This window comes from Carcharhinus amblyrhynchos, chromosome 2 (genome assembly GCF_965287045.1).
Source record: "Carcharhinus amblyrhynchos chromosome 2, sCarAmb.v2.hapA, whole genome shotgun sequence".
NCBI classification, from domain to species: Eukaryota; Metazoa; Chordata; class Chondrichthyes; order Carcharhiniformes; family Carcharhinidae; genus Carcharhinus; species Carcharhinus amblyrhynchos.
Window position 1 is genome coordinate 88537334 of NC_137325.1, and position 72089 is coordinate 88609422.

General features: G+C 43.0%; 1 protein-coding gene across 1 annotated transcript; it reads right to left on the reverse strand.

Moving 5' to 3' along the window:
- Window positions 1–23405: 23405 nt before the first annotated feature.
- On the reverse strand, window positions 23406–29064 carry fignl1 (fidgetin-like 1). Its single transcript, XM_080208949.1, has 2 exons — window positions 29006–29064; window positions 23406–27676 (listed from the first exon to the last, which is right to left on the reverse strand). Exon 2 carries the CDS (start codon window positions 27664–27666, stop codon window positions 25513–25515), a length of 2154 nt encoding a protein of 717 aa, XP_080065075.1. The 5' UTR covers window positions 27667–27676; window positions 29006–29064; the 3' UTR covers window positions 23406–25512.
- Between the last annotated feature and the right edge of the window lie 43025 nt (window positions 29065–72089).

Sequence of the window (72089 nt, forward strand, 5' to 3'; positions counted from 1 at the left end):
GCTATATTCCGGGAGGAGGGGAGCGCATACCGATTTTGCTAATAATTTCACTAATGGGACGGCACAGTGACACAGTGGTTAGCACTGCTGTCTCACAACGCCAGGTACCTAGGTTCAATTTCCAGCTTGGGTCACTGTCTGAGTGGATTTTGCACGTTCTCCCCGTGTCTGTGTGGATTTCCTCCAAGTGCTCCAGTTTCCTCCAACAGTTTGAAAGATTGGTTGGATGCATTGACCCGAACAGGCGGCAGAGTGTGGCAGCTAGGGGAATTTCACAGTAACTTCATTGCAGTGTTAATGTAAGCCTTACTTGTGACTAATAAATAAACTTTAGATTGAAATGGAGTCAATCTCATGCTAATCACCCTTGTGCCTTTTCAAGGTGACAAAGGGTGTGAAACAGTTTGTGCCATTGGAAAGAGGCTGGGAGACTTGCAAACTGTTTTGCGTAAAACAGATTTTTAGACTCATGCTATTTTCCAGCATTGGTGCAATCTAATAATGGCATGGTGAAATTAGAGAATCCTCAACATTATCTTGGTTCAGAATGTAGAATTAATTTGAGTGGAGATAGGAAATAGCAAAAGAAACAAGTCACTGTGAGAATAGTTTATAGGCTTCCTGAAATTGAACAGAATATAAATCAAGAAATAACAACGTCTTGAAAGAAAGGTTGTGCAATAATCATGAGAGATTTTTATTATCATATAGGCCAGACAAATAAAATTGACAAAAGTAGCTTGGGGGATAAGTTCATAAGGTGTATTTGGAACAATTTCTTAAAACAATATGTTCTGGAGACAAACAGGGTAAAGGTTATTTTAATTCTGGCAAGGTATAATTAGAAATGATTAACTAATTACCTCATAGTAAAGGATCTTCCAGATAAGAGAGAGATCATTAGAATTCCACACTCAGTTTGAAGGTGAAAAATGTGAATCTAATACAAGCAAAAGATTTTACAAGTATATAAGAAGGAAGAGAGTAGCTAAAACAAGCACTAGTTGGAATGGGATGGGGGAATTAATAATGGAAAACTTTAGCAAATGTTTTATTTCTTCACAATAGAAGACACAGAAAACATCCCATCATTAGTTGAAGATCAAGAGACTAAAGGGAAGGAAGAACTTAAAACAATTATGATCACTGGAGAAAAAGTATTAGGAAAACTAATGGGACACAAAGTTGCAGGTCCCTTGGCCCTCATGTCCTGCATCCTTAATGGTTCTTAAATAAAAGTAACTGCAAAGATAGTGGATGCTTTGATGGTAATTCTCCAAAATCCCCTAGATTTTAGAAAGGTTCCAGCAGATAAAAAACACAAATGTATTATGTCTATTCAAGGAGGAAAGCAGGAACTATAACATCTGGCATTGGGAAAAGGCTTCAATCCATTACTAAGGAGGCAGTAGCAGGACATTTAGAAAATCAATATAATCAGTAAGAGTCAACATGGTTTTGCGAAAGGGCAATTCCATTTGACTAATGCATTAGTGTCCCTTGAGGATGTACAAATTGGGTGGATAAAGGGGAGCCAATATATGTAGTGTATTTGCATTCCTAAAAGGCATTCAATAAGGTGCCACATAAAATGCTACTGAAGATAAGAACTCATTATGTTGGGGTGATATATTAGCAACTAACAGGAAACAGATTCACGACAAATGGGTCATTTCCAGGTTGGCAAACTTGAAGTGGTGGTATGCTGCAGAGATCAGTGCTAGGGTACCAACTATTTACAATCTATATTAATGACATGGATAAAGGGACAGACCATTTTCAATCAAATTTGCTGATGATACAAACATAGGAAAGCAAGTTGTGAAGAGAATACAAAATGTCTTCAAAGGGAAATACAAAGGTAAAGTACATTCAAATACAGAAGTCTGGCTGGGATTTTCCCATGCTACTATGGCGGAACCTGCTGCGGGGGTGCAGTGGGCCAGCCAAAGATCAGTGACTTTCGGTGGGACCAGAAGATCCCAGCAATAGGCAGGGCCAAGAAAACCCCAGCAGTGGGTGGGGCCAAGAAAACTCACCCTCTACCTTTTTACAATCTCTAGCCTTATCTGTTCGTGCAATCTCAAGTTTGTACACTGTGTCCCTTCCAACCACGTTCTGATTATTTCTTATTACTATCTTATTTTCTTGCCTTACCTTGTCTTCTTAATTGATCACATCTTTCCACACTTGATCCCTTTCCCCCACTATTTAGTTTAAAGCCCTTTCTACCACTCTAGTTATACAACTTGTCAGAACACTAATCCAATCATGGTGCAGATGAAGACTGTTCCAATAATACAGCTCACACTTTCTCCAGCACTGGTGTCAGTAGTTCAAGAATAGAAACTCATTTCTCCCACACTGATCTTTGAGCCATACATTGACTTCCCAGTCTTAATTACCCTATGGCATTTTTCGCCGTGGCTCAGGTGATAATCCAGGATACAATCCATTACATTACCTTGGAGGTTTCATTTTTTGATTTAGCCCCTAGTTGCTCAGAATAGAACTACTTTCCTAGATGGTCCTATCTATGTTGTTTGTACCTACATGGACCATGACCAGTGGATACTTTCCCTCTGACTACAACTCCCGCACAGAACAGATGCCCAAATTGCTAGTACTAGGCAGGCAGCACACTCTTCTGGACTCTTACTCTCAGTTACAGAAATCTATATCTGTCCCCTATCTTTCATATCATTACATTCCTATTTACTCCTCCCATCCCTCTACTTGAAGGCTTTCTGTACCATGGTGGCCATGGTCAGTTCACTCATCCATCCTTCAGCCACCACTTTCATCCATTCGGACAGCAAGATCTTCAAACCTGTTGGACAATTACAAAGGCTAAAGCTTCTCCACTTCTTCCTCCTGGGTTCCTGTACTTGCTTCCCTCCTGTTTCTGATCACTCAATCAAAAGATTCTGTCCAAAGGGGTAAGTTTGCCTCCAGGTACAAAATGACCAAATAACTTCCCCCCTCCTTGATGCATTGCCGTGTCTATAGCTCAGTCTCCAGCTCCATAAGTCTGAGCCAAAGCTCTTCGAGCCACAGACATTTGCTATCGATGCACTTGCCCCAAATCACATCAAAGCCCAGGAGTTCCCACATTCTGCAGTCTCAACATAACATTTACACTTCCATCTTTATTATGGGTTAATTAATTTTTCTGAATTCATTTATAATTATTAAGCACTACTACTGCCCATAACCTTAATTACTGCTAGCAAACTGTAGTATAACTACCATTACTTTTACATTACATGAGTTTTATAGATAAATGAGAAAAATATTCACCAATCACTTCTGTCTTTTCCTTTGATGTCACACTTCAGTCTGCTGAAACTATCATCCATGCCTTCGCCATCTCCAAACTGAACCATTTTAATGTTCTCCTGCCTAACCTCCCATCCGCTGTCTGTAACCTATAGTTTTCCATCTATGTTTAAATCCAAAATAGCTGATTCTGGAAATTCAAAGCTTTCCAACACAGGTTAAGTGGATTGGCCATGCTAAATTGTCCCTTAGTGTCCAAAGTTGTGCAAGGCAGGTGGATTAGTCATAGTAAATGCATGGGGTTATTGGGATAGAGTTGAGGGAAGGTCTGGATGGGATGCTCGTTTGGAGAGTCAGTGTAAACGCAATGGGCTGAATGGCCACTTTCTGCATTGTAGGGATTCTATGAATCTTCCAACAAATTAGTATTCATGGTACCTGGAACATTGAGATCAATGCAATATTTCTATCTACTGCAGTAGATGGTAGTGTATGTATATTAAACTAATTGAGGCAGTATTAATAGCAGCTCAATTAATTCATTGTAAATTAACTTGCCAGTGGACCAAATAAATGTAAATGATGTCATTCTGGTTGGAGAAGATGGAAGTGAGTCGGGAAACAGAGGGATCCAATTAACTAACATCACACTTTATACCTTGAATTCAAAATCACACCAGTGGTTTGAATCACATTCAAACCTTTATTCTTACCAGTTGACTTAATTCACATTACTGCATTATTCTGAATGAATGCATTGAAATGGAAGCAAGGAGAATATTTACACAGAGAACATAAGTTCTCTGTTGCAACTGGCATAAAACAAGCCTCTTGCTCATGGTAGGATCTGCAGGATAAAGAGGAAATTAAAATATCATCATACTCAAAATAGATTGAATGTTTTAAAAGGTTCCTAATTATTCATTATGATGTTAGCCATTGATGTTACATTAAGTTTCCATTTTTAACAACTGGTATATTTATGCTAATCCTGTGCGCAACTTCATGACATTTTTGCAGTTTTAGGTATTATCAAAGTTCTTTTTAATTGTGTGGTGAACAATACGGCTATTATGGTAGAAAATAGGATCAGGGAATATGTATTTAGCCCTTCAAACCTGTTCTTCCATTCAATAAAATCACAGTTAAAGCACAATATACACCCTTCTATGCCCCTTAATATCTCTGATAAACAAAGATCTATAAGTCTCATATTTAAAAATAATAAGTGATCCAGCATCAATTGCCATTTGTGGTAGAGTTCAAAATTCAGGAAAGAGGGTGGTGACAGAAGACTGCTTTAGCAACTGGAAGCCAGTATCCAATGGCGTACCATAGGAATCTGTATTGGATCCCCTATTATTTGTCAATGACATTGATGACCACTGGGGAGGGGGGGATGACGCAATGATTGGCTGGATGGCTAACAGTGAGGTAGAGTGTCTTGGGCAACAAGAAGATATAGACGGAATGGTCAAATGGACAGATAAGTAGCAAATGGCATTTAACCCTGAAAAGTATGATATTATACACTTTGGAAGGAGTAATTTGACAAGGAAGAATTCAATGAATGGTCGGACACTAGGAAGGACTGTGAGACAAAGGGACCTTGGCATGTTTGTCCACATAACTCTGAAGATAGAAGGGCATGTAGGTAGGAAAAAGGTATATAGGATACTTGCCTTTATCAATTGAGGCATAGATTGCAAACCAGGAAGTCACTTGGAATTGACTAGAACTTTGGTGAGACACAGCTAGAGTACTGTGTGCAGTTCTGGTCACCAAATTATAGGAAGGATGTGATTGCACTGGAGGGGGTGCAGAGGAAATTCACCAGGATGCTCCTGGAATGGAACATTTGAGTTATGATGAGAGGTTGGTAGGGTTAAGTTGTTTTCATTGGAGCAAAAAAGACTAAGGGACGACCTAATTGAGGTGAATAAGATTATGAGGGACATGGACAGAGTGGATAAGAAGCACCGTTCCTCTTAGTTGAAGGCTCAGTCACAAGGCAGAATAGATTCAAGGTGAGAGGCAGGAAATCCAGTGGGGATGTGAGGAAAAGCTTTTTTAGCCAGAGGGTGGTGACTGTCTGGAATGCGCTACCTGGGAGGGTAGGAGAGGCAGGTTGCCTTACATCCTTTAAAAAGTACCTGGATGGGCACTTGACACATCATAACATTCAGGGCTACAGGCCAAATGCTGGTAGATGAGATTAAATGGGAGTTCAGGTGTTTCTAAAGTGTCGTCGCAGACTCCATGAGCCGAAGGGGCTCTTCTGCGCTGTATTATTTTATGATTCACCATTTTCTCTAGATTGTCAGACTGCTTGTCCAACACACCGTACTGGATAGAAATATCCTCCAAATAAATACTGGGAAATCAACACAATTGTATTTGGCTGATCCCCAGACACCGACTCCATTGCTCTCCTGGCAATTGTCTGAGGCTAAACCACACTCTTTGAAAATTTACGCGATATGGAAACAACAAGAGCCTTGCCTGTCAGCTGGTGAGAGCCCTGCTGCTGCCTCCTTTTGGGAGAGCCCACCAAATTATGTGCCAATTGGGCATTTAACAGGGCAATGGCAGGCCTTCCCAGGGATCAAGGACTCCAGGAGCAGAAATCCCACACTTGAGAGCTACTACTTTGGGACAGTGGCAGAGTGGTTAGCACTGCTGCCTCACAGTGCCAGGGACCCCAGTTCAATTCCTGGCTTGGGTCACTGTCTGTGTGGAGTTTGTACATTCTTCCCATGTCTGCGTGGATTTCCTCCGAGTGCTCTGAAGATGTGCACGTTAGGTGCATTGACCAAGCTAAATTCTCCCTCAGTATACTCAAACAGGTGTTGGAGTGTGGTAACTAGGGGATTTTCACAGTAACTTCATTGCAGTGTTAATGTATGCCTATTTGTGACACTAATAAATAAACTTAAATAGAATTAGACCTGTCCGTTACTTGGCAGCACTAGTGGGAGAAGTGATTGCTGCTGGCGATCCTTCAGAGGCCCAGGATCACCAAGGAACTCAGGTCAAAAGTTAAGTAATGACATGATGAGGCTCGGGAGGGAACCGAGTGTAGGGTGTCGAAATTTGCTGATGACACCAAAATTGGTGGAAACGCAAATTGTGCAGAGGGTGGTGAGAGTCTACAGAAGGATCTAGATAGGCTGGGCGAATGGGCCAGGAAATGGCAAATGGAATTTAATGTTGGCAAGTGCGAGGTGGTCCACTTTGGTAGGAATAATGGTAGGAAGGATTATTACTTACGTGGAGAAAAACTGCAGCAGGCGACGGTGCAGAGGGACCTCGGGGTCCTTGTGCATGAGTCACAAAAACCCAGCTTGCAGGTGCAGCAGGTGGTCAGGAAGGCGAATGGGATGCTGGCCTTCATCGCGAGGGGGATTGAATATAAAAGTAGGGAGGTCTTGCTGCGGCTGTATAGGGCATTGGTGAGGCCGCAGCTGGAGTACTGTGTGCAGTTTTGGTTGCCGTACTTACGCAAGGATATTTTGGCCTTGGAGGGAGTGCAGAGGAGGTTTACTAGGCTGATGCCGGAGTTGAGGGGGTTGAGCTATGAGGAGAGGCTGAATAAATTAGGCTTGTACTCGTTAGAGTTTAGAAGAATGAGGGGAGATCTCATTGAGACGTATAAGATGATGAATGGGATGGATAGGATAGAGGTGGAGAGACTCTTCCCGCTCAGAAAGGATAGTAGGACTAGGGGGCACAGCCTCAAGATAAAGGGGGGGCGGTTTAGAACGGAGTTGAGGAGGAACTTCTTCACTCAAAGGGTGGTGAATCTCTGGAATTCTCTGCCCGTTGAAGTGGTGGAGGCTGCCTCGCTAAATATTTTTAAGACGCGGGTTGATGGGTTTTTGATAAGAGAGGGGATTAAGGGTTATGGGGAGAGGGCGGGAATGTGGAACTGAGCCACGACAGATCAGCCATGATCTTATTGAATGGCGGGGCAGGCTCGAAGGGCTAGTTGGCCTACTCCTGCTCCTATTTCTTATGTTCTTATGTAGGGTGAGGGCCATAGGGGAGTGAAGCATTGATGGGCTGGCAGCAAAGGTATGAGGTGGCTCTCTCTGAGCCTCACTCCTCTCAATGCTGGGTCTCTCAATAGGCACTGAATTGTGGGAGCCCACACGTCTTGGAAGCCCACAAGTGAACATGTGGTATGGGATGTATCATGCCCACTGCTGGGTGATTGCCAGTGGTGGGGGATAAGGTTTTTAATTGCCAGTTAAGAGCTTCAATTGGCAGCAGAGTTGGAAAGTCATCAACAAGTACTTCCAACCCTAGACTTAATCAGGGCAGAGGAAGAATGGTGACAATCAACAAATTCAGTTCCGTTCACTAAGTTCCATTCATCTAATACCTCTCTGCTCACTGGCCTGCATTGGCAACACCTCGATTCTAAAATTCTCATCTTTATTTTCAAATCCCTCCAAGGCCTTGCTCCTCCCTATCTCCGTAATCTCCTCCAGCCCCATAATCCTCTAAGATATCAGTGTTCTTCTAACCCTGGATTCTTGCATATGTCCAATTTTAATTGTTCCAACAATCATATCTGTGCCTTCATCATTCTGGGCCCTAGGTTCTAGAATTCCCATTTAAACCATTACGCCTCTCTTTACTTCACTTTCCTTCTTTAACATGTTCCTTAAAACCTACCTCTTTGACCAAGCTGGCACACTATAACTAGAGGTGTGCCACAACTTTTGGTCCTCAGGCCTTAACTACTTACAATCTATATTAATAACTTTGGTGCAGGAATAGAATGTACTATAGTCAAATGTGTAGATGGCACTAAGTTGAAATGGGGAAATAAGAAATTTATAAATGGATATGTTAAGTGAGTGGACCAAAATTCGGCAGATGCAATTTAACATGGATACAGGTGAGGTTATCCATTTTGATCAGAAGAGTAAAAAGGCAATTTATTATCTAAATGGAGACAGCAGAGGGAAATAGGTGTCTTCATGCATGTATCACAGAAAGTTAGTATACAGGTGCAGCAGGAAATAAGGAAGGCAAATGGAATTTTGGATAATGGAATAGAGTATTAGAGAAGTGTTGCTGAAACTGTATAGAGCATTGGTGAAACTGTATCTGGATGACCGCACACAGTTTTGGTCCCCTTATTTGAGAAGGCTGGATCTCTGGTCCCACCGAAGAAACAGCGTTTTGTATGTATTGCCCACCCCACCACCACCTGGGAACCCATCGTGGGTGGATCATCTTTGGTGGAACTGGAAGATCCCGCTATGGAAAGGCCAGAAAATCCCATCCTGTTATTTTAATTGAAGTATCAGATAGTCCCCATTGGCGGTCAATTGCCTAATGGAAGTTTGAAAATTCCCGGACAATTGATATGCAATCCTTCCGGGAGTGTCTCCCAGCATAGCTTTGCGATTTCTCCACTCGCACTCTCCCCAGCTACAAGTCCCTAAGGATCAGAAGTTATGGGCCTTTTAATTCACCTTCAAAAAAATATTGTGGCATTTATTTTCCGTCTGATTACGACCAATGTTATCATGTGTACAGGTAAACTGCCTCAATTCTAACTATAAACTTGAATATTTTTAACTAACATCCTTTTGGATATCTTCATTTACCACGAGAACACTTCTTAGCTAGGGGATATCTGTGTACGTTTATTGTGCCATGACTGTCGGAAGGGCCTCAAAGTGGTTGTTTAAAATAGTCACTTTGAGTTCTCTGAGTTAATTGGAAATAGTAGCATTCATTCTGTTGTGAACAGCTCCACCTTTTGCTAAATAGACACAATGCATTTTACCAATAAAAGGTTTAAAGAAATAGGTTTCATCATAAGTGAGAAGTGCTCACTTTTAATATCTGTCTGAAGACTTTAAATGTTGCTTAAACAATATGTTTGTGAATTTCCTTCTCACTCAAATAATCACAGAGTTGTTACTGCACAGGATGAAGCCATTCAGCCCATCATATCTGCACCTGCTGTTTGAATGAGCAATTTATCTAGTGCCATTCTCTTGCCTTTTCCCTGTAACTCCACAAATTCTTCCTTTCTGACTAACAATCTACGTGCCTCAATCGAATCTGCCTCCACCACACTCAGGCAGTGCATTCCAGAACTTAAACCATTCACTGCATGTTTTTTTTTCTTGTACCGCTTACACTTCTTTTGTCAATTACTTTAAATCTGTGCCCACTCATTCTTGAATCTTTCAGAAGTGGGAATAGTTTTTCCCTATCTATTCTATCCAGACCCCTCATGGTTTTGAATTCCTCTTTTAAATCTCATCTCATCCTTCCCTCCATCAAAGAAAACAGTTCCAACCTCTCCAATCCATTTTCATAACTGATATTTCTCATCCCTGGAAACATTCCTGTGAACCTTTTCTGCACTTCCTTGAATGCTTTCACATCCTTCCTAAAGTGTGGTGCTCAGAACTGAATGCAATACTCCAGTTGGGCCTGAACTAGTGTCTTACATAATCTCCATCATCTTGTACTCTGTGTCCTTACTAATAAAGCTTAGGATACCAAATACTTCATTAACCACATTCTCAATCTCTCCTGCATCCCCTTTGAGTTGTCCCCTTATTTTGTATTGTCTGTGCATGATCTTCCTCAGCTCACATTTCTCCACAGTGAGCTCCATCCGCTTGCCTGTTCCACAACTCCATCCAGCCTCCCATCCATTGACTCGATCTACACTTCCTGTTGCCTTGGCAAAGCAGCCAGCATAATTAAGGACCCTATATACCCCGGACATTCTCTCTTCCACCTTCTTCCATCAGGAAAAAGATATAAAATTCCAAGGTTATGTACCAACCAACTCAAGAACAGCTTTTTCCCTGCTGCTGTCAGACTTTTGAATGGATTTACCTTGCATTACGTTGATCTTTCTCTGCACCCTAGCTATGACTATAATACTACATTTTGCACACTCTCGTTTACTTCTCTATGAACGATGTGTTTTGTCTGTATAGCATGCAAGAAACAATACTTTTCACTATATGTTAATACACGTGACAATAATAAATCAAATCAAATCAAAACTCACCTTTGAAGTTCTACAGCTGAAAATCTCCCATCTCGTCCGCCACGGATATCATAGCAGGCAAGGCAAAAAAATCGGGCAAACCATATAAAGGAATTTCCAGTCTTGGATTGTGCACAGCTGGAGAATCCTATTTTGCATTACTCTCCGAGTTAACAATGTTTCCAATATCATTTCATATCATTGGTAAGTTTTGAAACTGTCCCCTGTGCACCAAATTCTAGATTATTCATAGGGGTCCCAACGCTGGCCCATGGGGAACCCCACAACAAACCTTCCTCAAGCCCCAAAATCAACCACTAACAACTACAAGTCTTTATATTAACAAAATAACAGGAAAAATAAACATTGGTTGTAATATTTCTGTCCCCAAATCTCTGCATCTCTACCTCTTTCTCCTCTTTTTGGATGTGCTTAAAACCTAAGTTCAAGCTTGCGATCATATGTTCTGATGTCTCATTTTATGAATCAGAGTGAAAATGTTTTATTGACAACATCCTTGTTACGCAGCTTTGGAAGTTTTACTACTCGAAAGGCACGATATAAACACTTTTGTTTTGGTGTTGTAATAGTCATTCCCTTGTTCAGTGTGGTTCTCACACTTTTAGAATCATTTAATGGTTGCAATGCAGAAAGAGGCCATTTAGCTCATTTTCTCTGTGCCAGCTCTCTACAAGCACTATTCTCCCTATAGCCCTGTGATTTGTTTTCCTCTTCGTATAATGTTAAAATTTATTTTGAAAGTCATGATTCAGTTTCTATCACACTCACAGGCAGAGAATTCCAATCATAACCACTCGCTAGCAAAAAAAGATTTTCCCCATGACTCATTGCCTCTTTTGCCAATCATGCTCATTGTTCCTTGGGAGCACTGAAGAGAGGCAGCGATTTGCGAGAGGAGAGCTTGTGGGTGAGTAGAGCGATTTTTTAAAGCTAACTTTTTACTAGTTTTTTTTTCTTTAAATTTTATACTGGAAGCAGTTGCAAAGACACTCGGGTAGAGTTTTTTTTTAGCCTTACTATAAATTAGAGCGGTGAGGAATCCCGATACTCTACATAGGTAGAGTATCCCAACCCCCCCTCCTCCTCTAATCTGAAAAAGAGAGAGAGAGAGAAAGAGAAGGGCTCTGACTGAGAGCAGGTAAGTTTGTTTTTGTTTTTGAGTGTGCTGTAAGGGCTTTGGCTCACAGGGCCAAAGAGATAAGGGTGAGGCAAGGTAAGTTATAAGTTTTTTTTAACTTTTTCCTCTGGGTTACTAAAAAGGGGCAAGTTATGGGTGTGAGGCCAGTATGTTGTTGCCACTGCGACATGTGGGAGGTCTTGGAGGCTCCTGGTCTACCAGACATCCACACTTGTGCTCAGTGTGTGGAGCTGCAGTCCCAACGGAACCAGGTTAAGGAGCTGCAAATGCAGCTCGAGGACCTTCGGCTCATTAGAGAGAGTGAGGAGATATTTGACAGGAGCTATCAGCAAGTAGTCACACCAGGGCAACGGGAAGAAGGCACGTGGGTAACTATTAGGAAGGGGAAACCTCAGGTGATGGAGAGCACGCTGGTGGATGTCCCCCTTCAAAATAAGTACTCCTGCCTGAGTACTACTGGGGGGGACAGCTCATCCGAGGGAGGCAGCAGTGGCCAGGTCTCTGGAGCTGAGCCAGTATGTCAAAAAATTAAAAAAGAGAGCAGAAAGGTAGTACTAATAGGGGACTCCACAGTGAGGGGGGCGGACAGGCGTTTTTGTGGACGTAGACGTGAGTCGCGGATGGTGGTTTGTCTCCCTGGAGCTGGGATCCGGGATGTCTCTGGGCGTGTCCCAGACATCCTGAAAGGGGAGGGTGAGGAACCGGAGGTTGTAGTGCATATAGGTACTGCTGACGTAGGCAGGAAGAGGGAGGCAGTCATGAAAAGGGACTATAGGGAACTGGGTAGGCAGCTAAGGAAGAGGAAAGCGAAGGTAGTAATCTCAGGATTGCTGCCTGTGCCACGGGAGAATGAGGGCAGGAATGGAATGAGGTGGAGGCTGAATGCGTGGCTGAGGGACTGGAGCAGAGGGCAGGGATTTCGGTTCCTAGATCATTGGGACCTCTTTAGGGGCAGGTGGGACCTGTACAGTAAAGACAGGTGGCACTTAAATCCCAGGGGGACTAATATCTTGGTGGGAAGACTGGCTAGAGCTGCTGGGGGGACTTTAAACTAGAAAGGATGGGGGGAGGGAATAGTGATGGGGAGACTGGGACCGAGGAGGTTAGCTCCCAGGTAGGGAAGGACTGCAGGCAGTATGAGAGGGAGGTTAGATAGGTGGCGGAGAAGGGAAATGTCCAGACTGAGGGGCTGAAGTGTATCTATTTTAACGCCAGGAATGTAGTAAATAAGGTAGATGAGCTTAGGGTGTGGATTGCTGCTTGGGAATGTGATGTGGTGGCCATTAGAGACTTGGATATCTCAGGGACAGGACTGGGTACTTCAGGTGCCAGGATTCAGATGCTTCAGGAAGGACAGGGAGGGAGGCAAAAGAGGTGGTGGAGTGACACTGTTGATCAGGGACAGTGTCATGGCTGCAGAGGAGGAGGATGCCGTGGAGGGACTGTCTATGGAGTCTCTGTGGGTGGAAGTTAGGAACAGCAAAGAGTCGATAACTTTGCTGGGTGTATTCTATAGGCTGCCCAATAGTGACAGGGAAGTTGAGGAACAGATAGGGAAACAGATCCTAGAGAGATGTAGAAATAACAGAGTTGTCATGATGGGAGACTTCAATTTCCCAAACATCGATTGGAATATCCCAGGGGTAAGGGGTTTGGATGGGGAGGAGTTTGTTAGGTATGTTCAGGAAAGTTTCCTGACACAATACGTGGATAAGCCTATGAGAGGAGAGGCTGTACTTGACCTGGTACTGGCGAATGAACCAGGACAGGTGACGGATCTCTCGGTAGGAGAGCATCTTGGGAATGGTGATCATAATTCTATCTCCTTCACAATTGCATTGGAACGAGATAGGATCAGGCAGGCTAGGAAGGTGTTTGTCTGGAGTAAGGGGAAATACGAAGACGTCAGGCAGTTAATTGGGCAAATAAACTGGAAGGAGGAAAAGTACTTGGAGAAAAGTACCGAAGGAAGGTGGCGGATATTCAAGGAATGTTTGTCTGGAGCTCTGCACGATAACGTTCCGATGAGACAAGGAGGTTTTGGTAGGTCGCGGGAACCGTGGTGCACGAAGGCTGTGGTGAACCTAGTCAGGAAGAAAAGGAAGGTGTACAAAAGGTTCAGGGAGCTAGGAGATGTTAAGGATATAGAGGAGTATAAGGATTGTAGAAAGGAGCTTAAAAGGGAAATTAGAAGAGCCAGAAGGGGTCATGAGAAGGCCTTGGCGGGTAAGATTAAGGAGAATCCCAAGGCCTTCTACAAATATGTGAAAAGTAAAAGGATGAGAAGAGAAGGGACAGGACCTCTAAAAGGTAAAGGGGGAAAAGTCTGTGTGGAACCAGAAGAAATGGCAGAGGTGCTTAATGAGTACTTTGCCTCAGTATTCACGGTGGAAACTGATCTGGGAGATTTTGCCACAGGTTTGCAGTAGATGGAAAAGATTGAGTATGTGGATATTAAGGAAGAGGATGTGTTAGAACTTTTAAATTCTATCAAGATAGACAAGTCGCCAGGACCAGATGGGATGTACCCCAGGTTACTGTGGGAGGTGAGGGAGGTGATTGCAGAGCCCCTGGCGATGATCTTTGCGTCGTCAATGGAGATGGGAGAGGTTCCAGAGGATTGGAGGATTGCGGATGTAGTTCCCATTTTCAAGAAAGGAAACAGGGATAGCCCAGGAAATTACCGACCGGTGAGTCTAACCTCAGTGGTTGGTAAGTTGATGGAGAGGCTTCTGAGGGACAAGATTTATGAGCATTTGGAGAGGTTTAGCATGATCAGAAATAGTCAGCATGGTTTTGTCAAGGGCAGGTCGTGCCTTACAAGCCTAGTTGAGTTCTTCGAAAATGTGACTGAACACATTGACGAAGGAAGAGCAGTGGACGTGGTGTACATGGACTTCAGCAAGGCGTTTGATAAGGTCCCCCATGCAAGACTTCTTGAGAAGGTGAGAGGGCATGGGATCCAAGGTGCTTTGGCCTTATGGATCCAGAACTGGCTTGCCTGCAGAAGGCAGAGAGTGGTAGTGGATGGGTCTTTTTCTGCATGGAGGTCGGTCACCAGTGGAGTGCCCCAGGGATCTGTTCTAGGACCCTTGCTGTTTGTCATTTTCATAAATGACCTAGATGAGGAAGTGGAGGGATGGGTTAGTAAGTTCGCCGATGACACGAAGGTCGGTGGTGTTGTGGATGGTCTGGAAGGATGTCAGAAGTTGCAGCAGGACATAAATAGGATGCAAGACTGGGCGGAGAAGTGGCAGATGGACTTCAACGCGGATAAAAGTGTAGTGATCCATTTTGGCAGGACCAATGGGATGAACGAGTACACTATCAAGGGCAGGAGTCTTAGCAGTGTTGAAGAGCAGAAGGATCTTGGGGTCCGGGTCCACAGGACTCCTAAATCGGCCTCGCAGGTGGAGGATGTGGTCAAGAAGGCGTATGGTGTACTGGCCTTCATTAATCGAGGGATTGAGTTTAGGAGTCAGGAGGTAATGCTGCAACTTTATAAGTCCCTTGTCAGGCCCCACTTGGAGTACTGTGCGCAGTTCTGGTCGCCTCACTATAGGAAGGACGTGGAAGCTATTGAAAGGGTGCAGAGGAGATTTACAAGGATGTTACCTGGATTGGGAGGCATGCCTTATGAAGATAGGTTGAGGGAGCTGGGACTCTTCTCCCTGGAGAGACGTAGGTTGAGAGGCGACCTGATAGAGGTTTATAAAATGTTGAGAGGAATAGATAGGGTGGATTCTCAGAGGCTATTTCCCCGGGTTGAAACGGTCGCTACGAGAGGACACAGATTTAAGGTGCAGGGAAGCAAGTACAGAGGTGATGTTAGGGGTAAGATTTTCACTCAGAGGGTGGTGAGTGAATGGAATCAGCTGCCGTCAGTGGTGGTGGAGGCGAACTCGCTGGGGTCTTTTAAAAGACTTCTGGATGAGTATATGGGATTTATTGGGATTGGGGATTATAGATAGGTCTATGGATTGGTAGGTATTGATGTGGTCGGCGCAACTTGTGGGCCGAAGGGCCTGTTTGTGCTGGAGTGTTCTATGTTCTATGTTCTATCTTATATCAGTGCCCTCTGGTTCTCAATCCTTGCACGAATAAGAACATAAGAACATAAGAAATAGGAGCAGGAGTAGGCCATCCAGCCCTTCGAGCCTGCCCCGCCATTCAATAAGATCATGGCTGATCTGTTGTATCTCAGTTCCACATTCCCGCCCTCTCCCCATAACCCTTAATCCCCTCTCTTATCAAAAACCCATCAACCCGCGTCTTAAAAATATTTAGCGAGGCAGCCTCCACCACCTCAACGGGCAGAGAATTCCAGAGATTCACCACCCTTTGAGTGAAGAAGTTCCTCCTCAACTCCGTTCTAAACCGCCCCCCCCTTTATCCTGAGGCTGTGCCCTCTAGTCCTACTGTCCTTTCTGAGCAGGAAGAGCCTCTCCACCTCTATCCTATCCATCCCATTCATCATCCTATATGTCTCAATGAGATCTCCCCTCATTCTTCTAAACTCTAACGAGTTCAAGCCTAGTTTATTCAGCCTCTCCTCATAGCTCAACACCCTCAACTCCGGTATCAGCCTAGTAAACCTCCTCTGCACTCCCTCCAAGGCCAAAATATCCTTGCGTAAGTACGGCAACCAAAACTGCACACAGTACTCCAGCTGCGGCCTCACCAATGCCCTATACAGCCGCAGCAAGGCCTCCCTACTTTTATATTGAATCCCCCTCGCTATGAAGGCCAGCATCCCATTAACCTTCCTGACCACCTGCTGCACCTGCAAGCTGGGTTTTTGTGACTCATGCACAAGGACCCCGAGGTCCCTCTGCACCGTCGCTTGCTGCAGATTTTCGCCCCATAAGTAATAGTCCTTCCTACCATTATTCCTACCAAAGTGGACCACCTCGCACTTGCCAACATTAAATTCCATTTGCCATTTCCTGGCCCATTCGCCCAGCCTATCTAGATCTTTCTGCAGACTCTCCACACCCTCCGCGCAATTTGCCGTTCCACCAATCTTGGTGTCATCAGCAAATTTTGACACCATACACTCGGTTCCCTAGATATAGATCATCTATATAAATGGTAAATAGCTGAGGTCCCAGCACCGACCCCTGGGGCACTCCACTAGTCACCAACCACCAATCCGAATAGCACCCATTAACCCCTACTCTCTGCCTCCTATTTGACAACCAATCCTCTATCCACGCTAACACCCTACCCCCAACTCCATGCTCCCTTACCTTCTGCAATAACCTCTTGTGAGGTACTTTGTCAAACGCCTTCTGAAAATCAAGAAAGACCACATCCACGGGCTCTCCTCTATCCACCGCCCTAGACACATCCTCATAGAACTCCAATAAATTTGTCAGACACAACTTCCCCTTAACGAAACCGTGCTGCGTCTGCTCTATCAAGCAATTCCCCTCAAGAATGGAACAGCTTCACCCTATGTGCTCTGTTCACACTTCTCATAATCTAAACTAGCTCTATCAAATTTAAAATTTGGCATTTTATTTCATTAAACAACTGAATTCAATGTCCATGGCTTATTGCAATGTGTTCTTTTAAAACTTGATACTTTTTTATTCCCAAAATCATGGCAGTGTACATACCAACAAACCCAGTGATAACTGAATTTTGCAATATGCTGCGTTACAATCTTAAACTTCCCTCTCTGATATCAACAGCCAGCAACCAATTCATCAATGTAACCCTTCTAGTTAATTATGTTTACCCCAACCATTAACCTAAATTCCCAATTCCCCAAAGTGGCATTCTCCAATCACAAGAAACATTGAACTTAAACAAAACCAATTGCAAAGGTATGGCAGAAAATGAGCTAAAGTTGGTGGAGCAAATGAACTGAAAGGTATGGTCATAAATTGAGAGAAACATTGAAAGAAACAATTCAAATGATCACCAAAAATACATTCCATTGAAAAATAAGGGGGGGGGGGGGTGGCGGGGTTGAGTGCGACTGTCCCAAAAAAATTCTACGTGTCGAATTTGCGTAAAAGCTGGAGTAAATCACATTGTTTGTTTCAGCAGGAGTTTCAAAATGAATCTCCCACATTCTGTGCACTGCAGAGTGCCTCAGCGTGAACCACGCTGAAATTCAATGGGCGGGGCCTATACCCCAGACAGGATGGCAGTGTAGTGCTAAACAAACCACTGTGCATGCGCCAATCTGTCAGCGCCGAGATTAGTGCATGCACAGTGGCCCCAAACTGCCAGCCTCCCGATCGCTGGCCCTCTCAACCCCCTCCATGGCCCAATCACTGGCCCCTTGAACATGCCCGGGCCATGCTCACCCCCACCCCCCCAGCCTCAATGCGGGAATCCAATTGGACCCAGCAAGCTGGACCGGGTGCATCATGCTGGCACCAAATCCATTTGTGTGCCGATGCCCGATTCTCCAGGACACAACGATTCACAATCATAGCTGGCGGGCCCAAAGAAAACTCCTCTGTCTTTCTCACGAGATTTTCCAAATTCTCTGCTCAATTCCCTTTTGAAAGCCATGATTGAATTTGTTCCCCACAGTCTCTGTCAGTGCATTCCGGATTCCAACCACTCATTACATAAAAAGAGCTCATATTGCCTGTGGTTCTTTTGTTAATCACTTTAAATCAATTTCCTCTGGACTTTGACCTTTCTATCAATGGGAAGCTTCTCCCTACCTATTCTATCCAGACCCCACATGATTTTGAACATCTTCATTAAATCTCCTCTCAACTTTTGCTCCATTACTAAGGAGAACAACCATGCTTTTCTGATCTACATTCATAATGGAAGGTGAAGGCACCATGGCAGCTGGTGGAATTTAAATTCAATTAACAAATCTGAGATATAAAATCAGTCTCGTTAATGGTGACACTATTATTGTAAAAAATAACTACTTCACAAATTGTTGTCTTTATGGCGATTGCATTCAAGAAAAATGAGCTTAATAACTTTCAGCAGGTCTGGCAGCATCTGTAAGGAGAGAAAAGAGCTGAGTTTCAAATCCAGGTGACCTTTCATCTAGACTTGAAACGTCTGCTCTTTGCCAGATCTGCTGAGATTTTCCTGTATTTTCTCTTTTGGTTTCAGATTCCAGCATTTGCAGTAATTTGCTTATATTTTAGCTTAATAACTTTGTTTAATTCATTTATGATCCTTACCAGTTGTAAACCTTCTATTTCTCTTTGAAATTCAACAAATAAACTCAAAACCAACCTTTATCTCATGCATTTTTTTTACTCATTCCACATCAAGTGCCTGCTTTCGTACTTAACTCTTTTGATAATTTAAACATTGCAGTGTTTTTGGTTAAATTATTAGAGACACATACGAGCCTGGTTCACAGCATCTCACAGTAACCTGATTGGACAGGATTTAAACATGGGAGTTGTGCAAAACATGGGCACAGATTCCGAAGGTGACAACGCATTGGATAATTATTAGGAATCCTTAAGAGCCACTGAAAATGGCCATCCAAACATTTGGCTGTGAAATTGAACAGACTCAAAAATAAGCGTGGTTATGATGATACAGCCCTACCTAATTGCTTCCAATGTAGGTTGCACTCGCACTTTATGCTGTCTGCCTGTTAAAATGATTGCAGCATGTAGTCAGTGCCAAATGCACAATTGAGTGGCTGCACGGAATGCAAAAATCATGAGAAGCTAGTGAGTGTTCAAACTAGCCAGCCAACCTGTATCTCTTAATAGGGAACTGTATTCTCATTGGAGCAGGGGTCAAAATGTCTGGTTTTTCAAGTACTGTTGAGATTTTCTCAAGGGTCATTTTTTGATTTTCTGGTGTTACGTTTTGGTTTTCAGGGGCTCATTTTCCATTTCCACCAGATCTTTTATTAGAGCAGTTGCATAGTATCCTCACCTTTTGTGCGTGTGTGTTTTTTAAGAAAGACAAAGACATATATTAAAGATATATACATATTAAATCTTTTAACCTGCTACCTGCTGTTCCAAAGCCCATGTCTTTCTAGGTGGCAGAGGCTAGTGCTTTGGAAGGTGCAGCTGAAGGAGTCTTGGCAAGTTGCTACATTGCATCTTGTACATTGTGCACACTGCTGGCTGGTGGTGCAGTGAGCAAATGTTTAAGGTGGCACATGCTCAACTGTGCTAATCCTGGATGCTACCCTGAGGAATTCCTGCAGCAATGATACAACCACACAGCAGTATTTAATGGCTGGTGTCTCAGCTTCTATTGCAATACAAACAGAAAACAACTATCAATGCTGAAGTAGAAGCTCAGAAGTCATGCAATCTCAACATGGTGCCTTGTAGTCTCACACAAGATGACCTTGATGTCATCGTGGTTGCCAATACCAATGTTTAAAGGACCTTGTTGAAGCATGCAGTAGCAGTCCTTTTAACAGTCATATTGTAGCCATTGGGTACAATATAAGTGGCAGCATGAAGATAAGCAAAAAGCACAAAGACAGGCACTAAGGAAATGTACACAGATGATCAGTTAATTTTAAAGTTTATTTATAAAGTTTATTTATTAGTCACAAGTAAGGCTTACATTAACACTGCAATGGATTTACTGTGAAATTCCCCTAATCACCATATTCCAGCACCTGTTCGGTTCAATGCACCTAACCAGCGTGTCTTTCAAACTGTGGGAGGAAACCGGAGCACCTGGGGAAAACCCATGCAGACATGGGGAGAACATCCAAACTCCACACAGACATTGACCCAAGCTGGGAATCGAACCCAGGTCCCTGGTGCTGTGAGGCAACAGTGCTAACCACTTGTGCTGCCAACTTCTGAATGAATACATTATTTTTGATTCATTAATTTGAGTCCATCTCTTGTGTGCTTCTTTCTGCTCCCTCATTCTCCTCGCCGCTGGGACACAGCATGTGCTGTTATAACCCGGAGGGGAGGAGTGTAGCATCTGTTTCTAATTGCAGTACTCCCTGGGTTACTACATATACTTCATTGATTCCCCAAATGGTGAAATCTGTGCTTTATCTATAAATCTGAGTGAGAATTCAATAATCAGCACAATTATTAGTTTCTTATTGACCAGTCTGGTTTTATTAGAGAGGCAAAGATTATTGACAGCAGTGTTAAATAAGGAAGGGCGATAAATACTTGCTAATTACCCTAACAATTTCACTTAATTTCCACACTCCCGACTGCCCCCTCCCGCACCCCAACATCACGTGCCCTTGGGCCGGCACCCATGCTCACTTGCCTTCCTGGTCTTTCGCTTGCTCACTCACGAGGGGTAGATTGGTCAGGCTCAATTGCCCCTTGGTGCTAGGGATGTGAACAGGGTAAATTAATGTGGTGACGGGGATAGGGCCTGGCTGGGATTGTCATCGATGCAGGCTTGATGGGCTGAATGGCCTTTCTGCACTGTGGGGATTCTATCATTTGAGTTGGTTTTGAATGGTTCATTTTTAACACCCCCCTATTATTTTTGCAGGGGCCAAATAAATGCAATAAAAACAAAATACTGTGGATGCTGGAATCTGAAACAAAAACAGAAAACGCTGGAACATCTCAGCAGTTCTGACAGCATCTGTGGGGAGAGAATAGTTAACGTTAAGTTTAGATGACCCTTCGTCAGAATTACAAGCCCACCAACTTCTACAATTACCTGACTACAGCTCTGCACACCCCACATCCTATAAGGACTCCATCCCATTCTCTCAGTTCCTTCATCTCAACTGCATCTGTTCTGATGATGCCAGTTTCCAAAATAGCACTACCAATTTGTCTTCTGTCTTCCTCAATCATAGTTTTCCACCCACTGTGATTGACAGGACTCCCAACTGTGTCCAACCCATCCCCCGGGCCACTGCTTTCAGCCACCCCACCCTTCCTCCCAGAACCAGGATAGGGTCCTCTTTGTCCTCACTTTGCACCCATCAGCCTCCACATTCAAAGCATCATCCTCCACCATAACACCACTAAAGAAACAGTTCTGATGAAGGGTCATCTAGACTCAAAACATTGGCTCTTATTTCCTTCCCACAGATGCTGCTAGACCTGCTGAAATTTTCCAGCATTTTCTGCAAATGGATCTGATGATGGTCTGTACACTACAGATGATGGATGAGAAATAAGGGTTGCACTAACTTGCAGTCATATTAACTAATCAAAGAAAACTTAACCAGAAAGTGGTTGGATTGGTTGCCTCCTCTCTCATCTTACTGTACTTCCTCAGCTGGTCATCATATAGTTGGTGGCAATGGTATAATGATGAAGTTCTGCCACATACATTAGACCACCACAAACCTTTGCACCGACTCTACAGAGCACTGCAAACTTCCCCCAATTAGTCCATGCAGCAGAAGCATTTAATTCTCACAAAAGTTTATCGTATCAGAATTTGTGTAGGTCTGTTCTTAGAATAGAATCCTAGAATCCCTATAGTGCAGGCCATTCAGCCCATTAAGCCTTCACCAACAACAGCCCCACCTATTTACCTTGCTAGCCTCCCTGATGCTAAGTGGCAATTTAACACAGCCAATCCATCTAATCTGCACATCTTTGGACTGTAGAAGTAAACCAGAGCATCCAGAGGAAACCCACACTGACATGGGAAGAACATGCAAACTCTACAATCACCCAAGGCCTGAATTAAACTCAGATCGCCGGAGCTGTGAAGCAGCAATACTAACCACTGTGCTACCATGCTACCTGTAAATCATGTTTCCATTATAGTGTGTAATGCTATTGACTGCATGGATTGTGCAATGGAGTCCTGGGCTATGTTGTCAAATGATACTAATCACCTAGTAGCCAACTTCTGGTTTTCCATGGTGGCTCACAAGAAGGCACAGCAGACTGTCATAAAATAAAGTGTCCACTCTCTCAATAAAAGGCATTGGCCTGCATGCTACTTTTCATACGGTCACATAGCAACTGGATGATAAGTAGAATATCTCTTGGTTGAACTGCTTCTGTTGGCATGTGACAACTGCAATATAACATGCATTCAATCAATGGTACCCTGGACCATGGGGAAGTCTACAATTCCCACAAAGCTGTCTTTTCTCTGGCAGAAAATGAAATGCATTCATCTCTGCACTGAGTGCACTGACGGTAAAATATATGTTACAAATATTGCATGCTCGTCAGGAAGGAGCCAGATACATTACAATTAATGCTAGTCATTGCCAAAGCCACAGGCAACGTCAACCTTACCCTGGTTTGAGATTACAGCAAGTGGCAGACTTCAGTGACGATATTATAGAATCCTTATAGTGCACAAGAGACCATTCAGCCCAGAGTCTGCAGCGGCTCTCTGGCAGAGTATCGTGCCCAGATCCTCTCCCCAGCCCTATCATCATAATTCCACACATTTCCCTTGGCTATTTCATCTAATCTACACATCTCATGAAGCAAAGATATCTGACATTTTATTTTCGCTGAGTCAGGTGCAGATTACTCTGGAAAACTCCAGTTGATATGGCTGGAGTTGTTCTCTCCCTTTCAGCATTTTGTGTCGCTCTGTCATGCTATAGTCCAAGTGACATGCATACTCCTGCATCCATGTCTTGAGAATAAGCAGCTTGTGGATAATCCTTGAAGTCAGGAGAAAGTTTTTCAGCACATGCCACACCACTCTGAAAACATTAGCAACTTTAAACTTTAGAAAGCACTTTCAGAACTGCGGCAATAATCAGTAAGTAATTAATTTCTGAGAAGCTGATCCCCTTAAATAATGCTGGGATGTTTCATCGTGCCACTGAGTGCATGTTCACTCATGAACAAAGAAGAAATGTAATCTAATTTGATATTTCCTTAAATATTTGATCCTTTGTTTTCCTAACTTATCCACATAGGTGCAGCCTGCGCATATGGGTCAATAACATTGTGGGGTTGTTATTGGACTTGGACAAATGATCCAGAGATTCAAATTCTCCCATGGCAACTGGGGAATTTGTATGCTAATTAAATCAATTTGGAATAAAACGCTAGCCATGAAAATACTAGATTGTCACAGAACCAATCTGGATCACTAATGTTCCTGTAAGGAAAGAAATCTGTAATCCATACCTGGGGGGTCTGATAGCATTGTGACTCCAACTCACATTCTAGCTCCAGGACTAACAATATGTATAGCTAAGCTGTTCCAATACAGCTACAATATTGGCATACAACTGACAAAGTAGAAAATTAACCATGTTTATCCTGTCCACAAAAAGCAGGACAAATCCAATCCTGACAATTATCTTCCCAATCCTCTATTATCATCAGCAAAGTGTTGTTCAACAGTGCAAGCACTTATTTACCAATACTCTATATTCAATCAATTCAGGATCTTCTCTCCTATTCCACAGGACTTCATCTTGCGAAGTAACCTATTGCGGAGAACCTTGTGAAAAGCTTTTCAATAATCATACATTTGGATTAACAGCTTCATTCGCCAAATGAGTTACCTCTTCAAAACAGTATCAGCTTGATAAAATGTAACTTTATTTTCATGAAAGCAAGCCTCAAATAACTCCTACTCTGTTCAGGTGGTCATTCACAATGTTTCTGATGATCCCTTCTAATATCTTCTAAGAACTGAAGTTACAATAATGGGTTTATAATTACCCAGTTCTATCTTGCTGTCTTTTTAAAATATAGGTACATTAGCCTCCTTCCACCCATGGGAATAATTCTCATTTCTAGTAATGCACTAAATATATAAATAACCCATCTTTATTAATTTTAGCACCCAGAGGTGAATACTGATTTACTAGCCCCATTAGAAGAGACCCTGTATTCTATCCTAGATTTTATCTGCATACACTTTGGCATTGTTTTCAGTAATAATAGTACATATCAATGGCAATGCGGACAGCATTGTGGCACAGTTGCTAGCACAGCTGCCTCACGGTACCAGGTACCTGGGTCACTGTCTGTGCAGAGTTTGCACATTCTTCCCATGTCCATGTGGGTTTCCTCCCACAGTCCAAAGATGTGTGGGTTAGGTTGATTAGCCATGTTAAATTGAGCCTAGTGTTGGGTGATTAGCAGGGTAAATGTGGGGTTGCAGGAGTGGGGCCTGAGCGAGATTGTGGCGTGTGCATTCAATGGGCCAAATGCACTGTGGGTATTCTATGATTCTAAGTGCTCATTGCCTATTAGACTGATAAAAGTAAAATTTCCTTTTTGAGATTCCAATGTCCTTTAATAGCTGTTTTTTTTAAATCGTCACCTTACAACCAACATAGCTCATAAAGATGTTGCTTTTAATAAGTTATCCAAAATCTTCCTCCAACTAATCTTCTGGCTCCTCTAATGATTTGGATTGCATAAGGGAAGCTTAAGGGAGTCCACTGTTCTACTAGGATTTTTCATTTAATCAATAAAAGTGTTTTGGTTCAAGCTTTATGGATTCATGTAATATCAACTGCTAGCTACTTAGGTTTGTTTTATCACATCCCCTCCTTTGGGTGCTAGAAATTTATACATTTTATTTTTGCCTGAGGACAGATTTAAAGGTTTTCCTTTGTTCATTGGTATAAGTGAAATTCCTGCTAAGCAGGACTGTCATATGTACTTATTTCAAATTTTCCACCATTTTTATAAATTTAGCTGTCTTGAAATCCAGGAGCATTAAAACGGTCAGTCACATTTGCTTGGGTGAACAAACTGAATTTACAAACATTGTAAAATTTCTATTGAATGTTAAGTCAAATACAAGGACAAAACAGCTGGTAGCAGTTGGATAGTTGCATTTGTGCCACCAAATCAGTACTTGTATGACTACATTTCCTAACTGGTGACTCTTTTTAAAAATTCAAAATGAAACAAAAAGGGGGCTATTTTTTATGGAAGATGGAAATATAATAAAGGTTCATACAGCCTATTACAATATGGCGTCAACATGGAACAAAACAATTTAAACTGATCTGAATATAATTTACTGAATGAATCTTTGTAAAAGATAATTTTAGGACACAGGCTTTACAGAATAAACACCCAACATCACAAAAGCATCTGTAAAAAATTAGTTTGAAAGATGTCAATCCTGTATACTCCTACATTCCTGTGAAATTTTGCCATAATCACCTGCCACAACCAAATGTTTTATTCCAATCCTCATACAGTTCAAGGTCTTTCGGAGACACACTTGGTCTCACGTTTACAAAGGCATTTTTAAAGTCTATGAATGCAATTGACCGTACTTGGTCCGGTGTGATAGTGGAGATATCCGCTATCTGAATGCTACGGATTGGCCCCAGGGCTGCCTCGCGACAAAGCTGAGTCATGTCAGCCCCTGAAAATCCTTCAGATTGTTCTATGATCACCTCCAATTCCTCTGGACTCAGCGAACAGCTTTCATGAGACATCAATTTCACCACTATCTGTCTCCTGGCTGATGCTTCAGGTAACGGGATATACAGTCTTTTGACCAGACGTCTCCGAGCTGCTTCATCTATTTCTTGGGGTCGGTTTGTGGCACCAACCACAAGAATACGATCATCTGCTGAAGTAGCAGCACCATCTAACTGCACTAAGAACTCTGTTTTTATTCGTCGAGAAGAATCATGCTCTCCATCAACTCGCTGAGACAAGAGAGAATCAATTTCATCAATGAAGATAACTGCAGGCTGGTAGCAGCGTGCTACAGCAAACATTGCACGTACCATTTTTTCACCTTCTCCAACCCACTTGGAAGTTAGCGATGAAGCACTGATGCTGAAAAAAGTAGCTCCTGACTGGCATGCAATGCACTTACCGATTAGAGTTTTACCTGTTCCAGGAGGGCCAAATAACAGAATTCCCTTGGGTGGACCACGGAGTCCAGTAAAGATATCTGGTCTAAGCATTGGCCAGACTACTATCTCCTTAATTGTTGTTTTAGCAAACTCTAGCCCAGCGATATCATCCCAGTTCACTGGAGGACCATGGTCCATGATCTCACTCATAATGAGTTGTATCATCTTTGGCTCAAGATTCTTCAAACGTTCATCCACTGGTAGAGTGGGTTCGGAAGAACTGTTCTCATGAGGCATTGAACATAATCCACCATTTTCATCACCATTATCCTGTTTTGAAACTGGAGAAACAAATTTGCCAAACAAACCACGAGACCTGAGTGTGCCCAATGACTTTTTTGAACAATTATATGTTACAGGTGGTCGCTGAGGTTGAGATTGATTTCCAAACTTTTTCTGTTGATCAACATAAAGTTGGTCCTTTGCCGTTTTAAAAGTTGTTGTGAAACCTTCATCAGTAGCACCACGATCACATTTCACATTTCTGGTCATATTATCAAAATTGTTTTGATTAGAATTAGTCCACTTGCGATTTTGAAAATGCCCATAACTCATGTTATTATATGAATCGCTACCAACTTCTCCCGATGTCCAAGAGGACTTCCTCTTTGATGTATTACCAGGTGCCACAAGGGCTAAGTTGCTATTAAGAGGCATACATTGTCCCGATACTGTTCCTATTTGACTTGTTTGAGTTACAGTACAGCTTGATGCTTTGTCCAATCCAAAAACAGGGCCACTATAGAGGTTTTTAGAAGGTGCCAATAAAAATTTATCTGTAGAACTCAAGGCACTAGTCTCATCAGTCACTGGCTTAGCAACACAGAGATTTGGAACCATTTTCGGACATGTAAATGTGGTAACTGTGGAGGGCTTGTCTGAAGGATAGTTTTCATTTACATTTTTTGAAGGCACATCAGTGGACAAAACTGAAGTTTTAATTTTAGGAACTGAACCTTCTGAATTACTAACAGATGCAGTTTCTACTTTATGACAGTCTAAGTTTGTCATGTAATTGGCTTTCCCGACTACAGTTGAAACATCAGCTGCAGATACCAGCAAATCTCCAGCTCTTTTGCCAGCTTTAAACATCTCTTGCACACTTTTTAATTTGAAAATACTGTCTTCAGTCAACAACGACTGCCACTGATTGCTTTCGTTCTTCTGACATTTTGACAAACTCAGAACACTGTCAGCATAATTATTCAACCCAATGCCTGCACTGTCTGAGTCAATAATGGCTGAATATTTTTCACTGCATCTCCTGAATAAGCTGGCAGTGCAATCCCGAGAGATATCAGAGTTTGCCCATGCAAACTGCAACTGTGAAATTTGTCCACGATAAGCATCGGCCTTCTGACCAGGTGTACAATCATTGGAGATTATATTGAAATAATGTTTCTGCCATTCACCAAGATGGACTGCATCAGAAGACTGCATTTTACCAAACCTATGTAGAAGAAAGCAAATTTAAAATGTTTTTTTATTTGCTGTTAAATCATTTTGCAGCATTTTTCATTACTAAACTTTCTAGAATTAAGAAGTCCATTAACATCTGGTGGGGTGGCACAGTTGTTAGCACTGCTACCTCACAGCACCAGGGACCTGGGTTCAATTCCCAGCTTGGGTCACTGACCATGTGGAGCCTGCAAATTCTCCCCATGTCTGCATGGGTTTCCTCTGAGTGCTCCAGTTTCCTCCCACGGTCTCAAAGACGTGCTGCTTAGGTGCATTGACCCGAACAAGTGCTGGATTGTGACGACTAGGAGAATTTCACCGTAACTTCGTTGCAGTGCTAATATAAGCCTTACTTGTGACTAATAAACAAACTTTGTTAAAAAGCTTCATTGGTTCAATATTTTTAGTCTGCGCACTCTGAATAAAATGAAGTCAAAACCAGCATTTAGAATGCTGTCTTTAGGGTTTTTTTTTAAGGATATTGCAGCTTAAATTAGTTGGCAGCATTTCCATGTTTGAGTCAGTTGGTGGGTTTAAGCCACAGGTACAAGTTGGGCTGTTATTGGGCTTTTCAATGAACCTATTTTATATTGATCTTTCTGTACACTCAAGCTATGACTGTAACGCTACACTCTGCACCCTCTCCTTTCCTTCTCCCTTATATACTCTATGAACGGTATGCTTTGTCTAGCGCACAAGAAGCAATACTTTTCACTGTATCCCAATACATTAATAAATCAAATCAAAACAGGACAGCAAGGACAGTAATAAAGTCACCACTTTCCCACCTGCTCAGGGCTATGCAAACTGCAGCCGGGACACCACAAAACAAGCTCAAAATGAAAGGCTTGACCCCCCCCCCCGCCCCAGGCGGGAAATGAGCACAGATCCTCCGGCCAGGATCTCAGCTTCTCCCCACCCGCCTCTTCTCCCAGCCTCTGACACCTGTTCTTTTAGTCATGATGTGGAGATGCCGGCGTTAGACTGGGGTAAACACAGTAAGAAGTCTCACAACACCAGTTAAACTTCAAATAAACCTGTTGGACTTTAACTTATGAAACTTCTACCCGTCTATGAACACAGCAACCCCGGCCCAATGCACAATATCGACCACCCCTCCCCCCCCAACAAAACATGACCCTCAGCCAGCGCGCCACACCCCTATAACCGTCCGCCCGCTGACCCGGCGCGCGCCCTCCCCCCCCCCCCCCCGCCCCGCCCCGCCCCGCTGACCCGGCGCGCGCCCTCCCCCCCCCGCTGACCCGGCGCGCACCCCCTCCCCCCCCTCCCCCCGCTGGCCCGGCGCGCGCTGCCTCTTTACCCGCCCTTGCTCCAATCTGCCGATTCCGCAGACGGCACTGGATTGAAGCTCGCGCTCTCTCTCTCACCAAAGATCATCGAGCGAGGGGGAAGATGGGACACGCCGGCAGACCGGCTGTGTCCCCAGCGCCACCTGGTGGCTGAGCCTCCTACCAGCGCCCGAGCTCCTCGACAGAGAATGATATCCGTCCGTCAGTGAGCCTCTCAGACTCTCCTGGAAATTCGAAATCGTGTTAACAAAAATTAAAAAGGAAAGTAGGAAAATAGAACACAATCAATCACATGTGAAAATCAATAGAATGAGCTGTGTGAAGTAAAAACATGATGTGGGTATGCCGGCGTTGGACTGGCGTAAACACAGTAAAAAGTCTGACAACACCAGGTTTTAGTCCAACCTATTTATTTGATAATATTCTCACTAGCTTTCGAGGGGATAGCCTCTTCGTCAGGTGAATGGAGAGTTCTGGCCTCAGACAGAGCATATAAAGCACAGATCTTGGGTTCATGTCGCACTATCTGTAACCCCCGTGACTTGCCTGGGTTTGCAAAACCTCACTTACTGTACTGTCTGGAGACAATACACATCTCTTTAAACTGTGATCAGTGCTCCTACCACTCACATTGTCAGCCACTTCAGGTCTTGAACAGCAGGTTAGGTGTAATGATTCGCATTTTAATCAGTAATCTCTAAACTGTCTGTGCTTTATATGCTCTGTCTGAGGCCAGAACTCTCCATTCACCTGACGAAGAGGCTGTCCCCTCGAAAGCTAGTGAGAATATTATCAAGTAAAAACAGACAGTACTGGAAAATCTCAGCCGGTCTGACAGTATCTGTGGGAGAGAATGCCGGGAATTTTACTGGCACGCGGGCCCTGATTACAGGGGGCGGGCGAGGCTCAGGGAAACCGCTTTCTCTGCTGGTTTTGGGCGCGATCGTACGAACCTCGACAGACGTGCCGGTAAAATTCCGCCTAACGTTTCGCGTTCAGAGATGCTGCCAATTCTGAGATTTTTGCGCATTTTGTTTTTATTTCAGATTCCAGCATCCACAGTAATTTGCTTTTTTCTTATAGTGTTGGGTGAAGAAAAGAAGTTTATATGCCAATGTGATATTTATTGAGCTGGTGCTGGGGAATTGGTTGAATTCATGTTCTGTGTGTGCAGTTAATATTCCCCTTAATCTCCATGGACACGAGTTGCAGATTTGCACCCAATTTAAGAGGCACCAGATTTCAAACAGAAAAAAATATTCTAACAGGAAAAAGCAGAGAGTAAAAATAAACTCAGGTTGAACTGAATGGCCAGGATGCAAATGTGATTCATGGACTCATCTGAGCCAGCCTTGACCTCATGGAGTACCACACACTGCCTGGTGTTGTTGTCAGGGATCATATGGTTTCACGTTTGATCTATGCTTTTACACAGACTCATATAGAAGTTACAATTCAGAAACAGTCACTAGGCTCATCCAATCCACTATGGTATTTTTCCTCCATGCGAGTGATAGCCCTAATAAGAACATAAGAAATAGGAGCAGGAGTAGGCCATCTAGCCCTTCGAGCCTGCCCTGCCATTCAATAAGATCATGGCTGATCTGTCATGGCTCAGTTCCACATTCCTGCCCTCTCCCCATAACCCTTAATCCCCTCTCTTATCAAAAACCCATCAACCCGCGTCTTAAAAATATTTAGCGAGGCAGCCTCCACCACTTCAACGGGCAGAGAATTCCAGAGATTCACCACCCTTTGAGTGAAGAAGTTCCTCCTCAACTCCGTCCTAAACCGCCCCCCCTTTATCATGAGGCTGTGCCCCCTAGTCCTACTGTCCTTTCTGAGCGGGAAGAGTCTCTCCACCTCTATCCTATCCATCCCATTCATCATCTTATATGTCTCAATGAGATCTCCCCTCATTCTTCTAAACTCTAACGAGTACAAGCCTAGTTTATTCAGCCTCTCCTCATAGCTCAACCCCCTCAATTCCGGTATCAGCCTAGTAAACCTCCTCTGCACTCCCTCCAAGGCCAAAATATCCTTGCGTAAGTACGGTGCCAAAACTGCACACAGTACTCCAGCTGCGGCCTCACCAATGCCCTATACAGCCGCAGCAAGACCTCCCTACTTTTATATTCAATCCCCCTCGCTATGAAGGCCAGCATCCCATTCGCCTTCCTGACCACCTGCTGCACCTGCAAGCTGGGTTTTTGCGACTCATGCACAAGGACCCCGAGGTCCCTCTGCACCATCGCCTGCTGCAGTTTTTCGCCACGTAAGTAATAATCCTTCCTACTATTATTCCTACCAAAGTGGACCACCTCGCACTTGCCAACATTAAATTCCATTTGCCATTTCCTGGCCCATTCGCCCAGCCTATCTAGACCCTTCTGCAGACTCTCCACACCCTCCGCGCAATTTGCCGTTCCACCAATCTTGGTGTCATCAGCAAATTTCGACACCATACACTCGGTTCCCTCCTCCAGATCATGCTACCAGTCTATGCAGTATCCATTTACCTTTATTTCTTATCCTTCAATTTTCTATTCAACCTACAATGGCACAGTGGTTAGCACTGCTTTCTCACAGATCCAGGGACCTGGGTTCGATTCTTGGCTCTGTGGAGTTTGTGCCTTCTCCCCATTTCTGCATGGGTTTCCTGCGGGTGTTCCAGTTTCCTCCCACACTCCAAAGATGGGTGGTTTAGGTTGATTGGCCATGCTAAATTGCCACTTAGTGTCCTGAGATGTGTAGGTTGGAGGGATTAGTGGAGTAAATATGGGGGGTGACGTGGATAGGGTCTGGGTGGGACTGTTGTTGGTGCAGACTCAATGGGCCAAATAGCCTCCTTCCGTACCAAAGAGTTTCTATGATATTTTCAAGATTTTACTTGTGGGCAAAATTGCTCTTTAAGAATTTTGCAGGAAGTGTGACAGAATATTGACAGCACACTTTACACCACACCCACTTTAACTATACATCAATGTAAGCTTTGCTATCACCTGTTTCATCGTCCTGATCAATTTCAACACCACGATCTCTGCCTCAATCACTAATTCCAGTAAATCATTGCACAAACTTCATTCTTCTGTTAAAATACATTTCTCCTGTTCTATGTATTAAAGCCCTTTTATATCCATGTCCCCTTTTTAAGTTAGTTGTTGTCAGCCAAGGCAGCAAAGAAAGCCCCAACATAGTCTTCTGGCCTGTTGATCTTGCTCTATATTCCAATGTGTTTTTATAGCCCCTTCACTATATTGTCCAAGTTAAAATCCTTGAGACTACTGACATTCCCAGACTCACTTTCTAGTCTCTCTATGAAAATGTATTTATGATCTACATTCTGCAGCTAACATGTAATACAGTGCATTATCCATTTTTTGTCTTTCCTTTCATCCTTGTAATGTTGCCCCTACTATGCTGCTCATGAGGGATTTCCTTGGTTTTGACCCAGCCACCATGTCCAAGTCAGAATGAATATGATAATGTTCTAAAACAGTTCTTCCTAGTGAGAGAAGTTGTAATGAAGGAAGGTGTTGTTTAAGTAACCTTTGTAAGTTGCTACTGGGCATCCTTTATATTGTACCTTTTGCAGCCAAAATGCATCTGTGGACAGGGTTTGAATACTGGGTACACTGACAAGGCCAACCTTCAAACATACTGCTCTATTCTGGCTAGTGTCAGAGCTTCTTGACTATTGCTGAACCGCATACTTCCATGCAAGTGATGATTATTCTATCCCCTACTGACTGAACTTTATAGCTAGTGACAAAGTATTGATGAATCAAGAAGTGACCCATTCGTTGAAGAGTGCTAGCCTGCAACCCGTTCTTATAATCATTGTTTTGATGCACTGGCCTACTTCACAATGTGAGAAATTCAAAATGGTGGTATCATTAAAGATAATGGAGATATGGCAGAACTTCTTACACATATACGCACATAGCAATCTCAAAATTGCAAGGCTGTGCTCCCTAAGGTAAAATAACATCTGTCTTTAAGGCTTTTTGGCAGAACCCCCCTTTGGATTTAAGTGAATAGTATTAATATTGGTGGTGATTTTCTAAGAAAAGTACACATTTTATATTCCTTCATGGGCAACATTGGCTGTCCATCCCTAATTGCCCTTGAATTCACTGGCTGGCAAGCCATTTCAGAGGACAGTTAAGAGTAAACCATTTCGCTGGGTATCTGGAATCACATGTAGGCCAGACCAGGTGAGGTCAGTAGATTTCTTCCCTAAAGAACATTAGGAACGAGGTGGGTTTTCACAACAATCATGGATAATCCCATTACTGAGCCTAGCTTTCAATTTCATATTTTAGTCCACCAGTTGCTATGATGGGACTTGAACCTACGTCCCCAGAATGCAGCCTGAGCCTTTTTAACAGTCCAGTGACATTACCACTCAGGGACAATCCCCTCTACAACATATATTCAAACATTTCAAAGATAATTTGTTTAACTTGTCTATATGGGAGTAATAAATACTAATAAGAAAACAGTTCTTTCAAAGATGTTTTGCTTGCTTCAGTTGTTAAAAAAAGTTGAACTATATTATACGATTATTAATTATTTAGTTTCATCTTTCTGCATTTCATTCGTCTCAACCCAAGGCGATAACAAGTGAAACTGCTCTCCATAACCTTGTTATCAACTAAATCCTATTGTAAAAAATGATAATAATTGACAAGGCACTTTATCCCATCAATACAATTATACCCTGGACCTTGGCAGCTGCCAGTATGCAGCTGCTATTAATTAGTATTTCAGTAGTATGAGCTGCATTTAGCACGAGAGAATAACAAACAGTTCCATGAACTTCGACATTATAACAAACAGTGAATGGAAAAATATCAGACTCCTTGTAATCATGTTCTAGCTAAAAAGGATTAATGCTAAAGACATAGTATTTTTTTTCATTAAATCAGCAAAATGTTTCTGGATGAATTTATTTATTTGCATTTCAGACAGAGTAATATTTTTATACCAAGAACAAAGGACTAATGTTCCTCTTCATAATATTAAAGGAACCTTCTCATGTGATGAAATATTAGGTTGGTTAGGTGAAATAAAGATAATAGGTAGAATTCATACAGAATTAGGACATTATACTTTAGAATGGGGAGGCCTAGTGGTATTAACGCCAGACTATTAATCCAGAAATTTAGCTAATGTTCTGGGGAGCCAGGTTTGAATTCTGCCATGGATAATGGTGAAATTTGAATTCAATTTTTAAAAATCTGGAATTAAGAATCTACTGATGACCATGAAACTTGTTGATTGTCAGAAAAACCTATCTGGTTCACTAATGTCCTTTAGGGAAGGAAATCTGCCATCCTTACCTGGTCTGACCTACATGTGGCTCCAGAGCCACAGCAAAGTGATTGACTCTCAACTGCCCTCTGAACAAACACAGCTAGGAATGGGCAATAAATGTTGGCCAGCCAATGACATCCATACCCCACAAATGAATTTAAAAAATGAATAAAGGGTTTTGTTAACAGACAGTAAAGCCTTTGCAGGCATACAAGGACATCTCTAAATTTGAATTATACCATATGGAACATTACTTATTTTTTATCAAATCTACTGGAATTTGTTAGAAGCCTGTTTTGGACAATGGTGCCAGATATGGGATATCTCAAGGAAAACAGAACACTTAAGTTCTGCCTATTTTACTATTTTGACTGACTTATTCTTTAAGAAAAGAATATTTTTAAAAAATTATCATAATATACCAAGGTCAACTTTGCCTGTAAAAAGGTGACATTGGTCTTTTTCACTTTGATAAGCAACATTCACCCAGATGAGGAACTCTTTTCACGTGAGCTGGACACTTGGAAAAAAATCTCATAGAATTCCAGCAAATATCTCTTCTTCAAGACCTTCCTTGAGGGAGAAGTAGTTCATTTACTCATTCCTAACAGAAGTTCTACAGGAGGTGGCTCTTTTGAAATCAGGTGAACATAATTACTAAGGGGGTGTTCCTGATCTGGCAGAGCCCCAAAAAGAGGTTCCGGTTATAATCCACTTCACTGAGGTGTTACTGCGAGGGAGGAGAAAAAAGGACAGAAATTCATTCTACTGGATTTCTACCTCCATGTGGGTTATGGGCAGACCTGGGCAACACTGCAATAGGTACAAGCCCAGCATTGGTAGGGTAACAGAAGAGGGAAAATATGAGGAATACACCATTAGAGCCAGTCAAATCTACTCTGCCATTCAATACAATCATGCCTGATCTTGGGCTTCAAATCCATTTTCCTGCTTGTTTCCCGTTTCTCATGATTTCACAAGAGACCAAAAGTCTGCCTATCCCCGCTTTAAATGTACTAAATGATGGAGTATCCAGAAATCTCTGAGATAAACATTCCAAAGATTCACAATCCTTTGGACAAAGTCATTTCACCTCACCTCAATGTTAAATAATTAACCCTTTATCCTGAAACTGTCCCCCATGTTAGATTTTCCAACCATGATGTGAAGATGCCGGTGTTGGACTGGGGTAAACATAGTAAGAAGTATCACAACGCCAGGTTAAGGTCCAACAGATTTATTTGTAGCTGACACCACTAGCTTTCGGAACTGGGCGTGAGTTAATTTAAATCTCCCAGTTAAATTTTTCTTGTGCTTGCCCTGTTTTAAGTATTTTAAATATTAATTATCTTGGTTGATTAGTGATAATGCAGAATAAGTTGATTAAAGATGTATGTTAGAAATATTAATATTAATTATTAATATTAATTCCCAACCACCTGATGAAGGAACAGCCAGTTCCGAAAGCTAGTGGCGTTTGCTACAAATAAACCTGTTGGACTTTAACCTCGTGTTGCAGGCCTTCTTACAGATCTTCCAACCAGCAGAGACAACTGTCATCATCTAGCATATCAATTTCCCTCTGAATCTTGCAAAATTCAATAAAATAATGTCTCATTCTTCTAAATCTCAGAGAATCAGCCCAGGACAACTCCCTCATACAAAGCACGAATTCCCAAAATATTGAGGCACATGTTTCTTCACAGTCAGTCTTGTGTTGTCTTCTTTGTCTTTCATGTTCTCAGAAGCCTCAGTTTACGTCTTCTTTCCCCGCACTGCAGCACACTGGCACAATGGTTAGCACTGCTGCTTCACAGCGCCAGGGTTTGATTCCTGGCTTGGGTCAATGTCTGAGCAGAGTCTGCACTTTCTCCCTCTGGCTGTGTGGGTTTCCTCCGGGTACTCCAGTTTCCTCTCAGTCCCAAAGACATGCTGGTTAAGTGCCTTGGCCATGCTAAATTATCACTTAGTGTACTTGAACAGGCGCTGGGGTGCAGCGACTAGGGGATTTTCACAATAACTTCATTGCAGTGTTGATATAAGCCTACTTATGACACTTATAAGTAACCTTAAAAAAAAGCCTTCTTTTGTTTTGTTTGTCTCTTGGCAATGTAACTTGTCCCTTGCCCCTTAGCTCAGAATTGCCGTGTTAGGTAACGCTCATTGCTGTGCAATGTGAATCAGTTAATATACTGAACTGTCCAACCATAATAACCAAGCAGACTTGCATAGTCCTCCCATCTTTTTAGCAGGTATTTCTTGTACAATACACGCCTCTGCTTGTTTCCCCAGACCTGCTTATAGGTCAACCTGCTACATCTTTTCACTTTTTAGCCAAACTTACCTGTAATGCATTGAAGTTGCACTTTACTTTCTAACGTACGTCTTTAACCAACTTTTTCTGAACTATCACTAATCAACCAAAATAATCAATATTTAAAAGACTTAAAACAGGGCAAGACAAGAAAAAATTAACTCTGATTTAAATTAACAATCTTATCTCGTGACACAGACTTACCATTTTATACACAAAATAAGCTTATTTAACAAATTTCTTGGCCTACTCTACACTTCCCCACCTTGAGGATGAAGCAAAGCTGACCCTTTAGAAATGCATTCAACCTTTTAATAGCTGTTGTTGGAGCTCTAGATTTCCTAATTACACCATTCATTGTGGCATCTGACTAATCATCATCTTCAAATGTCATGTTTTTATTAACACTATAAGAACATAAGAAATAGGAGCAGGAGTAGGCCATCTAGCCCCTCGAGTGTGCCCCACCATTCAATAAGATCATGGCTGATCTGAAGTGAATCAGTTCCGCTTACCTGCCTGCTCCCCATAACCCTTAATTCCCTTATCTATCAGAAATCTATCTACCCATGACTTAAACATATTCAATGAGGTAGCTTCCACCACTTCAATGGGCAGAGAATTCCAGAGATTCACTACTCTCTGAGAGAAGAAGTTCCTCCGCAACTCTGTTCTAATCTGACCACCGCCCCCCCCCCCCCCCTTATTTTGAGGCTGTGTCCTCTAGTTCTTGTTTCCTTTCTAAGTGGAAAGAATCTCTCTGCCTCTACCCTATCTAGCCCCTTCATTATCTTATATGTCTCTATAAGATCACCTCTCAGCCTTCTAAACTCCAACAAGTACAGGCCCAATCTACTCAATCTCTTCTCATAAGCTAACCCCCTCATCTCCGGTATCAGTCTGGTGAACCTTCTCTGTACTCCCTCCAAGGCCAATATATCCTTTCGCAAATAAGGGGACCAAAACTGCACACAGCTGCGGCCTCACCAGTGCCTTGTACAGTTGCAGCAAGACCTCCCTGCTTTTATATTCTATCCCCCTCGCCATAAAGGCCAACATTCCATTCGCCTTCTTGATCACCTGCTGCACCTGCAGACTGAGTTTTTGTGATTCATGCACAAGGACCCCCAGGTCCCTCTGCACAGTAACATGTTGTATTTTTTCACTATTTAAATAATAGTTAATGTGGACTGGGAGCGCAGACTAGTTGGTAGGACAGCTGAGGAATAGTGGAGGATTTTTAAGGAGATTTTTCTCAATACTCAGCAAAAATATATTCCGGTGATAAAGAAGAAATATAAGCAAAGGGATAACCAGCCATGGATAATGAAGGAAATAAAGGTGAGTATTAAATTAAAAACCGGTGCGTACAGAGTGGCCAAAACTAGTGGGGAATTAGAAGATTGGTAAAGCTTTAAAAAACAACAAAGAACAACTAAGAAAGCAGTAAAGAAAGGAAAGATAGATTATGAAAGTAAACTAGTGTAAAATATAAAAACTGATAGTAAAAGTTTTACAAATATATAGAAAGGAAAAGAGTGGCTAAAGTAAATGTTGAACCCTTAGAAAACAAGAAGGGGGATTTAATAATGGGAAACGAGGAAGCGGCTGAGGCCTTAAACAAGTTTTTTTGTGTCAGTGTTCACGGTAGAGGACACAAATAGCTTATCGAACATTAACGGTCATGGGACTGTAGGGGGTGAGGTCCTTAAAACGATTACTATTACTAAAGAGGTAGTGCTTGGTAAACTAATGGGACTAAAGGTGGACAAGTTCCTGGGCCCGGATGGAATGCATCCCAGGGTAGTGAAAGAAATAGCAGATGTAATAGCAGATGTGTTAGTAGTTATTTATCAAAATTCACTGGACTCTGGGGAAGTGCCCGCTGATTGGAAAACAGCTACTGTTATGCCGCTGTTTAAAAAAGGAAGTAGACAAAAGGCAGGTAACTACAGGCCGGTTAGCTTAATGTCCATAGTTGGGAAAATGCTGGAATCCATCATTAAAGAAGAAATAGCAGGACACCTGGAAAAGAATGGTTCGATCAAGCAGACGCAGCATGGATTCATGAAGGGAAAGTCGTGTTTGACGAATTTACTGGATTTTTCTGAAGGTGTAACGAGTGCGGTTGACAGAGGGGAACCGGTGGATGTGGTGTTTTTAGATTTCCAGAAGGTGTTTGATAAGGTGCCTCACAAAAGGTTGTTGCAGAAGATTAAGGTACACGGAGTTGGGGGTAAAGTGTTACCGTGGATTGAGGATTGGTTATCTAACAAGAAGCAGAGAGTTGGAATCAATGGTTGCTTTTCTGGTTGGCAGTTGGTGACTAGTGGTGTACCGCAGAGATCGGTGCTGGGACCTCAACTGTTTACCATATACATAGACGATCTGGAGGAGGGGGCTGAGTGTAGGGTAACAAAGTTTGCTGATGACTTGAAGATGAGTGGGAAAGCGAATTGCGTGGAGGACACGGAAAGTCTGCAGAGAGATTTGGATAGGCTGAGTGAGTGGGCGAGTATCTGGCAGATGGAGTATAACGTTGGCAAGTGTGAGGTTATGCACTTTGGAAGGAATAATAGTAAAATGGACTATTATTTAAACGGTGAAAATTACAACACTATAGTGATCAAAATTTGGATCAGTAACATTAGTATTATTCTATATCAAGAATATTGTTTAAGTCATTTCTCGCCAGTAAGCTTCTCCTAAACTTTGTATTGCTTACAGATTATTTTGATCTTTCCGTTGGAGGTGCATCACAAGCTCTGTAGAACCATAGAATCAAAGAATCATAGAGTCCATACAGTGCAGAAAAAAACCATCCAGCCCTCTGAGTTTGCACCAAGGCTTCCCCTCCCCTCCACCCCCATCCCAGCTCTATCCCTATACCCCTGCACATTTACCACTGGCTAACCTACACATCTTTAGACATTAAAGGGCAATTTAGCATGACCAGTCCACCCAACCTGCATTTGTTTGGACTGTGGGAGTAAACTGGAACATATGGAGGAAACCCACCTAGACATGGGAAGAATGTAAAAACTCCACACTGACAATCACCCAAGTACGAAATCAAACCTAGGTCCCTAGCACTGTGAGACAGCAGTGCTAACAATTTTGCCACTGTGCCCCCCTTGGTTAGGCATCTTGGTTTTCTCTAAAATCACATATAGATTTAATGATAAAGGAAGAATGAGTGCCTCAGGTTAGTCACTGCTTCCTTTCAAATAGCATGTTAAGATTAACTCTCCACTCTGTTATATTGTAGTGAGGTATCGGATTAACCCATTCATATCCCACCTGAGTTCAATATTTAGGTTTAAAACTAAATCAGCTCTGTCTAATAGGACCTTGGACCTTTACAGATGGGGTCACACTTGGATGCCCTTGTCTTGATATGCTATCTTAGTTTTAGTTGATCCCTATCTGCCATTTTATTTTGTGAGGGAATTACACCCTTTACTCTGTTCTGAGTAACATCATATCTGCAGTACTATACTCCCTTATGTTTACTGCAGCTTTATACTTACGTGGAATCTTGATTCACAAGGGAGGTTGGGTGTACTTCATGTCATCCCCATCATTTATTCCAACTGATTATATTAAATGCAGTTTCCAACTTTCATCTTTCTGAATTAAAGGTTAATTCTGAATGAAGGCACTCTTAGTACAATTGGTATCAAATTCTCATATACTTTAGTTGGGACGTCTAATCTTGAATAATAAGACGGTGCTGAGGTTATACGAAATGGGAAACATGTCCATTGCTCATCATTCTGACAATCTCTTCTTTGTAATTTCAGGTGGCAATTGTCCCCTTCAATCTGCTCAAGCATTTTGTCTATTTGCTGTAACATGAATCATTCATACATATGACAGATAATAGCTTTGGTAATGTTGCAATCACATCCCCTTTGCCAGTCCATTAAATTCATTGTCCTGTATTCTATCCGCTTAAAAGGGCAGAGCTCTTTTATGGTGACTCCTAATATTCCATTCATTATCCCCATGAGTTGTTGCTGGATTCCTTGTCTTCAGTATATCCTGTAGCTATCTTCTCATTATCTCACTATGCTGTCACTTAAATTTTAGTTGCGGTTCCCACAGCTGCTCCTATTCCAAGCCATTCCAGCTCTTGTCTGCATCTTCTTCTGGGACTACATCTTGCTTTCTTTCCTATATCATTCAAGCACACAATCTTAATTTTTCCTAGATTGTCAAATGACCCTCGAACAACTTGGGTTAATGGTATCATTTCAAAATCACGTTTTTGTTTGCTCAGGACTAAGCCATTTGTAGAACTCTCCTCTACCTTTGGATAATCTTTGCTGCTCTCAGACTGAGGCTGATTTTTGCAACCTTTGAGACGTAGATGTCCCACAGTTAGATTTATCATAGCATATGATGTCATGCACTGTGCCATCCTCAATCTAGTTCAAACATGTTGTCTTGACAATAAGATAGCTACTCTATTAAACATTAAATCATCTTCATAGTATGTTAGTTTAGATCTTGATAATGAGTACATTACATAAATTCCCATTCCCTGCAATGTGTGACTAGCTGGGCAAAATGCAATGTGTATATGTATGTATGTATGTATATATATTACAGCCTATCATTTGTTATAGTTATTGTATGCACCAACTGTCATCTCCTGAGACCCACATGCCGGCCCTTTGCTTTTGATGTCACGTTTCTACAATATGCCTGTAATTTGATATCTCCTCCCTTTGAAAGACAGTCCAAGTCCTGTTGGTGCAAAAGCAAGTATGACAACAGACTGAAATATAACAAATACTACAGGGTGTGTAATAATGAAAGCCTCCTGTAGTCAGGGCTGCTCTCCATTGTCACTGCTTTTCCTTTTTTAATAATTTGGTTTGTTGCTGCTTTTACCACTAATAAGGTGATTATGATGACTACCAAGGCTCCATGATTGGTTCTTAGTGGTCCTGCAAGTAAATTTATCCTTCATAGTTTGTAACTGATGTAGAACCATTTCAATTTTCATTCCTCCATAGGGCCATAAAAGACCTGTAATAGGTATACTGCTGAGTTAAACTTTCCAAAGGTAGGGTGGCATGGTGGCACACTGGTTAGCACTGCTACCTGAATGGGTTTCCTCCAGGTGCTCTAGTTTCCGGCCATAGTTCAAAGATGTGCCGGTTAGGTGGATTGGCTGTGCAAAATTGCCTCTTAGTGTTCCAAGATGTGTAGGTTAGACAGATTAACCATGGTAAATGTGTGAGGTTACAGGGAGAAGACCTGGGTAAGATACTCTGTCAGAGAGTTGATGCAGACTTGATGGGCTGAATGGCCTCTTCTGCACTGTTGATTCAGAGATGATTTTACAACTGGTTATATAAGGCCCTACTAAAGAGATTTTTTATCGATACAAAATTTTGAAGCATTACCTGATTTCCTTCCCCATATTCAAAGGGTTCACTTTTCTTAATCAAAATATTCCTTAATCTGATTCCATGACTTTGCCATGTTTCTGGTCACAAATTTGTTAACTTCAGTCATGTGGTTTAATAGAGTTTGCAGCCACTTTTGACCGCATATTTGCAATTTGAGTGAAGTGTTGCTTCCCAGAGACAGGGCCCAGTTATTTGCCTCTGTCAACCAGTCATTGTTTCGCAGGATGAGACCCCTGTTGTTTGATGTGAGATGAATTGTCTGGCCATCAGGCACAGAGACATCATACTAGCCCTTTGAGTGGGATGTTCTATACATATTTCATTTAACATCACTTTGAAAGATACTGGGTGACTGGGGATGATTTGTCAGAAAAATGAAGGGAGATCTTGTAGAAACATATAAGATTATGAAGGGAATAGATAAGATAGAAGCAGGGAAGTTGTTTCCACTGGCGGGTGAAACTAGAACTAAGGGGCATGGCCTCAAAATGAGGAGGAGCAGATTTAGGACTGAGTTGAGGAGGAACTTCTTCACACAAAGGGTTGTGAATCTGTGGAATTCCCTGCCCATTAAAGCAGTTGAGGCTACCTGATTGAATTTTTTTAAGGCAAGGATAGATAAATTTTTGAACAGTAAAGGAATTAAGGGTTATGGTGAGCGGGCAGGTAAGTGGAGCTGAGTCCACAAAAAGATCAGCCATGATCTTATTGGCGAAGTAGGTTTGAGGGGTCAGATGGCCTACACTTGCTCCTAGTTCTTATGTTCTTATGGTGGATCTGCAATAATTGTTGCAAGGCAGAGATAATTTCACCCACAAAATGTAAACCTTGACCACTGTCCACCATATGGGTAGTCTTCCGTCGCTCAACACCTCGTTCAATAAAACTCGGGTTACAGCTATCGTAAATAGGAAAGGCTTCAATCCGCTTTGTATCATAGAATCATAGAACCCCTACAGTACAGAGGAAGCCACTCAGCCCATCAAGTCTATACCGACCACATGAAGGAATAGGACCTATCCAGTGTGACGGTGGAAAAGTTTGTATTGAACCGGTAGAAATAGCAGAGGTACTCAATGAATACTTTATTTCAGTATTCACAGTGGAAGAAGATCTTGGTGGTTGTAATGCAGACTTGCAGCGGACCGAAAAGCTTGAGTATGTAGACATTAAGAAAGAGGTTGTGTTGGAGCTTTTGGAAAGCATCAAGTTAGATAAGTCGCCGGGACCGGATGGGATATACACCAGGTTACTGTGGGAGGTGAGGGAAGAGATTGCTGAACCTCTGGCAATGATCTTTGTGTCATCAATGGAGACAGGAGAGGTTCCGGAGGATTGGAGGATTGCGGATGTGGTTCCTTTATTCAAGAAAGGGAGAAGAGATATCCCAGGAAATTATAGACCTTACCTCAGTGAGTTGGTAAGTTGATGGAGAAGATGCTGACAGGCAGGATTTATGAACATTTGGAGAGGTATTATATGATCAAGAATAGTCAGCACGGCTTTGTCAAAGGCAGATCATGCCTTACGAGTCTGATTGAATTTTTTGACAATGTGTCTAAACACATTGATGAAGGCAGAGCAGTAGATGTAGTTTATATGGACTTCAACAAGGCATTTGATAAGGTGGCCCATGCAAGGCTTATTAAGAAACTGAGGGGCGTGGGATCCAAGGGGACATTGCTTTGTGGATTCAGAGCTGGCTTGCCCACAGAAGGCAAAGAATGGTTGCAGATGGGTCTTTTTCTGAATGGAGGTCAGTCACCACTATAGTGTCCCGGGGATCTGTTCTGGGACCCTTATCTTTGTGATTTTTATAAATGACCTGGATGAGGAAGTGGAGAGATGGGTTGGTTTGTTTGCTGATGATACAAAGGTTGGAGGTGTTGTGGATAGTGTGGAGGGATGTCAGAAGTTGCAACGAGACATTGATAGGACACAAGACTGGACAGAGAAGTGGCAGATGGAGTTCAACCCAGATAAGTGCATGGTGATTCATTTTGGCAGGTCAGATAGGATGACAGAATATAATATTAAGGTAAGACTCTTGGCAGTGTGGAAGATCAGAAGGATCTTAGGGTCTAGGTTCATAGGACGCTCAAAGCAGCTTTGCAGGTAGAGGCTGTGGTTAAGAAGGCATATGATGTACTGGCATTCACCTATCAAGGAATTGAGTTTAGGAGTCAGGACACAATGCTACAACTGTAGCATTATCCTGGTCAAACCCCACTTGGAGTACTGTGTTGATAAAGAAGGGTAGGAGAAACTATGAAGCTGGGCTAGCGCTTAATATAAAAAAGGATAGCAAGAGTTTTTATAAATATATAAAAAGGAAGAGGCTGGCTAGGGTGAACGTTGGTCCTTTAGAGGATGAGAAAGGGGACCTAGTGGTAGGGGATGGGGATATGGCTAAGGTATTGAATAACTTTTTTGTTTCTGTCTTCACAGAGGAGGACATGAATAATTTGCCGGGTGTTAGCGATGGAAAGGTGGTAGGACTGGAGGGTCTTAATGACATTACTGTTACTAGAGAGGCGGTGCTCGACAGACTGGAGGGGCTGATTGTGGACAAGTCCCCAGGACCGGATGGAATGCATCCGAGGGTTCTGAAAGAAATGGCGGAGGTGATAGTGGATGCCTTGGTGGTTATTTTTCAGACGTCGCTGGATTCCGGGGAAGTGCCGGATGATTGGAAAACGGCTAATGTTACGCCGTTGTTTAAGAAGGGTGCCAGGCAAAAGGCGGGGAATTATAGGCCGGTTAGTTTAACGTCTGTGGTAGGTAAAATGTTAGAATCTGTCATTAAGGAGGAAATTGCGAGGCATCTTGAAGGGAATTGCTTGATAGAGCAGACGCAGCACGGTTTCATTAAAGGGAAGTCGTGTCTGACAAATTTACTGGAGTTCTATGAGGATGTGTCTAGGGCAGTGGATAGAGGAGAGCCGGTGGATGTGGTCTTTCTAGATTTTCAGAAGGCGTTTGACAAAGTACCTCACAAGAGGTTATTGCAGAAGGTCGAGGGACATGGAGTTGGGGGTAGGGTGTTAGCGTGGATAGAGGATTGGTTGTCAAATAGGAGGCAGAGAGTGGGGGTCAACGGGTGCTATTCGGATTGGCGGGTGGTGACTAGTGGAGTGCCCCAGGGGTCGGTGCTGGGGCCTCAGCTATTTACCATTTATATAGATGATCTGGAGGAGGGAACCGAGTGTAGGGTGTCGAAATTTGCTGATGACACCAAGATTGGGGGAACGGCAAATTGTGCGGAGGGTGTGGAGAGTCTGCAGAAGGATTTAGATAGGCTGGGCGAATGGGCCAGGAAATGGCAAATGGAATTTAATGTTGGCAAGTGTGAGGTGGTCCACTTTGGTAGGAAGAATGGTAGGAAGGATTATTACTTACGTGGCGAAAAACTGCAGCAGGCAACGGTGCAGAGGGACCTCGGGGTCCTTGTGCATGAGTCGCAAAAACCCAGCTTGCAGGTGCAGCAGGTGGTCAGGAAGGCGAATGGGATGCTGGCCTTCATAGCGAGGGGGATTGAATATAAAAGTAGGGAGGTCTTGCTGCAGCTGTATAGGGCATTGGTGAGGCCGCAGCTGGAGTACTGTGTGCAGTTTTGGGCGCCGCACCTGCGCAAAGATATTTTGGCCTTGGAGGGAGTGCAGAGGAGGTTTACTAGGCTGATACCGGAGTTGAGGGGGTTGAGCTATGAGGAGAGGCTGAATAAACTAGGCTTGTACTCGTTAGAGTTCAGAAGAATGAGGGGAGATCTCATTGAGACGTATAAGGTGATGAATGGGATGGATAGGATAGAGGTGGAGAGACTCTTCCCGCTCAAAAAAGACAGTAGGACGAGGGGGCACAGCCTCAAGATAAAGGGGGGCGGTTTAGAACGGAGTTGAGGAGGAACTTCTTCACTCAAAGGGTGGTGAATCTCTGGAATTCTCTGCCTGTTGAAGTGGTGGAGGCTAACTCGCTAAATATTTTTAAGACGCGGGTTGATGGGTTTTTGATAAGAGAGGGGATTAAGGGTTATGGGGAGAGGGCGGGAAAGTGGAACTGAGCCACGACAGATCAGCCATGATCTTATTGAATGGCGGGGCAGGCTCGAAGGGCTAGATGGCCTACTCCTGCTCCTATTTCTTATGTTCTTATGTTCATTACAGAAAGGATGTGGAAGCCATAGAAAGGGTGCAGAGGAGATTTACAAGGATGTTGCCTGGATTGGGGAGCATGCCTTACGAGGATAAGTTGAGGGAGCTTTGTCTTTTCTCCTTGGAGAGATGAAGGATGAGGGGCTGACCTGATAGAGGTATATAAGATGATGAGAGGTATTGATCGAGTGGATTCTCAGAGGCTTTTTCCCAGGGCTGCAATGGTTGCCACAAGAGGACACAGGTTTAGGGTGCTGGGGAGTAGGTACAGAGAAGATGTCAGGGGTAAGTTTTTCACTCAGAGGGTAGTGGGTGCATGGAATCGGTTGCCAGCATTGGTGGTGGAGGCAGATTCGATAGGGTCTTTTAAGAGACTTTTGGATAAGTACATGGAACTTAGTAAGATAGAGGGTTATAGATAAGCCTAGCAGGTAGGGACATGTTTGGCGCAACTTGGGGGCCGAAGGGCCTGTTTGTGCTGTAGTTTTTCTATGCTTCTATGACCACAATCCCACCCAGGCTCTATTCCCGCAACCCGCGCATTTACCCTGCTAATCCCCTCGATACCAGAGTCAATTTAGCACAGCCAATCCACCTAACCCACACATCTTTGTAAATTGATGAATGATTACAAACACATACACATAATTGTCCTGTATCTTGGTGAATGGATGATAATATGGTCCTGAGTGGCAACATTGATTTCAGCATTAGCACAGTTATTATGTAAATAATCTGGCATAGTTACCTCCAGACAATAAGGTAACAAAGAAGTTTTCTCAAGTTCTGGAGCCAGAAGATATTACAGGTAAAGCCATTATTGTCAGCAGCTGTCCATGTAGGCTAAGGATGAACTACAAGTCAGCATGGCCTGGACAGATCTAACCAAGTATTTAGATGAAGGGTCACACTCAAAATGTTAAATCTATCTTTGTTATATAGAGATCAACTGCTCTGCATACATAATGCTTCCTTTTCTTTTTTCAGTAACTACTCAGGAAACAAAGTCATATACAAAAGACAAATGTTGAAAAAAACTAGTCTTCTGCATTTAGCTGTCGCCACATTTCTGCAGGGCCTGCTGTGTGATTTAAATGGAATAGATTCCACAAGGCATTCTAGTGCAGAACTGCTTCCCTTAAAGTGAACTGCAAACTTACATAAGAACATAAGAAATAGGAGCAGGAGTAGGCCATCCAGCCCTTCGAGCCTGCCCCGCCATTCAATAAGATCATGGCTGATCTGTCGTGGCTCAGTTACTTACCCTAAAATATAAATTGACCAAAAAATATCTTGGGATATTTTTGCAAAGTCATGTTTTGCATTGGAATGCTAGTCAATAGAAATACTCAATAATTACATTCATAATAGAAAAGTCTCCATATTAAATCAAGAAAAGCAATTACTGAAGGAATTATGTTCAATGGTGACTATGCAATATATTGCTTATTGTAACCTCTATTGTAGTTGAGCAAGAAATTCCCATTTAGAAGACAGAGATATATTCAACAGTGTTCTTTTGCAAATACCTGTTTGCATCATTTCTCTCAGGAAGGAAAGAAAACACTACTGCATGACAAGAGTTCATACTTTTAGTTAATGAGCTGCATTTGCCTGGACTTTCCACTGGGTGGAGACCTTACAGTTTTCTTGTATAATCAGAAGACTTGAATTAAGGAAGGAAACATAAGAACATAAGAAATAGGAGCAGGAGTAGGCCATCTAGCCCCTCGAGCCTGCCCCGCCATTCAAGAAGATCATGGCTGATCTGTTGTGGCTCAGTTCCACATTCCCGCCCTCTCCCCATAACTCTTAATCCCCTCGCTTATCAAAAACCCATCAACCCGCGTCTTAAAAATATTTAGCGAGGTAGCCTCCACCACTTCAACAGGCAGAGAATTCCAGAGATTCACCACCCTTTGAATGAAGAAGTTCCTCTTCAACTCCGTTCTAAACCGCCCCCCCTTTATCTTGAGGCTGTGCCCTCTAGTCCTACTGTCCTTTCTGAGCGGGAAGAGCCTCTCCACTTCTATCCTATCCATCCCGTTCATCATTCTTATATGTCTCAATGAGATCTCCCCTCATTCTTCTAATCTCTAACGAGTACAAGCCTAGTTTATTCAGCTTCTCCTCATAGTTCAACCCCCTCAACTCCGGAATCAGCTTAGTAAACCTCCTCTGCACTCCCTCCAAGGCCAAAATATCCTTGCATAAAGTGCGGCGACCAAAACTGCACACAGTACTCCAGCTGCGGCCTCACCAATGCCCTATACAGCTTCAGCAAGACCTCCCTACTTTTATATTCATTCCCCCTCGCTATGAAGGCCAGCATCCCATTTGCCTTCCTGACCACCTGCTGCACCTGCAGGCTGGGTTTTTGCGACTCACGCACAAGGACCCCGAGGTCCCTCTGCACCGTCGCATGCTGCAGTTTTTCACCACGTAAGTAATAGTCCTTCCTACCATTATTCCTACCAAAGTGGACAACCTCACATTTGCCAACATTAAATTCCATTTGCCAGTTCCTGGCCCATTCGCCCAGCCTATCTAGAACCTTCTGCAGACTCTCCACACCCTCCACACAATTTGCCGTTCCACTAATCTTGGTGTCATCAGCAAATTTCGACACCATACACTTGGTTCCCTCCTCCAGATCATCTATATAAATGGTAAATAGCTGAGGTCCCAGCACCGACCCCTGGGGCACTCCACTAGTCACCATCCGCCAATCCGAATAGCACCCATTAACCCCCACTCTCTGTCTCCTATTTGACAGCCAATCCTCTATCCACGCTAACACCCTACCCCCAACTCCATGCCCCCTGACCTTCTGTAATAACCTCTTGTGAGGCACCTTGTCAAACGCCTTCTGAAAATCAAGAAAGACCACATCCACGGGCTCTCCTCTATCTACCGCCCTAGACACATCCTCATAGAACTCCAATAAATTTGTCAGACACGACTTCCCCTTAACGAAACCGTGCTGCGTCTGCTCTACCAAACAATTCTCCTCAAGATGCCTCACTATTTTCTCCTTGATCACGGATTCTAACATTTTACCTACAACAGACATTAAACTAACCGGCCTATAATTCCCCAGCCAGATCAGCCAGATCACTTACTCCTCATCAATATCCACTGAACCTTGTTGGAAAGGATGCACGTTGGAAGATCATATGCAGACTTTTGTGTATAGAAAGTCCTCCATCATTCAGTCACAGTCCAGATATTTACATAAGGAATGGCCACTGGACAAAGTGTTGAAAGGTTTTGTCGTCTCCAATCCACATGGTGTGTAAAATGGTCGTTTTACCCACAATAACCTCCAGTGTCAAGCTGCAGTACACAAGAGGCAACACCGCACAAAGACTTTACTCCAAACACCTTCCTTTTCATTTGCACTCTCTTTTTCAAGATACCTACATACAGAAAATCATCGATCATAAGCAAAAAAACTGTTTGTTAAAGTCCTTGTTCTTTCTAGTCTGCTCTGGGATGTTATATGTCATGAGTGATTCTTTAGTTTGCTTAACATGATGTTTATTACAATCACTGCAGCGAATGATATGGTCACATTGCTCATTTTGTTCAGTAATGCATTTCCCTTGCCTTCCTCAAGAGTTGACTCAATTCCTTGATGGATTATAGGGATTCATTTCAGCGTCTCTCTTCTCATCTCTTTAGAGATAATAGATGGAATTTTACCACTTCACACTGCCCATCAGTGGATGGAGCAAGCCGGTAAAATCACGTGAGCTGAGAAACCAGGATCTTGCCTGATTTCTCGGCTCTCACAATCTTAACAGAACCAGATTTCCGGTGAGATCAGCCTCTCACCCTTTTCCAAATATTATGAAAATATATGTTAATGCTGATTTATGTCTGTTTAGTGAGCCCAGTGCTCAATCGTTCAGCTTTATGGTCTCACCAGGAGGGAAGGCCTCGCTGCGCACTCTGCAGTTGCGATCAGTGAAGGGGGAGGGGATGCCCACTGCCACTCTGCATCAATGGAGGGAGGGGGACATGATCGGTCTGGGAGACGAGAACCAACGGGGGTTACATTTCAGGGTGGTGAAGAGCTCGCGATCGCCCTTGGACTCCGCGATTGCGGGAGAGGCGTTGCTACTTTGAGGCTGATCATAACAGCAGGGACCTGACAGCTCTCTCTCTCTGTCAAGCCTCTGCTATTTTAATTGCGCATGTGCAGCCACAGAGGTCTGCACATGCGCAATGGCTTCCTCTGCCGTTAGAATTGCACATATGCAGACGCAGAGGTCTGCACATGTGCAATAGCTCCCTCTGCTGCTGGCTGGTGAATTAAGCCCCGCCCACTGCCTGTAGTAGCTAGAAACAATCTAGCCTATTTTTTCATGCACTATGTGCACAAGATTAAATGTAAGCATTCACCCAAAAAGCACATCTGCAACTCTCCCATTTTCGTGCTAGCTGGACATAGAGAAAGGCCCTTTGGCCCATCGTGTCTGTGCTGGTCAAAGGCAAACCACCCAATTATTTTAATCCCATTTTCCAGCACTTGGTCCACTGCTTTGTGTGCCTTGGCACCGCAAATGCACATCTAAATGTTTCTGAAATGCTGTGAGGGTCTCTACTTCCACCACACTTCATGCAATGAGTTCTAGACTTCCACCAACCCTAGAATGAAAAAGATTTTCCTCACATCCCCTGTACTTAAAATCTTTACCACAGGTCATTGATCCCTCCACAAAGGTGAAAAGTTTCTTCCAGTCTACTCTGTCTATGCCCCTCATAATTTTATCCATTTCAATCCTGTCCCTCTTCAGTCTCCGCTGCTCCAATTCTACTTTCTATAGCATGTGAAGGGTTGGATCTCATTGTGTAATTTGCTGCTTTCATCCAATTTAACTTGCCATCCTTCACATCCAGCACTTTGTAGCACCAGTGTCTATCTGACACTTCATGTTAACTTGATGCTTTCCTTTTGCAGTCACCATTCCAATAGTCACAAACTATTTTTACCTTGAGACCTGATGGTGCCAACCAGTCCTAGGCTGTAGGGTAAATTATCAGAATCATCACTCAATATCGCTCCAGCAGCCATCTTCATGGGGTTGTTCTTTTTTTCTTTCCAGTAAAACACTTGTGTGCAAAGCAATTCAGCTTCTTGCAGTTAGAACATTGCCTTCCCCACAATTGACATTCTTCCTTTTGTTTTTGGTGTCCTCCACAATAATGATATCCAGTATTTGATCTTTCTAATGGCCTTTTTGTAAGTAGTTCTACCTTTTCTCCTGTGTCTAGTGTTTGGAAAGCCTGGACAGCCTCTCAGTATAGTGCAAAACCATGTCAATTCTCACATTCAAACTCTTCTGCTGATGATAACAACTACAGAGCTCCTGCTCCTAGAACAAAGAGCAAATAAAAGGACAGCATAGAAACAGGCCATTCCGCCTTCCAAGTCCATGCTGATCATGATACCCTAGATAAACTAACAAAAACCTTCTGCCCTCACTTGGACTGTATCCCTCTATTCCTTCTCTATTCATGTACCCATCCAGATGCCTCTTAAATATTGCTAATGTGCCTGTTTCCACCACATCCTCTAGCAAGCATGTTCCAGGCATCCACCACTCACTGCGCAAAAAACTTATCCTGCAAGTCTCATTTAAACTTTTCCCCTTTCACCTTAAACCTGTGCTCCCTTGCAGTTGACACTTCCAACCTTGGAAAAAGCCTTTGACTATCCATTCTGTCAATGACTGTCATAATTTTGTAGACCACTATCAGTTCTCCCCTCAGCCTCCATCTTTCCAGTGAAAACAATCCTAGTTTATTCAATCTCTCCACCTAGCCAATGCTGTTGAGACCAGTCAATATCCTGGTGAACTTTCTTTGCAGTCTCCTCAAAGCTTCCACTTCCTTCTGGAGGCATGGTGATCAGAACTGCATATAATACTCCAAATGCAGCCTAATCTAAGTTTTACATAGCTGCAACATGATTTGCCAGCTCTTGTACTCAATGCCCCAGCCTATGAAGGCAAGCATGCTATATGCCTTCTTAATCATCTTGGTCACCTGTGATGCCACTTTGAGGGAACTGTGGACCTGCGCACACTGATCCCTCTGTATATTAATGTTCCTAAGGGTTCTGCCATTAACAGTATAATTCACACCTAAATTCACATCTAAAGAGTGGTTAGAACTGCTGCTTCACAGTGCCAGGGATCCAGGTTCAATTCCCAGCTCTGGTCACTGCCTATATGGAGTTTGCACATTCTCCCTGTGTCTGCGTGGGTGTCCTCCAGATTCTCTGGTTTCCTCCCACAGTCCAAAGATGTGTAGGGTTAGGTGGATTGATCATGCTAAATTCTCCCTCAGTGTACCTGAACAGGCACATGAGTGTGACTACTAGGGGATTTTCACAGTAACTTCATTACAGTGTGAACGTAAGCCTACTTGTGATAATAAATAAGCTTTACTTTAAATTTGATCCTCCCAATCTCACATTTGTCCAGATTAAACATCATCTGCCATTTCTGTGCCCAGGCCTCCAATCTAACGATAGCCTGTTGTATCCTTTGACATCCCCAGCACTATCGGCAACTCCACCAATTTTCATGTCATCTGCAAACTTACTAATCAGACTATCCACATTTTCTTCCAGGTCATTTATATGTACTACAAATAACAAAGGTCCCAACACTGATCCCTATGGAATACCATTAGTTACAGATCTCCATTCTGAAAAACAACCTTCCATCGCTACTCTCTGTCTTCTATGACCAAGCCAGTATCCATCTAGCCAGCTCATCCCGAATCCCATGTGATTTTAGTTTTTATACCAGTTTGCCATCTAGGACCTTGTCAAACTCCTTACTAAAGTTCACATAAACTACATCCACAGCCCTTCACTCATCAATTATCTTTGTCACCTCTTCAAAAATTCAATCACGTTGGTGAGACAAGACCTTCCCCGAACAAAGCCTGTCTGTCACTAACTAGTCCATTTTCTTCCAAATGTACATATATCCAGCCCTTCAGTATCTTCTCCAAAAGCTTCCCCACCACTGACGTCAGGCTCACTGGCCTACAATTTCCTGAATTATCCCTGCTTCTTTTCTTAAACAAGGGAACAAGATTGGCTATTCTCCAGTCCACTGGAATCTTGCCTATGGTCAAAGAGGATATTTCTTCCCTTGCCTCCTGCAGTAACCTGGGATAGATCCCATCTAGCCCCAGGGACTTGTCTACCTTAATGCAATTTAGGATACCCAACACTACATCCTTTGATAAATTAACATTCTCTAGAGCATTAGTACATTTACCCTTGGCCCCAATATCCATCATGTCCTTCTCCTTGGTGAATAATAATATAAAGCATTCATCAAGGATCTCACCCACTTCCTGTCGCTCCAAGCATAATTTCCCTCTATTGTCCTTCAGTGGGCATGCTCTATCTCTTGCTACCCTCTTGCTCCTAATATATGCATAAAAAGTCTTGGGATTCTCCTTGACTCTTTTGCTCAAGACATTCCATGGCCCCTTTTATTCCACATTTAAGTTCCTTCCTACTTTCAATAACTTTCTCAAAAGTAATTTTCTCTTCTCTCAGCAGACAGTAGGCTCCTACAGTAGGGCCACTTGCTCCTCAGAAGATATATTTCAGTTGCTCAAACTCGCAAGATTCAGCAAGCATCTCAGTACAGTTACATACTGATCAATACTCTCCCCTTCTTCCTAAGCTCTGGTGTTAAATATGTAGCATTCATAAATCACATTAATAGAGGGCTCAAAGTGATCTTCAATGCTTCAATTTTTACAAGACTGGCAGTACCACTCCTCTGTGAGATAGAGGGTGCAATGACTGATAATAATTGATACTCTTCTTTGTTTAGGTTGCTTCCTTAAATTTGTCATTCTGCAATTGAGAGAGGAAGAATTTCCAACTAATTTTCATATCTCTCTTCATCACTGTGGGAAAAATGTTCTGGAATGTTGAATGGCTCTCTTATGGTCATTAAAATACATTCAAATTCAGCTACACTCTCTTGACATCATGTTCCACGTGGTGCGTAAAAATGACTTCTGCTCAAAGTCAAGATGACCGCTGAAATCACAAGACTATGGTCAGCCACAATACACAAGACATGGAGGTGCATAAACTGTATCCATTGAAAAATATTCCAACAGCGGAAGAGAGAAAAATCATTCTGGAATATACTCTCTATGTCACCTTTGGGTCACCTAATCTATACCGCCTTGTGCGGATTGGTGCTGTGTTTCATTTTATAATGTTCCCAAGAGTGCTGTAAGGCATTTTATTATTTCAAAGGTGCTCTGTTATTGTTGCTGCTATCCAGGGTAAAACCTCGACTTAGACCTCAGCTGAACAATGCATGCTGAACAATAAGTTGGCATGGCTTCTTTCACTTGATGTACTGGGCGCAGCTCCTGCAAAATCAAGTTTGATAAACTAGATACTTACTCTGGACGACTGAAAAGAGACTCCCCCACAAAGTCTTATCTTCCCAATTCTCAAATGGCCAATGTTCCAGAGCAAACAAATGAATGTTTTAAAAACACTGAACAACTCTCCTTGAATTCACAGGTTTTAAGTCGGTCCGCCTTGTTGTCCGACGAGGGGCATGCACACGATGGGCTGTACTTGGGCTGCTCTTGAATGTTCGAGAGTGGCCTAGTGCTTCATGTCGTTAGTGTGTGCTTAAACTGGACCAGATGCTGGGCAACACGTCAGCTCAGTGACTATCACTGCTAGCTGTGCAGACACATGGATTTGGGCCAGTGTCTGTGGGAGTTTGCGCATTCTCCCCGTGCTTGCGTGGGTGCTCCGGTTTCCTCCCACACCCCAAAGATGTGCTATTAGGCTGATTGGAAGTAATAAATTGTCCCTAAATTAGTTTCCCTCAATGTGGATTGCCATAAAACAGTAGATAAGGGTCATGGGTGGAGGGGGGGGACTGGTAATGTTAAAGTGGCGGCGCGGGCTCGTTGGGCCGAAGGGCCAGTTTCCCGGACTGTTTTTGTTCTTTGTTCTTTGTTCTTCTTTGAATGGGGCAGCATTTATATTAATGATGGGGAGGAGCTTGTGACCAGTCATTCAAAATGGCAACAATTTGTCCATCCAGCTGTATCATACTTCGAATTACAACAATCTGATCTTTCACAGAGCAGCAATCATTATTGGATTGCTGCTTTGTACATAGCTGCACCCTAATTCAGCTCCACATTTCCAGCCATGTCTTCCAAGCCTGTTTTCTCCAGAAATGGGAACATCCAGCCCCATTAGTGGATTAGTATCAAAGGGAAGGCTGGACTTGCCCCATTTTTACGACACCAGCTGTTAGAATGTAAGTTTATCCAGTGTGAATATGAGTGAATGGGTAGGGTGGGTGAGGTAGGTGGGTGGTGGTTGAGGCATTAGGTGGGTAGGGTGGTAGGTGGTTTTATTGGTCAGGGAAGTTAGTTGGGGAGGGAGTTGAGTTGGGATAGATAGTCAGGTTGGGGGAAGGCAGTTGGGTGGTGAAGGTTTGGTCAGGTCTGCAGGATTATTTGAGTGATTGGGTTAGCATTGTTGTAAGAGGTAGTTGGGTCAGATGTTTGGTTTGGGCCGCAGGAGGTTGTCAGGGAGGTAGTCAGGGAATCAGAGGCTTATGGCAAAAATCTGGGAGGTCAGCGTATGTGATTGAAGGGCCAGTTCTGTAGTTACCCAAGAGGTGGATTAGGATTTTGTTCTCTAACATTTCCTGAGGAATGATCCAGTTAAGTATGTTGGAAGTGTCTGAAGTCTCCAACTCTAGTTCAGAGTCGGTGACGTTTGCAGAGGTTCCCAGGGAGCAGAGAATTGCCCATCAAAAATTCAAACTTCTCAGGTGATTCCCTAGGAGGTCAGTGTATCATGATGTCTGCAGGGTCCCAATTTACATTTTGGTCCACACGTTCAGGCTCTGATGATCAAGAGACCAGAACATCTGGGCCAACATCTTAATGATGCAGCAAAGTGGCGGCAGAGAAGAAAAGAAAAGGAAGTCTCGCAGTCTGGATCCCACCACCATGTGGGACATCCTGCCCTATGTGCCCAAAGATGAGTAGCATGAGAATTGTTCAATTACATGACAATTCATGGCAGAAACTTCTTAATTGATTATATTAATAGCAACCCATAATTTAAAATTCGAATTGTTATGTGTGTAGTTAATAAATTTGCATTTTTTGTGGAAATAGGTATACCATCCAATTTTATCTGGAGTAATAGTGGTTATAATATAAAACTGTTTTCCTGCTATTGTAGGTGTTATCTTCAATGTACATAATATGGATATTAAATCCATTCACATCATATAAATATGTACTATCAAAAACAGTCTGTACTATTTATGTTGGGAAAATGGGTGGGAACTCTTTATGTGCTTTAGATGGCACAACTTCTAAACTCACAAGCCACTGGGGGGAATCTTACCAAAAAATAGCAGAGTGTTGCCTCCAGTGAGAAAAATGGTATGTTTCTCTCCATAAAAGCAGATCAGTTTTCTCTCCAGATCTTATGACACAGTCATTCCCAATCACAAAGGCTCCAGTCACTTGTGGATCGATATTCTGGAGAAAGTTACAGAGAGGGCAGTGATAGCTGATCTGTTGGTTGATTCCACAGATTCAGCACTGGAAGGAGAAAGCGATTGGCAAGATTAACTCTGAGTAGGAACACTGGGGAGGAAATTAGGAAAGGTAGTTGAAGTTGCTGTTCGTTAGGAGGCAATGAAGAACTTTTCGGAGGCTGCCAAGGGAGACACAGAGACAATTGTAGGCTTAACTATGAGAAGCAAGCCTAGAACATCAGCAGAACTGTGGAAAGGTTAAGGATTATTGAAGGGTTAGGGCAGAAATTTGAGAAGGCAAGGCACCCAAGAGGCAAGAAAGCAGATGTGACAAAAGGGGTAAACAGAAAAGAAGAAAAAGAGACATAGAAATGATGGATTCAGGTCTGGAATGGCAGCCAATATGTTCATGCAAATAAACACAGGAACTGGCAAGTTACATAGGGCTAGTGATACAGCATTGTATCTGGTAGTAAACTGGAAATAGAATAAAATCAAGAGGATGGAGTCCAGGGTTAAAGCAGTGGGATAAATTTGACAAAGATGAGTTGGAGTCAGCACAGAGCATTAATGAGGTGTTGACAAAGTTCGGCCATAGTTGTGGTGAGTGAGCCAAATCCAGAAGCTATCTGAAATGTAGAGTCTAGAAGATTTAGAAGAGTCTAGAAAATGTAGAGTCTAGATATTTTGTGAGAATTAGGGCAGCACAGTAGCACAGTGGTTAGCACTGCTGCTTCACAGCTCCAGGGTCCTGAGTTTGATTCCCGGCTCGGGTCACTGTCTGTGTGGAGTTTGCATATTCCCCTCATGTCTGCATGGGTTTCCTCCAGGTGCTCCGGTTTCCTCCCACAGTCCAAAGATGTGCAGGTTAGGTTGATTGGCCATGCTAAGAAATTGCTCCTTGGTGTCCAGGGATGTGTAGGTTAGCGGGATTAGTGGGTATAATATGTAGGGATATGGGAGTAGGGCCTGGGTGGGATTGTGTTCGGTGCAGACTTGATGGGCCAAAGGGCCTCTTTCTGCACTGTAGGGTTCTATGTTCTATGTTCTTAAATACAGGGGGTGTGCAGAATCTACTGTGGGGCAGAAACAAATCAGTGCCAAAGTCACCATAACCTTCAGAAATTGTGGAGAATGGTGCTGAATTGACGGGAAAGCTATTCTAGATCTCCACTGTTTTCCCAGTTCAGTTTCTCACCCGAATCGCCCCGCTCTGTGCACTGCAGAGATCACAATCATGAATATCATTGGTGAGGAGGGGGGTCATGAATATCACTGGGGAGGAGGGGGGCTATTCGCACCAAAGAGCCTGAAATCAGCGAGATAAACGGGAACCCGCATATGCGCACGTTGCTAGGAGATCGCTGAGAAGACCTCCCAGCATCCAGATCACTGCCATCTAACCCCCACAGACACTGTTGGCCTCATTGCTGGCCCCCACAACCACCCCCCGCACCCCGCCCCCCCCGCCCCACACACACACACATACACACACACATCACTGGTCCCCACAACTTCCCCCACACAAACATCACTGGCCTCATTGCTAGCCCCCACAACCGCCCCACACACAGACATCGCTGGCCTCATCGCTGACCTCTCAGCCCCCCACCCCGCCCGCCGTCTCCCCACACACACACACACACACACACACACAAAGCTGCCTGTTCACCTCATGCCCCCATGGATCCGGATATTGCAGGTGCCCAATCCCTCTATCTCTTGAACATACAGAACCTCAGCTTGTGATCATTCCCTCACTGGAATGGGAGCCCTGAGTATTGCATCCCCACTGGACACAGTGGCCTATCAAATGGTAATCAATCAGTACCCTGAGGGATGAGTGACACTCAACTGAATGCAGCCTTCAAAATTTCTCCCAAGTGTTTGTTGCCAATGGGCCTTTGACTGGCCGCACTCACTGCACCTGCACTCTCCTAATAAACCAGAGCTGTATATAAGCTGCAGGAATGGACACACAGCCAGTCACACCACAAAGATGGCTGCTGATAAACCGGCTCCCAGATTTTCGGAGGCTGACCAGGAGCACCTGCTAGATGCCGTGGTGGAGAGGCAGGAGTGGATCTTCCCTGGCCAGGGCCCTAACCCAAGGGATGCATCTGCCACGGCATTGTAGAAGGAGGTGGCAGAAGTGGTGAATACCAGGAGCCTGACACCGCGCTCTGGCAGTTAGTGCCGCAAAAAAAAAATGTACAATCTTCTCTGAGCAGCAAGGGTGAGGGAGCATCCCTCTTGGAATCCCACACATACTCGGCACTGATCTCCAACCCTGCTTAGACACTGAAGGCCATGCAACAAGTGACCTTTCCCCAGGAACAGAATCTAACCCCTTCCCCTCCCCCTCAACAAACACCCTTCAGTGGCGACCGCTTTCCTCGAAACTGTCAGCACAACACCCGAGGCACAGGCACGCATTGTGCACCATGCACTGCAATATGTTAATGCTTGCTATCCACCTTATGTTCCCACAGGAAAAGATCATCCACAATGCACAGGAGACAACACAGACTGCTGGTGGTGTGGCTGACCTGCAGCAGCTGAGTAGCATGGAGGAGTGTGCCATGGAGCTGACAGGGGGTGATGGGCCACATCAAATGGTCACCGACAGCCAGGTCAGCGTCCAGCATGCAAGTGAGCAGAAGTGCACCCTCAACCTCGCTCCTCCTCAAAGTCAGTGCGATGCTGCATGGAATGTTTTGCCTCCCTCCCCCTAATGTGTGTTCTTTTTTCCAGCTCTGGACCCAGAGGAACCCAGCCCTTTGGGTGTTGCCACCGTTCCCTTTGCTCTGGAGCCAACTGTCCATAATCCCCCGGATGATACCTCGGAGGGAGGCACTGAGGAATCCTCCAAGGGCAGCACGACTAAAACATCATCAGCATGCACCTTACAACCCACCAACACAGAGACAAGCACCACCGTGGGTACCTTTAGTGTTGAGGTTTCTGGGTCACCGGAGAGCACATCAAGCCACTGATGCATATCGGGTGGAGGCGGGCACATCCGAGGGCTCAGGCACACAGAGCTCTGCCGGAGGCAAGGATTCAGCTGTGCCCAAGCCTGCTGCTGGGCCTCTGGGTTTGTTCCTCCCAAGGCTGGTGGAGATGCATCAGGAAACCCAGGGAGTTGCAGAAGGGCTGTCAGCAACCCTGCTGTGACTGCAAGGCTGTTTAGGGGAGTCAAACAGAGTGCTGTTGTAGGGGGTGGTGCCAACACAGCATGCAAACCAGGCCAATACTTCAAGGGTGGTGACTGCACTGGAAAGTCTGGCTCAGCAATCTATCTCATGGGTGACAGGCTCCAGGCCATCCTGGAGACACAATAGGCCATAGGCGAGTGTATCTCTGGCATCCAGGAGGTATAGCATTCGATGGCCATGGGTGTCGGGAGCATGTGGGAGACACTGCTGGCCATGGCTGGGACTTTCATTGGCATTCTGGAGATACAGCAGGCCATGGCTGTGAGCCTCGATAACTTAGCCCAGGCATAGAGGGCGACTGCTGAGGGGCTCGAGCCTGCCTCACTCTCTCAGAGGGCCAGGGCTGAGGAATCACACATCATGGGGCATACGCATCTAGGCCTCCAGGACTGGCAGGTTTTAAAATGACTGACCAGACATATACCCAAATGAAGATGAAAATTCTAAACAAGTTTGAAAACTGATGCAAATTGCTTCCATCATGATCTGCTGCACAGGTTTAAGGAAATGAAGTTTCAGGGTGGCATGAATAATTTAACATTGCAGGCTTTATTATATAAGGGCCCAAGGAAGAACAGTCATGAAATCAAAGTGATCTAAAGTGCACCAAGAAGGATCAGATTCGAGAAACAAAAGGAATTGCAAAAAATAAGTCAACAAGGGATGCCAGTTTTTATTCAAGATTTCCAACAACTAGCAGAAAGCAAGCATTATCCATGCAGCTACCAATCTCATTCCTCCTGGTGAAATCATTGGATTTATTGTGCCATTTTAAATTCACCAAAGATCCTTAAGCAGCACCTTCCAAACCCACGGCCACTTCCATCTAGAAGAACAAGAACAGCAGATACATGGGAGCACCACTACCTGCAAGTTCCCCTCCAAGCCACTCACCATCCTGATTTGAAAATATATCACTGCTTCTTTGCAGTCAAAATCCAGGAATTCCCTCCCTAATGACATTGTGGGTCAACCCACAGCTCATGGGTTGCAGTGATTCAAGAAGACAACTCACCACCACCTTCTCAAGGGCAACTAAGGATGGGCAATAAATGCTGGCCAGCCAACGACACCCATGTCTCAGGAATGAATAAAAAAATGCATTCTACATTAAGTGCTGTTGGGATTTTATTCTCTCAGCTACATTGTCCTGTGACATTCATTGCTGCCTTTGGCAACTTGCATCCATGACAGACAAATGAGACTGCTCCTCTCCTGCATTTCCTTAACTTAATTGTATCATGTGCTCCTGATGCAAACCTATCACTTTCAAATGATCTAGCCCTAAAAATAGTAGCGCATTCCACAAGGTAAGTACACTTCTGCTATGATACACCTATGGTACTTGTGGGTATAGGCCTTTAAGGTAAATTGGATATAGTCTCTACTGGAAACCTGGACCAGAATTCTCACTACTGTTGCAAGCGAGAACGGGGAATTTGGTCAAATCTCCATTCAGAGCAACAGGACCAGACAATTCCAGCCATAGGCGAGGCCCTGAAACAAGAACAGGAAACGTCAGAAAAACCCCACCGTTCTGGCAGTGTCTGTGAACAGAGAAACAGAGTTATTGGGTGGATTTTCCAGTCCTGCTCTCTGCAGGAATCATTGTGGGCAGGGCAGAGATGTTTCATGTCCATATGACTCTTCTAAAGACAATCTCTTTCAACTTCTGTTTTTTGCAACAACTCATGTTTTTATAACTAAAAAGGTCATTGTTGACTTAAGGCACATCCTCCTACAGACTTAAAAATTCCTTTGACCTATGTCACTTGCGAAATATTGCCATTTTACATCCATCAGCCCTTCAGCAGCAGCTCGACATAGTGCAGAAGGTCCACTGGAGAAAATTAGCCTAATCCGATAAATAAAATTAATCCTCTGATGCCGTAATTTCTGGATCAGATCATCATATTTCATGTTAATTGCAGATTCGAAGTATAAATCATTTTGTTCAATCTATGCACTTGTAGATTTTAAAGTAGTGAATAGAATTAGAACTGTGTTCCATTAAAGCTTTCTATGAGTACGTGATATATTTTCAACCATTTTCTGTGATTAATTGGCTCAGAAAGAGGGAGAGCCAAATTGAAATTAGAAGTTCTTCCTCCGAACCTGGTCTAACTCTACAAGTAAGGAGAAACAAAATGTAAAGTTTTTGTAGGCAGAAAGTTGAATTTTTTTTTAGATACCGGATTTCAAAAACAGCTAGAGGCCACAACTAGCTTGTAATTATCAATGTTGCAATAATGAGGTTTATAAGATTGTGTTTCATTGGTACTGTAACTTCAAATTTAGGGTAAATGTAGGAGGGCCGCATGACCTGTTCAGCAATCTGGCTGACAGTAAGCTTGCACAGCTCAAACATTAGAGATCAAAGGAAAACTTAAATTGTTTTACTGAGAAGACAAAGATTTTACATTTGGACACACCAGCAATCCCTGAGTTCACTGTGAATAGATGCTAATTCTCCAAAAGTCCTATAAGTGTTGTAAATATCAGATTGTGAGCAATTGCACTGCAAAGTTCTATTTACCTGTAACATGGAAGTGAGTGAGCAGCAAAGATTGCTAATTAGCATTTCTACCTTTATGCAAGCTTAATGTGTTCCATTTTGCCTTGGGAAAGATGACAGAGGAAGCCATTTAGTCATAATCATATAGGGCCATAGAAATATGCAGCACATAAAAAGGCCCTTTGGCCCATTCAGTCTGCAGCAGTCAAAGACAAACCACCTGAAATCAGGTTATGCACTTCCCTCAAAGCATTGAATTTGCAGACAGAAAGCAGAGGTACTGCACACTCAATGGAGAGAAAATACTGCTTGGCTTTGCAAGCTGCCACAACCAAATGCAGGAGGGAGACAGTCTCTAGTTGAAGAGACACATCCTGCAGCCTTCTAAGGAACCTGGGAGATTTGCCTTGACAGGAAGAAGTATCATGAGAAAATGATATACTGTTGGTGGTGGATTGAAGAAACTCTTCGAAAACTAAGGGAAGTGTCTGGAGATGATCACTCTGAATTGCTACTTAGCAAAACAGGGATATAGAAACCCATTGGAAGCGAAGCAGTGAATTTGGATTGTTTGTTAAAAGAATTGTAATTCCATGAGAGTGCAATAGGTGCTAAGTATACAAGGAGATTGTCATTTGCTGCAATTAAGGTATACTTTCACTATAAAAAGGAAATAGTATTACAGCAATAGTGTTTTTAGTCATTTGTTACAGTAAAATGTTTAAAATGTGAAATTTTGTTGGTTTACTCTTTCTACTAATAACTGGAATTAAAATCTGTTATTAGAAGTTATTGTTCTTGCGGGTCAAACCAAGTAAACAAACTTAAATTACGTTTGGACAAAGAAAAACAGGGCGGCTCCCCAAAAGGAGGGGGAACGGCCCGAACGGAAACAAAAAGTACAAAGGAAACTTAAGACACGTCAAATCAAAATGTGATTATCGGGGTCTATAAGGCACCTCAGCCCCTGCGGTGCCCAACGGGCACAGAAGGCCTCGACAGTGCCCGCGGACACCGCGTGCTCCCTCTCCAGGGACACCTGGCCACGAATGTAGCCGCGGTAGAGGGGTTATTAGAAGTTATTGGTCTTTAGGGAGGTTGTAATACCAAGACTTCTCATTTTGCCATGAATTGATTAAAGAAGCTGAACAAGAAATAACACGTAGATAGAAAACATTTATTTTCAAAATGTTATTGGATCAGCTTCAGCTGGATTACTATGTACAATTTTGGACACCTTGAGCTGGATTCTCCTATTTTCAGGCTAAGTGCCTACTCCAGGGGGAAAGCAGGGACTCACTCTCCTGAAAGATGCTAATGAGACTCTCAGGATCTAGCACACAATGTCCCGCTTGTGATTAATAGTATCAAAGACTGCCCGGTGATGTTCCTGCTTGGGCGCGGGAGATTGGTGCAAAGTGGGTGGCTGGTGACTGGGCCATCAAACTGTTAATTATATTACAATGAGCAGATTTGCATATTTATTGGGTTGCCAGAAAGAACAGGCAGGTAACTCAGGAATCCCCTGAGGTCCACATTAATTAGTATTCCATTTGGGAAGTTGATGAGAGTGCTGGTACGTCAGAGGAGTGCAGTCAGAGCCAAGCTTCCAACACTGCAAGCAGCTTGACTGAACAGGGTGGGAGGAAGAAGATAGGCAGAGCATTGGTAACAGAGGCTCCTTTAGTCAGGGGAGCAGACAAACGTTCCTGTGGTCAGTGATGTGACTCCAGGATGGTGTATTGCCTCCTTGATGCCAGGGTAAGAGATGCTACTGAACGGTTGCAGAGCATCCTAAAAGGGAAAGGTGATGAGTTAGAGGTTGTGGTTCATGTTTATACCAAGAGAATATTTAACAAGTTCAACAAGAGAATCTTTACTAAATATTTCTTTTGGATTATCTGAGCCCTTTAAAGAAAGTTCCAGCTAACAATTACTTGTCTCTGAATAATTTGTCTGTGGCATCACTTTGACCTCCGATGGTGGACTTTGTTTCGTCATTGCTCGGCTCATCCCACACAAAGGAAAAGTTCCAGGAAGCTTCAGCCGGGGGAGATGCACAGGCAAAATTAGAAGAGACAGCAGATGAGTCAGGAAGGCATAAGGGCTGTAGGCCAGTTAAGGCATAAGGATGTTTGGTTGGATAGTATTTATTTTAATGCAAGGAGGCTGATGAACAAGGCAGATGAGTTGAGGGCACAAATTACAACATGGGGATTTCATTGCTTTCACTGAGACATGGTTGAGAGAGAGGCAGGATTGGAACTCAATGTTCCAGGATACAGGATCTTTAGGGAGGGAGATAAAAGAGGAGGGGCTGCCACAATTTTGATCGGGGAATTAATTACAGCAGTAAGGAGGTTGACATCTTAGAAGGCTCTTCTAATGAAGCCATACGGGTTGAACTTCGGCTCCTGAACAGTCCGAGAGAAATAGAAGAGCAGATCTTTAGGATGCAGACAACTCTGGACCATAACTGCTCCATTTCTTTCATATCACTTTGGTTTTCCATAATTATGGGAGGAGCTGCTACCTTTACATCTGTTAAATCATTTCCAAGGAGTAAATCAACTTAATCTACGGATAATTCTAAATGACCTCGACTGTCACTGTGCCAGACAGTAGGTCACATTCCAAGTGTACCTGATACAAAGGATATATACTCCTCACTGCAACCATTTAATGAATCTTGGATTTTAATGCATTCTCTGGTAGAAAAGTTATGCCTTTCCCCATCAAAAATATTTGAATTGCTCCTGTATCTCTTAATATGTTTAGCTGTCTTATTTGAGGGATAAGTAGTCATCTTTCTTAGCGATAAGAACTCTTCATGACGTTCATGTGTCTTTTTTGTCTCTCCTGAACTCACATTCAGTTTCACAGCTATAGTTAATGCTATAATTTGATCTGTTGTATTTTCAATCAGTATTCTTTTGCCTGAATCACCCGTATTTACCACAAGAATTCCTGCACAACATCCAGCAATCTACACAAACATTTCCCACTTCATTACATAGAAACACTTTGGCCTTCAGATGCCATTTCTACCCTTAACACCTTCCTTTCTGGTTTAAGGAGGAATTTCCAGGGCATTCCCAGTTGTCCCTTCTCTTTCCTGGCTACTTGCTTTCCATTTGCCTTCCCAGATTCTGTCCTTCTCAAGTTGCGGGTGTGACGGAATAAATGTTTGTGTTTATTGATTAGTTCATGATCATCAGTCATCTCCACTGTCTGCCTGGCTGTTGCATCCCTTGAGTCTTCTAACTACTGGAAGAAGTGAATTTAGAAATTCTTCCAAGGGAATCATTCTCTTCAGGGCTTCTTACATCTTTTTCTGCCTTTAACACCTGTATGCATAATAAAAAGCATTTTGATTTATCCTCTCAAATTCAATCTAGGTCTGCCCAGGCTTTTTCCTTATGTTTTGAAATTTCTGCCAGGGAGCAGGTTATAGTCATTATGAATAGCCTTTTCTTTTGCATCATCATCTATATAAATCTTTTCTGACAGTAATGCATAAATCCCACAAGCTTTGATCACCAACATACTCTGGAGGAGCAATGTCCAGTTTTCTTTTGGCCATTTCATTTACTTAGCTACCTTTGCAAATAAAGAGTGGCTCTCCATGCCTTTCCTCAAACTTTGGATGGGCTTGTACAAAGTTAAATATCTCCTCACAGGCTCTGGGTTGGAGGTGGTTATTTTCATCAGCAGAATTTTCCTTAGCGTCTCAGACTTCTTTTAATGCCAGCTCTTTGAGCTGTTATTCCCTTTGTTATTTTTTCTTTTATTCCTCCCTTGTTTATTTCTCTTTCTGGAGGTCAAGTTCAAACTTTTACATTTCCAATTCCTCTACTCATTTTTTTCACATTTCTTTTCTTTCTAATTGAAGTTTTCTCATCTTTCTCTAGCCAATTAAGGATTTTCAATTTTTTTTCCTCAAGTTTAAGTTTCTCCATTTCTTTTTCATGCTCAAACTGCTTCATTTGCAACTGAATCTTAGCTAACTCAATTGGCTCTGGAGAACACGGTCTTTTATTCACTTCCAGGGTGTGGCCATCACCAGCTTGGGCAGCATTTATTGGCCATCTCTAATTGACCTTGAGAAGGTGGTGTTGAGCTGCTTTCTTGAATCACTGCAGCTCTGTGATTTAGGTACATCTACAGTAGTATTAGGAAGGGATTTCCAGGATTTTGACCCAGTGACAGTGAAGGAACAACTTCCAAGTCAGGATAGCTTGGAGGAGAACTTTCGGATGGTGGTGTTCCTATGTAGCTCTCACAATTTCAAATGCTGCTCTATTACCTTAACTGTCTGCTCTCCTCACCCCTATAGTTAATTCTAACTTCAACTCATCCACCAATTCGATTAGTTGAGCCTTGGTTACTTATTATAAACCAGTCAGGTATTAATTTTTTGCCTTAAAGTCTGAGCAATTTCCAAAGCTATTTTGGTTTACTAATGTATAAATCTGCGCCAGAATTCTACCGCCCTGCCTACTATGGAATCGGGGGGGTGAGAGGCGGACAATGGAAATGTCAATTGACTTCAGGAATTTCTGGTCTTGCTCAAGTGAAGCCATAAAATCCCACCTCTGGTATCTGTCCTTTTATCCTTTAACAATTAATATTCCGTGTCCAATCACCAGTTGTCCACATTTCAAATCCAGCAAGAACCCACTGTTTATATTATGACCATGTTGGGAGGAATGCACAGCATATCTAGCCCCACTACTCCACTCATCACACTATTAATTTAAAAGTTTAATTCACTCACCAAAATGAGAATTTTTTTTACCTTCACTGCTGTTAGATCCAGAATAAAAGTCACTAAAATTCAAATTCTTCCAATAAACTCAGAATAATTGATTTATTATAAAACAAAATTCAATTTTGAAAATAGGTTGTAAGAACAGATGAACGCGCTATTGCACTCTGGACATATAGGTACCTATTCCATTCAAAAATACCCCAGAATATACGTATATATGAGACACATTTTCTGCAGAGTTGGGCTTTGGAGGGTAAGCTGTGTATAATGTGATGATACTATGCCTTTAAGAAATGTATTTGCATCATGTTTCTTGTGCAGGATTTATTTTAGCAGTCAGATCATTATCAGTGCTGCTTTGTCTGTACCCAACAACCCATGTTGTTACTGCAGCAGCATAATTGATCTTAATTGCTAAAATATTTGCTTTCATCTGGACTGATGCAGGGTTATTACTTTAATATTTTTCCCTGCGGTTTTTCAGAGTTGGGGCTTGATTAGATTGATTGATGTGTAAGGTCACATGACTAGGTGAATCTAGGCTCACAGATAGTAAACAAACTCAGTTGCTATTTGGGAGGTGTAGAGAGAAGAAATAGGTCCGAGCCTCTGGAGATTGGGGACTGCAATCTGCCAAAAAGTAGGTCTCTATCTGAAATTCTGCTAGGTGAAGTTAGCTCTTTGGAAGCTGAATGAGAGTTAGAAGACAAGTGTCTATCTGGATGTCTGCATAGAGGTGTTAAAAGCTTATAAATCTAGCATCTACATGAGCCTAAATTTTTTGGTGCTAACTAATTCTAAAGAGGTTTTTATATCTGGAGATGTTGCTTAAATTGCAACAAAAGAGATAGACAGCTGTTAAGAAATACACCTTGACATGTTTAGGTGTTGCAATTGGTAAAAGTAATGCTAATTCTTTTTCTTATATTCTAATTGTTAAATAAAGTTTGTTATAAGTTTCCTAGTGGGTCAACAGAATTAGACCAGAAGCGAAATACCTTATGCTCGCACTAATGCCAAAACCAAATAAAGTTGAGGTCTAGGCTTACTCCATAACATACCTTGGAATTTCTGATCTGGTCCCTAATAAAAGTAAAGAATAAATTTGATGATTTGTTTGCGATCTGCATCATCATCATGTGAACATAGTTCCAGTAGAAGTCTTGATGATCTCACCAATGGAGCATCAGTATGGTTGCAGATATAGAGCTAGATCAAAGCCCTCTTGTCTCAGCTTGTCAGATTTCCAAAAACAGACAAGTTTTACTAAGCTGAGAATTCTTAGCTGAATACTGACAACCACTTTATTTCAGACAAGGCAGGAGGATGTGAGCTGGGCAGCCTTCCTTCTCAGCTTCTTCTCCAAAACTGAGTTTGAAAACAACAGTCCAAAACTTAAAGCTTGTCTTTGTCACGTGATTTGCAGTAAGTCACTAGTCTTTGCCTTGAATCCATTTGTAGTGCAAACATGCAAGCAACTCTGGCTCTTCAAATATTATGTTGGTCAGATGATGCCTCGGAAAGGCAATGTTCATCACAGTCCAAAGGTAATCTTATGATTTTCCTTTTTAAAAAATCCAAATGTCCAAATAATGCAACACCCTTCCAAATTTTAAATGAAAGTCTCAATTCATTTGGATATGGTTTTCCCAATTAATGCACCTTAATTGACTGTTTGTTAATTATGGGTGTTGTTTATAAATTGCATATTGTTGCTGTAGATATTTTACTAGGAAATGATTTAGCTGGGGATAAAGTAGTGCACCTCCAGTGATTTCAGGAAAATCCAAGCAGACTGTGGAAATTGAAGTGCAAGATAAACTGTGACTTTGAAAAATCCATGATTTGCTGAAGCCCTGTTTCAAAAAATATTATTTTGACTATAGATGTGATCAAAATGTGGTGCTGACTCCAAATTAAAATTGGATATTTGAAAATAGAGAATTAGGCACTCTAAATTGAACTAGTCGGTTTCAACCAATCGCCTGCAGAAAATTGGACATGGTCAAAGTTCAAATATACAGAACTCAGGCTGCTGGGGTATGTCTGGATCCGCCCTATCGATAAGCTATCAAGTGATCGTCGCTCCTGTTTGACATGCACTAGTCTATTATCCACAGACCCGATAACCCAGACGCCCGGGACAGGCTCAGGTGTCCTGTCAACAGGTCATCAACTAAACCACTGGGCGCTGAAACCCCACTCCCCACCTCCCAAGACTCCATTGGCAGAAAGCTGAGGACAGGTAGGAAAAGCACGAGGCCACTGGGGGATAAAATAGGCATTCCGGACACCTTAGGAGCAAAGTTTCGAGACGGGAGATGAGCAAGACTGGACCAGACCAGGGAGGGAAGGAAGGAAACGGCCAGCAAGAATCACCTACATGAAGAGAGGCACTCATGGACCGGATCTACAGCCTATCAAGCCATCTCTACGTGCCAAATCCTGGGCGCTTCTTGTTTACATAATGGGTTAACTATATTTAATAAAGTTTGGTGCATTACATATCTGCATCTGTACTTCTCATAAATAAAGGCACTTGGATAAAACTTTGATTTAAAAAGCTGGTTGAAATATCTAAATTGGACGCAATAAAAGCATTAGAAATTCAACCAACTTTTTGGTTTTCGTCCTTCAAGGCAAAAATGACCAATTTCATTATCTGGGTGTTTAGTAGTGTTCTGGTGGGCAGGTAATTGACTGCTAAGGCCAATCTGCACCAAGAATAGTTTGCTGAGAATAGGACAAGTAGCACAGATGATTGAGTTTTGGCTAAGTCCTGACTCAGGACTTCCCCTCTTTGTATTTTTTCCTCTGTTTCTGTTATGTGCTTATTTTTGAAGGAGGCTGCATCGTTTTTATTTAGATGCACCAAGGTGCAGAAATCCTGGGTGAGCTTCTCCCCAGCACTGTCTGTGTCAATATCAAAACTCTGCAACTAAGTTTTCAGACTGTCCTTCTAGCCCTTCCTTTAAATACCATGGGAGCTCAGCCCAGACTTAAGCTCTTAATATGAGATTTGCTTTAGTAAGTATCTTAAAAATTAAGATACCTCACCTGGAGCAGATGTTTTGATGGCATGGTGGCACAATGATTAGCACTGCTAACTCACAGCACCAGGCTCGATTCCCAGCTTGGGTCACTGTCTGTGTGGTGTTTGCACAATCTCCCTGTGTCTGCGTGCATTTCCTTTGGGTGCTCTGGTTTCCTTCCACCGTCCAAAGATGTGTGGATTAGGTGGATTGGCCATGCTAAATTGCCCCTTAGTGTCAGGAGGACTAGCTAGGGTAAATGCATGGGGTTATGGAGATAGGGCCTGGGTGGGATTGTGGTCGGTGCAGATTTGATGGGCTGAATGGCTTCCTTCTGCACTATAAGATCCTATGATTCTAATCTTTAAAGCGCAGTGCAGCACAGAAGGAAACATAAATAAAAGAATTGTAGATGAATTAAAGCCAACAGAATTAAAAGGTCAGAAAGAAACAGTGAAGTTGTGACAGAGCAGATAACAACAGTACTCGAAGTTACAAGTGAAAGAAAATAAGGAATGCTTTGATGGAGAGTAGAACAGTTGCATCTAATGGTGACACGATAGGGCTGCAAGGAGAGATATGTGCTTGAATGTAAATTGAAACTTCAAAATAAAGAAGCAATCTTTCTTGCTTGAAAGATATTAGACAAAGCTCAGGATGAACAGGGAAGAAACAAAGCAAAAAGAAGCATTTTAAATATTCATGAATTAACTAAAAAGGAGTATCAGACTTTTTTGGCTGAACCTTATAAAGGTCTTAAAGCAACTAAAGAGAATTTTACCCACCAGAAAAATGAGCAGTTTGGACGAAAGGGGTTATTATTAAACCTGCATTTCCTTGAAAAGAACACCAAAGGGTTAAGTCACAACACTTTAAAGTTAAGCATGGTTCTAAATTTAAACAGAATGAGGTGAACTTGAGTGTCATGCAGGTCAATTTGGATGTTTGGCTCACTCAAACTCACTCAGACAGGACATGAAAAGATATGCAAACATGAACAAAGAACAAACAAAAAAGAACACAGCACAGGAAACAGGCACTTCAGCCCTACAATCCCGTGCCGCCATTTTAACACTCAGTGAGTGCCTCATTCCAATCCTCCTCCTACCTACGACTTTTGTCTATGCCTCTTGGACTCCACAATAAAGGGGTGCAAATTTAGAGAATGATATGTGCGCCAGATTAAGGGAGATTCAATTTAGGGGCAATTTATTGACACCAATCAGCCTAAAAGCACATTTGTGGGGTGTGGGAGGAAACCGGAGCACCCGGAGAAAACCCATGCAAGCACAGGGAGAATGTGCAAACTCCCAAAGACACTGACCCAAGCTGGAGATCCGAACCAGGTCCCTGTATCTGCACAGCAAACAGTGATAGTCACTGAGCTGTCATATTGCCTGTCAGTTGGTCCAGTTTAAGCGTACACTAACGACGTGAAGCACTAGGCAACTCTCGAAGCAGCAACCAAGAGCAGCCCTCACACGACCCACCGCGTGTATGCCCCTTGTTGGCCAACAAGGTGGACCGAGTCACCTGTGGATGTAAAAAAAAAGAGACATCAATAAACATACACAGCTTATACAGACATTCGCGGAAGATCCCCAGAAGCTCAGACGTAAGAGACAGGTGAGCCATAAAATATGTCGGATGGCCCATAGGAACCTATTGATTCCCAGGAACGTCCTGAGACTCTTGATCCTTAACTAGAACATTCTTTTGTATCCCTCCATCTCTAGTCTGCTCATGTGCCTATCTAGGTA

Excerpts from the sequence above, each read along its gene's own strand:
- fignl1 (XM_080208949.1), bottom strand. The coding sequence starts at position 27,666 with ATGCAGTCTTCTGATGCAGTCCATCTTGGTGAATGGCAGAAACATTAT.